Source organism: Eucalyptus grandis, chromosome 3, assembly GCF_016545825.1.
Source record: "Eucalyptus grandis isolate ANBG69807.140 chromosome 3, ASM1654582v1, whole genome shotgun sequence".
Taxonomy (NCBI): domain Eukaryota; kingdom Viridiplantae; phylum Streptophyta; class Magnoliopsida; order Myrtales; family Myrtaceae; genus Eucalyptus; species Eucalyptus grandis.
In genome coordinates, this window is record NC_052614.1 from 9079186 (window position 1) to 9149593 (window position 70408).

The 70408-nt window shown below is 41.3% G+C and overlaps 6 protein-coding genes and 1 long non-coding RNA gene across 10 annotated transcripts in view; 5 read left to right on the forward strand and 2 right to left on the reverse strand.

Moving 5' to 3' along the window:
* The first annotated feature begins 27190 nt into the window (after window positions 1-27190).
* On the forward strand, window positions 27191-31691 carry LOC120291618 (thiol protease aleurain-like). Its single transcript, XM_039309277.1, is given in 10 exon segments — window positions 27191-27345; window positions 27807-27919; window positions 27975-28037; window positions 28106-28189; window positions 28192-28235; window positions 29726-29802; window positions 29945-30209; window positions 30338-30475; window positions 31113-31248; window positions 31414-31691. Coding segments are annotated over 10 exon segments (1113 nt in total). The 3' UTR covers window positions 31452-31691.
* Window positions 31692-34063: 2372 nt separating this feature from the next.
* Window positions 34064-37405, reverse strand: LOC104436418 (pentatricopeptide repeat-containing protein At2g06000). The gene is made up of 2 exons (XM_010049177.3): window positions 35256-37405; window positions 34064-34521 (listed from the first exon to the last, which is right to left on the reverse strand). Exon 1 carries the CDS (start codon window positions 37001-37003, stop codon window positions 35375-35377), a length of 1629 nt encoding a protein of 542 aa, XP_010047479.2. The 5' UTR covers window positions 37004-37405; the 3' UTR covers window positions 34064-34521; window positions 35256-35374.
* Window positions 37406-38367: 962 nt separating this feature from the next.
* On the forward strand, window positions 38368-41804 carry LOC104436419. 2 transcript variants are annotated; one of them, XR_001985329.2, is made up of 3 exons: window positions 38368-38622; window positions 40017-40907; window positions 40993-41804. It is a non-coding gene; the product is annotated as an uncharacterized LOC104436419 (long non-coding RNA). The 2 variants fall into 2 exon arrangements; XR_001985330.2 differs by having other exon boundaries at window positions 40017-40895.
* Window positions 41805-43605: 1801 nt separating this feature from the next.
* Window positions 43606-44586, forward strand: LOC104439007. Its single transcript, XM_010052142.2, has one exon. It carries the CDS (start codon window positions 43606-43608, stop codon window positions 44584-44586), a length of 981 nt encoding a protein of 326 aa, XP_010050444.2.
* Window positions 44587-49316: 4730 nt separating this feature from the next.
* On the forward strand, window positions 49317-51710 carry LOC104436420. Of its 2 annotated transcripts, none has more exons than XM_010049178.3 (9): window positions 49317-49604; window positions 49691-49907; window positions 50011-50063; window positions 50132-50168; window positions 50253-50318; window positions 50449-50553; window positions 50647-50800; window positions 50895-50974; window positions 51069-51710. In XM_010049178.3, the coding sequence occupies exons 1-9, from the start codon at window positions 49498-49500 to the stop codon at window positions 51132-51134; spliced, it is 885 nt and encodes a 294-aa protein (XP_010047480.2). In that variant the 5' UTR covers window positions 49317-49497; the 3' UTR covers window positions 51135-51710. The 2 variants fall into 2 exon arrangements, with proteins under 2 accessions (XP_010047480.2, XP_010047481.2); XM_010049179.3 differs by having other exon boundaries at window positions 49319-49604; window positions 50898-50974.
* A 550-nt stretch (window positions 51711-52260) lies between these two features.
* Window positions 52261-57069, reverse strand: LOC104439008. The gene is made up of 6 exons (XM_010052143.3): window positions 55375-57069; window positions 53897-54330; window positions 53652-53813; window positions 53168-53243; window positions 52840-52995; window positions 52261-52700 (listed from the first exon to the last, which is right to left on the reverse strand). Exons 1-6 carry the CDS (start codon window positions 56668-56670, stop codon window positions 52578-52580), a joined length of 2247 nt encoding a protein of 748 aa, XP_010050445.2. The 5' UTR covers window positions 56671-57069; the 3' UTR covers window positions 52261-52577.
* Window positions 57070-65711: 8642 nt separating this feature from the next.
* The window catches only part of LOC104436421 (O-fucosyltransferase 35), a 5181-nt gene continuing 484 nt past the window's right edge, over window positions 65712-70408 (forward strand). The window contains exons 1-9 of one of the 2 annotated variants that reach the window (XM_039309034.1): window positions 65712-66452; window positions 67289-67435; window positions 67603-67675; window positions 67778-67848; window positions 67934-68022; window positions 68537-68669; window positions 68974-69206; window positions 69602-69954; window positions 70219-70278. In XM_039309034.1, coding sequence (XP_039164968.1) covers window positions 65988-66452; window positions 67289-67435; window positions 67603-67675; window positions 67778-67848; window positions 67934-68022; window positions 68537-68669; window positions 68974-69206; window positions 69602-69954; window positions 70219-70223 — 1569 coding nt within the window. In that variant the 5' untranslated portion in view covers window positions 65712-65987 and the 3' untranslated portion in view covers window positions 70224-70278. Of the gene's footprint in view, window positions 66453-67288; window positions 67436-67602; window positions 67676-67777; window positions 67849-67933; window positions 68023-68536; window positions 68670-68973; window positions 69207-69601; window positions 70079-70218 lie in introns of both variants that reach the window. The other variant, XM_010049180.3, reaches the window with a different exon arrangement.

Consider the following 70408-nt stretch of genomic DNA (forward strand, 5'->3'; position numbering starts at 1 on the left):
CGCACCTCCGATATTCATGAAGGTCTCTCGCTTCCTAGTAATTGGAATATCGAGGACGTGCCTTGGATATTTGTGAAGGTCTCTCACTTCCTAGTAATTGGAATATCGAGGACGCACTTTGGATATTCGTGAAGATTTTTCACCTCCTAGTAATTGGTGAAGGTCCTCCACCTCCTGGTAATTGAAATATCGAGGACGCGCATTGGATATACGTGAAGATCTCTCACCTCCTGGTAATTTGTGAAAGTTTCCCACCTCCTAGTAAATGGAATATTGAGGACGTATCTCAAATATTCGTGAATGTCTCTCACTTCCTAGTAATTGGAATATTGAGGACGCACCTCAGGTATTCGTGAATGTCTCTCACCTCCTGGTAATTGGTAAAGGTCTCCCACCTCCTGGTAAATGGAATATTGATGTTGTACCTCGAATATTTGTGAAGGTCTCTTACCTCCTGGTAATTGGAATATCAAGGACGCACCTCAGATATTCGTGAAGGTCTCTCACCTCCTAGTAATTGGAATATTGAGGACACGCTTTAGATATTCGTAAAGATTTCTCACCTCCTAGTAATTGATGAAGGTCTCTCAGCTCCTAGTAATTGGAATATCGAGGATGCGCCTCGAATATTCGTGAAGGTCCCTCACCTCCTGGTAATTGGTGAAGGTCTTCCACCTCCTGGTAAATGGAATATTGAGGACGTACCTCGAATATTCGTGAATGTCTCTTACCTCCTGGTAATTGGAATATCGAGGACGCACATCGGGTATTCGTGAAGGTCTTTCACCTCATGATAATTGGTGAAAGTCTCCCCTGGTACATGGAATATTGATGACGTACCTCAAATATTCGTGAAAGTCTCTCACCTCCTGGTAATTGAAATATCAAAGACGCACCTCGGGAATTCATGAAGGTCTCTCACATCCTGGTAATTGGTGAAGGTCTCCCACCTCCTGGTAACATAAATTTGAATGTAGTATGAAGTTTACCTAGATGGCCACAAGCACTTAAAAAGGCTAGAGCACCTAGGTAGCCACAGGTATATAAAGCAGTGGAATACTTGGATAATCACAAGTATTTAATTATACAATCGGGGACCACTTAGGCAGGTCCAAGTGTCATAATGATAAGAGAGCATACTTGGGTAACTGCAGGCACACAAAACAGTGGAATACTTGAACAATTATTAGTATTCAATGATATAATTTGAGGAAAATTCGGGCAGGTCGAGCGTCATGGAAAGAGAGTACCTGGATGATGGCAAGTACTTGAAGACGATGGGATACTTGATCAATCACCAATATCCATACTATGAGGACAAATCGAATAGGTCAAGTGTCAATAAGATGGAGTACTCAGACAATGGTAGGTACTCAAAGACAAAATGATACTTGGATGGTTGCAAGCACCTAAACTCAGAAAACAACTCGAATAGGTCGAGTGTCGATAAGAGAGAGTACCCGAGCAGTGGACAATTACAAGTATCAATACTCTGAGGACAACTCGAACAGGTCGAGTGTCAATAAGAGGGAGTACTTGGACAATGGTAGGTACTCAAAGACAAAGGGATACTTAGACAGTTGCAAGCACCCAAAGTAACTCGAATAGGTCAAATGTTGATAAAAGAGAGTACCCAAGCAATGGTAGGTACTCGAAGGCAAAGGGATACCTGAACAGTCACAAGTATCCAAACTCTGAAAACAACTCGAATAGATCGAGTGTTGATAAGAGGGAGTACCCGAGTAATGGTAGGTACTTGAAGGCAAAGGGATACCTAGACAGTCGCAAGTATCCAAACTCTGAAGACAACTCGAACAGGTCGAGTGTTGATAAGAGAGAATACCTTATCAATGGTAGGTACTTGAAGGCGAAGGGATACTTGGACAATCGCAAGTATCAATACTCTGAAGACAACTAGAACAGGTCGAGTGTCGAGAAAACAAAGTATCCAAATGGTGGCCAACACTCAAGGGTAATGAAATGTTTGGTCGAACATAAGTTCTTTAGGAATAAGGGTAGAGATATGCTTACCTGGCGATGCCTCCGATCTTTGAGAGTACGTCTACAACACACAACATGCAAGCATGATTGTATATGCTGTAAATTCATGAGTTCAAATGGGATTCATGCATGATAATTTTGTCAATTTTGCATCACCAATGTTCCATTGGAGAAAATTTTTGAAAGACAATCTTCATTCGAAATGTGGACGTCTTGAACATGCTAAATGAGGGACTTTCAGTCTGAAATGACATTTCACTCACTCTCATGGAAAAGATTGTTTTATCCTAACCATTAATGCGGGATTTATAAGAACCACACTATCTCACTGTCATCATGTCAGTGGGAGTCTGAGTATTCTTGCAAGTGGTACGACTTTGCCAATATGAGCGGTCTTTGCCGGGATTGCAATGTAGGCTTGATCAACGGCTTATCAAAGGGGACCATCAAGGTCAAGGCTTATGAAAGGAATGCAACATGATCATCTCCCAGTTTACAAGTCAAGAACCTTGCGAAAAGAGATAGAATAATCTTACTCATACTTCTTCGAGCAATGCTTATAAACATATGAAGCTCTACATTAATTGAGATGCCCTAGTCTGAAGAGACTTTTACAATGGGATGCTATCACCACCTACCCTCGGGGGGAGGGAATAGGTTTAGGATTATTGCCTAAAGGACAGGCTTATGGCCCATGATTAGACATGGGCTCTCCCAAGCCTATACCCCTTGTGATATTGGGATATTTTTTAGGAATTTTGCACAAAATGAGTCGCCACTAGCCTATTGGGGTCAACTAGAAACCAAGTGAAACATGGGAGTGTACCTCACTTCCTATGCAACTAGAGAGTTTAAGGTCCAGGACTTGATTACACTAATTAACCAATTAATGCCCTTTCGTCACCTAATCTTGTTTATTTTAGAAGAAAAAGATTTTTGTCATGCAGTCTGGATTGATTTTACACTTATCCACTAACATGCGAGGCGATCATGCGAGTGCGCAATGATTAAAATAACAATCATAATTACTAAGATCCTAAGTGTAGTAAAAATGAGCACGTGCAATTAAACATCCACAAACGTAATTAAATATGCAAATTAAACGTGCTATATAATCACTATACAAGCAAATAAATGGCTTAATTACACTAAAAAGACAATATATAACAATTCCTAACCAAACCCCATCATTTTTGGATTTTCGAAATTTTTTTATTTTAAAAAAAAAAATTTATGGCCGAACCGGGTCGGGTCAAACCCGATCAGGGTGGGTTGGTCAAACCCACCCGAGTTCGGCCCACCTAAAATACAAGGTCCCGCCAACCTTGGTGAGGACCTTCGTGTAGCTAGATTGGGCCTAACCGATGGGCCCACCTCTACTTCCCCCATGCAGAAAATAGACCCACGCAGCTTGCAACCTAAACCGGCCCACAAGCCCACAAGCCCAAATCCGGCCCTAATTCACGCCCAACCCAGCTCCTAAACCATCGCGACTCGATTCCTAAGAAAACCTTACCCGGATCCACCTCGGCTTCAACCCGACTTCTAACCTTCTTCTCTAGGGGCTCTAGGTTGACGGTGACGGCGACGCGGTGGGCGGCAGCTACGAGCAATAAGGGGCGACGACGCTTGGGCGAGCTAGCACAATGGTGCTCATGACGCACGCACTGCAGCGGCATCGGGTTGAGGCGGGGCAACATTCGAAGCTCCCTCGAGGGGCAGCAAGGTGGCAGCGAGCAACCGGAGTCACGGGTGCCGCAGCGAGGGCGCGGAGGCGTGGCCTGACAGAGGATCAAGGGCTGCTGGTGTTCGGCGATGGTAGCGGCAGGCACTACGAGTCGGTATTCGAAGGGCAATGGCAACGTTGCAACTTCAGCAAAAGGAAGGCACGACAGCAAGGCAACAACACTTGGGTGAGCTATTGCAGCGGTGTCTGCGGTGTCGGCGACGGAGGGTGGAAGCGGCGATGGCAAGCAAAGGCGTAGCGTTGACAATGCCTCCTCCAGTTTCTATCCCCCTCTCCATCTTTTCCCTTTTTCGGTCCCCTCTCCTCTCTCTCTCTAGATCTCTCCCCTCTGTTGTGCCTCCGCTCTTCTCCCTTTCCGCTTCAAATCTGAGTTCCAGGGAAGACGGCGGCGAACGACATTGATTGGGTGGCTCATCAGCGACAATGGCGGTGGCCCAGAGGCTCCTTCTCCTCCTACTCGCGTGCCCTCACTATCTTTTTCCCTCTCTCTGTCCACTCTCACGTCTCTCTCACTTGTCTTCTCCATTGCTGTCGTTCCCCTCTACTTCTGCTTTTTGCTGTCTTTCCTTTTCTTTTGCTGCAGGTTCATGCAAGATAGGCTGGAGGAGGACGAAGGCTGGCGTGGGCCGGGTCAAAAGGGAAACGGGCTTAGGCCGCGTAAGGAAAAGAGAGGCGAGCAACGGGGCGGGCCAATGCCAGATCCGGCCCAACTCGACCTCTAGGCGTTTTCTTTTTCTTTTTCTTTTTCTTTTTTTTTGTTGTTTTGTTTTTGTTTTTTTCTCTCTCTTTTTCTCTTCTCTTTTTTTTTTTTTAATGACTAATTCCTAATTTTGTATGCAATTGAGTCATAAATAAAATAGTAAAATTTAGGTTTTAACAGCTGCCCCTCTTTGAATGAGAGCTCGAAGAGGTTCCATTCAAAGACATAAGACACCTAAATTATTTCGGCGGTAGAGAGACCTTAACTTCATAGGCTCGCACCAGGTCGAGCTATGGAAGCGTGTCGTGTCAATAAGAGGAAGAAACACTCCGAGCTACAAAGCACGTCGTGTCATAAGAAGAAGGAAGACCCCGGGCTACAAAAGCACGCCGTGTCATAAGAAGAGAGAGAGGCTCCGGGCTACAAAAGCACGTCATGTCATAGGAAGAAAGAGAGACTCCAGGCTACAAAAGCACGCTGTGTTAAAAGAAGAAAGAGAGACCCCGGGCTACAGAAGCACGCCGTGTCATAAGAAGAAAGAAAAACCCCAAAAGCATCGTGTCATGAGAGGAAAGAAAATATTTCAGGCTACGAAACACGCCATGTCATAAGAAGAATAAGAGACCTCAAGTTACAGAAGCACGTCGTGTCATAAGAAGAAAGAAAAGACCCCGAGCTACAGAAGCACGCCATGTCACAAGAAGAATGAAAGACCTCGGGCTACAGAAGCACACCATGTCATAAGAAGAAGGAAAGACCCCGAGCCACAGAAGCATGCCATGTCATAAGAAGAAGAAGAGACCTCGGGCTATAGAAGCACACCTTGTCATAAGAAGAAAGAAAAGACCCCGGGCTATAGAAGCACGCTGCGTCATAAGAAGAGGAAGAGACCCGGGCTATAGAAGCAAGGTGTGTCATAAGAAGAAGAGACCTCAGGCTACAGAAGCACACCGTGTCATAAGAAGAAGAAGAAACCATGGGCTACAAAAACACATCGTGTCATAAGAAGAAAGAAAAATAAGGTCTTACCGTGTAACAACGGATTTCAACCAGGTTTTAAATACATGATTTAAGGAAAACTCATGAACCTTTGTAGATGACATGGTTTAAGGTTGACCATGAACCTTTTTAAAAATCGAAGTTTAAAGATAGACTCGTGAACATTTTAAAAGAGTGGTTTAAGGATGACCCACAAATCGTGTGGTTTAAGAATAGACTCACGAACCTTGTGGTTTAAGGATAACCCACGAACCCCGTGGTTTAAGGATAGACCCACCAACCGTGTGGTTTAAGAATAGACCCACTAACCGTGTGGTTTAAGGATAGGCCCACTAATCATGTGGTTTAGACTGGAAAAAATGTCTCACTGTGTAAAAATAGGTTTCAACTGGATATGATAATCTCATCGTGTATAAACGGGTTTCGACTGGAAAAAAGGTTTCACCGTGTACAAACGGGTTTCGACCAGATGTGATAGTCTCACCATATAAAAATGGGTTTTGATTAGAAGAAATGTCTCACCATGTACAAATAGGTTTCGACCGAATGATAGTCTCATCGTGTACGAACCGGTTTCGATTGGAAGAGAGGTCTCATCGTGTACAAAAGGTTTCGACAGAATAATAGTCTCACCGTGTACAAACGGGTTTCTACTGGGAGAAAGGTCTCACCATGTACAAATGGATTTCAACCGGATGATAGTCTCACCGTGTACAAACGAGTTTTGACCGAATGATAGTCTCACCGTGTATAAACGGGTTTCGACTAGGAGAAATGTCTCACCGTGTACAAACGAGTTTCAACCAGATGATAGTCTCACCGTGTACAAACGGGTTTCGACCAGATTATAGTCTCACCGTGTACAAACAAGTTTCGACTAAGAGAAATGTCTCATCGTGTACAAACGGGTTTCAACTAGGAGAAAGGTCTCACCGTGTACAAACGGGTTTTGACCAGATGATAGTCTCATCGCGTACAAATGAGTTTCGACTAGGAGAAAGGTCTCACCGTGTACAAATGGATTTTGACCAGATGATAGTCTCACCGTGTAAAAACGGGTTTCGACCGGATGCGAACAAGCGTGGTTTATGAATGAACCCACAAGCCATGTGGTTTAGGAAAAGCCACCAACCCCATGGTTTTGAGGATAGACCCACCAACCTTGTGGTTTAAGGATAACCCACGAACCATGTGGTTTAAGGAAAAGCCACCAAACCCGTGGTTTTAATAATAGACCCACCAACCTTGTGATTTAAGGATGACCCACCAACTGTGTGGCTTAGGAAAAGCCACCAACCCCGTGGTTTAAGGATAAACCCACCCACCTTGTGGTTTAAGGATGACCCACGAACCGTGTGGTTTAAGAAAAGCCACAAACCCCGTGATTTAAGGATAAATCCACCAACCTTGGAAATGGCATGGTTTCAGGCTGACCATGAACCTTTGGAAATGGCATGGTTTAAGGCTAACCATGAACCTTTGGCTTTAGGGAAGCACCCACTAACCCCTTGAAATTGCATGGCTTTACTGAAGAATCTTGTCTAACTCAACTTGAGCAAATGTCATTAGAGACGTCATCAAGAGACGTATTGGCAATATTTGCAGCATTAATTGAACAAGCTAATCAAGCTAAGTCCAACTACTTTAGAAGAACATTTGATGTCAATCAGCATCATGTGGCACAAAACTGTTATCTTGTTCAGGGATATATCATCAATCATCAAATTCTCTGAGAGTCAAGTTCTTATCCGAACGGCTACGACTCGTGAAAAAGGCTCATTAAGCATGCCAAACCAGAGCTTCTTAGTCAGAAAGAGTTTCTCACACACTCTTAATAAAATGGTTGCTTGATCCCATCTATTCGCGTGGGAAGTAACTGATTGCTGAGGATATCTCACATAACCCATGTCAAAGGCTTTCAAAACATTTGCGATGAGCACAATCTGATCGATCAAAAAGGTCTTTTGAAAGGACCATAATATAGGCTCGGTTAGGGCTTACACAAAGGAATTATTGCTTTGAGGCCAATAAAGGAACATTTCTCACTATCTTCATCGGGTTTACAAGTCAAGAACTTGGAAGATAAGACAAGATAGAATTACCTCCACTCCTTCAAGCAGTAGCTTCTTTGTGGCATTCTCATTTTCACTCAAACCATCCCAATCAAAAGAGACCAGAAGAGGGTTGTAATGTTGGCTTGGGAAAGACTTGAAAGGTTTAAAATTTTCAAGAGGGTTTTTAAGAGTCAGTGATCATCATGGCATCGTGACTAAGTCACTTGATCTTTCGAAATCATTTGGCTTTTAAAACACAACGCATCTTGAAAGTCCCTTAACTAATCATTTCTACATGGAAGCTTTACTCCTTCCTCTAATTTCCTTTGCACTTGCGATGATTTTTTTATGCACACAATTGGACTTTGATAATTTTTCTTTCACATAGGATGCAGCATTTTGGCTCTCTTTTTTTTTTACGGGCATTGGACTTGCTTTACCAAGCACACTGCTATTCATGCCCCCTAATTTTGTTGAACTTTTGCTCTTTGAACCTTTGAAGCTCTTATGACTTTCGAAATACTTTTCACATTTTCGTAAATGTCAATTGTATGTGGTCAATCCTTAGCCCTTGCCCCGGTGAAGGGAGATGATCACCACTCGGGATTCAGAAATGAACAATCAAGCCCAAATTGGTTAAACCAATAGGTATTAATGTTTTGGTAGAGGAGGAAATGCTCTTCTTCACCTTGGGATGAGTTAAGCTCTGATGAGAATTCTTTTGAAGCTATCATCAGAAGATTGATGCAAGTGGAAGTAATAAAATCTTTCTCAATCTTTCTCTCTACAACACGACCGTAACCTCCTATGCTGCCCCAATGTAGGGTTGTTGTTGACAGGGGCACTTTGAAGGCTCATCATTATTCGGCCCAAAGGGTTAGCAAGAGATTAATGCAATGCTTAGAATTGATGAAGAAAACGCCTTTATCACTTCGATCTTTGTGCTCAATGCAAATGAATCATTTGTCCTAAGAGAATGTCGCTTTTCACTCAACTCTCAAAAGTGTTTGAAGGATGTGTTTGGAAATAGCTTACCTTTCTTCATCCTAAGCACTTCTTGTTTGGCATGGTTAACGTTTTACCTTTCACTCTACCGAGGTCATCTGAGTAGATCAATCTCCATAGGGAAATTTGATTCAAAATGAATAACCCACCAAACAAGAAAACAATTTTGAGATAAAAAGATGTTCAAAAAGTTTGTAGAATTTTTTTTCAATTATTCATTTGTGTGCTCGTCTCTAGGAAAATGCAAAAGGTTCTTTTTTATAATGGAAATTCTCCGTTTTTTTTTTTTTAATTTGAGAAGAAGGGTACTTACCTGCAGCATGGTGACCTAGTAATCCTGTAAAGAATGTAAAAGAATATGTTAGTGCAAAAATCTTTAAGGATTGAAATGTTGGAAACAATACATTATTACCCTTCACTCGCTTTTATCCTTTGAGGGCTAACATCTCTTGGATTCACCATCGTGGATATTTTTGTAATTTTGCATTACCCTTCACTTGCATTTGCCTTTAAGCATTTGATGTCTTCCTACTAAAGGAAAGAAAGAATTTTGTCAAAGACGCTATCAAAATGAGCAATTGGAATCAACACCATTTACCCTTCACGTGTTTCCGTTCTTCAGGTATGAACTTTGCTTGAAGTCGCTAGAATTGATTGGAAAATGGCTATGTGACCCTATTTTATCCATAAAAGCACTTCTTTATTGTATACAACAATTGACAATGTTCAATTCCTACTTTTTTCAAATGCTCTTTCTGAAGAGACATTTAACTGACAAGGAGCTTGAAAATTTTATATATGGATCATGAAATGTGTTTTTCAAGATCTTGCTTTGAAAAGAGAGTGGGTGCTCCCTATTTCTACACTTGGGACATTGTTCTTTAGATGCTTTGCCCCATTTATTGCCTGTAAAGAAAAGATTGAACATTTTATTTCCATACTCGATTGGAAATCATTTAGAACTATACACATCCCTTTATTTTACCTATTTAACAAAAATGGATGAAAGAATGAGTCGTTATATCAAAAGTTCCCACTGGAACGATTACAACCTTACCATCTCAAAGTATCATTTATGGACCAACGCGATAAAGCGACTAAATGAAGAGATAAAATTTTACACAGATCCTTCTCAAAACTCTTTTTTTCAAAAAATTTCGAAGCTAAGGTATAACAACTCAGCTCTAAGGGTCCATTTGAAATACTTCAAGTGTTTTTTTTTTTTGGATAAGTACACTAATGGTGCCATAAGTTGTGTATGGCGCTCACTTTGGTGCCAAAAGTTTCCGTCGGATCACTTAAGTGCCAAAAAATTTCAAAAACGCTCACTTTGGTACCAACGCCAATCTGATCGACCGGAAATCTAATGTGGCATTTTTTTATTAATTTTTTAGGCTGACGTGGCTTGCCGGAGAGCACAATCAACATCTAAACCACAAAAACGACGTCGTTTGGCTTCTTTCCCCCAAATCGAAACCCTAAATCCCCAAATTGAAAGAGAGAGAGAGAGAGAGGGGGGGGAGAGAGGAGGCACGTTGTCTTCTTCCTTGAAGAGCGACACCAGCAGCAAACGACACCAACAGCAACACCAGCAGCGCACCAGTAGCAGCACCAACAATGGCACCAGCAATGGCGGCGGCGACCCACCGGTTGCGGCACCTTCAACCCCTCTTCTTCCTCCTCCTCCTCCGCCTCGCCTCCTATTCTTTCTGCCACTTTTTGTTTGAGCAACAATCTCATTCCCTCCTCGTTCACCTAGTCGAGCATCTACAATGGTGGCCAAGCGACGGTGGCCGGCGTTGGCGGGCGAACAACGGTGGCCGGCGAGCGAGGAGAAACCGTAACCTAATTTCAACCCATGTACGAGCTAAACGGCATCATTTTTGCGAGGTGTCCACGTATAAGAGCAAAACGATGTCATTTCTTGAAGAGGTTCTTATCCTAATTCTAAAGTCGACTTCTTGGCATGATCAAGCGAGCGAAGTCAAGAAGTGTCATCACGCATGACCTGCAAAAAGAAGACAATTTAGTGTGTGAATGCAAAATTGATCTTTCAATGAGGTCGCCTCTTATAGCAAAATCATGATGACGGTACCTGCCCCATAGCCCATATTAGGAGATTTTGGTATTTCACCAAGATTTGTCATAAGAGAAGGGGCATAATAAAAAGATTGATTAGCGGCTATCAATCGAATGTCCATTTTATTCCAAAAGTTTCATATGCAAAAGTGGCATTGAGTTTTGAAAGATTAATTTGTGATTTTTACTCATAGAAAAATGAGATGACTTTTGTTTTGAGAAATCTATACACAAAATGGAGAGAATTTGATTAAAAATGCAATTTCAATTTTATGCCCCAATGTACAATCGCAACTTGAAATTTTTTTTTTTTCAAAATGCAATTTTGAGCCCATAATTAGAAATTTAAATAAAACCATGTGTTCAACAAGGCCAAATCAAAGTATTTAGAACTTGCATTCAGTGTGCACTTACCAAGAGTGATTGCTAGGCATTCGATTAATTTCCGCGAATTTCAAGATGAAAATTCAATTAAAAAAACGAATAAAAAAAAAGAAGAATGATACTCACAAGGGAGACGAATTTACTCTCCTTTTTTTTTTTTTTTTTGCAATTACATAGACATGCACATGGGATGTGGTTTGACTTCTACTCTATACGGCTTAAAATGAAGCCACAAGATCACCAGACCGAACCCACAAGGTCATGGCCAAGTCAGGTTACCCATGACTCCGGCTTCGTCAAAGAACTAACCCGTGTTGCACGGTTGCAGACCAGGGTGGGGACCTTTGACATCAAGAAAGAAATTTCGAAATCAAGATGGGCGACTCGTACTATATGGTTGTAGTCGGAGTGGTATCCATCTCGACACCATCCTAAGAAATCTTATGCGGCCCAGGTCTGACGACGGGTTGTGTGTGCTAGGGTGTAGTGCAATGCAAAGGATACATGCACAACAATTTATAAGCAAACAACACTCCGTACATGTAATATAAACCATACATTCCTACACTTTTCTGCAAGACAAAGGTGAGCAAACACTTCCCTTTATACCTCAAAACTACAAAAACATTTAACACTCGCATTAGAGACGTACCTGATATCCCCCCCTACCAAACAAAAATATTTTTGAATAGTTTAAAACCAAGTCCCCAACGAAGTCGCCAAACTATTGCAGCCTACCCTCAGGGGGAGGGAATAGGTTTAGGGGTATTACCTAAAGGATAAGCCTATGGCCCATGATTAGACACGGGCTCTCCCAAGCTCATACCCCGCGTGATATTGGGATATTTTTTAGGAATTTTGCACAAAAGGAGTCGCCACTAGCCTATTAGGGTCGGCTAGAAACCAAGTGAGGCATGGGAGTGTACCTCACTTCCTACGCAACCAGAGAGTTTAGGGTCCGGGACTTGATTACACTAATTGACCAATTGGTGCCATTTCGGTACCTAATCTTGTTCATTTTAGAATAAAAATATTTTTGTCAAGCAGTTTGGATTATTTTACACTTATCCACTAACATGCGAGGTGATCATGTGGGTGCGTAATCATTGAAGTAACAATCATAACTACCAAGATCCTAATTGCAATAAAATTGAACGCATGCAATTAAACATCCACAAACGTAATTAAATATGCAAATTAAACGTGCTATATAATCAATAAACAAGAAAATAAAGGCATAATTACACTAAAAGGCAAAATACATAGCGATTCCTAACCAAACCCCATCATTTTTTTATTTTTGAAATTTTTTTATTTTTTTAATTTAAAAATAATAATAATTTTTTTTTTTTCGGGCAAGACCGGGTTCGATCCGGTCTAACCCGATCGAGGTGGGTCATCGGACTCGCTCGGGTTCGGCTCGCCCAAAATACAAGGCCCAACCAGCCTTGGTCGGGCCTTTGTCTGGATTGGGCCCGAGCCTGGCGGTTTGGGCCCAACCGATAGGCCCAACCTCTACTTCCCCCATGCACAGGCCCGCGACCTAAATCGGCCCACAAGCCCACAAGCCCACAAGCCCAAATCCGGCCCTAATTCGCGCCCAACCTAGCTCCTAAATCGCACCCGATTCCTAAGAGAACCCTACTCGAATCCGACCTGGCTTCGACCCAACTTCTAACCTTCTTCTTTAAGGGCTCTACGTTGATGGCAGCGGCAATGCGCGAGCGGTAGCGGCCATGGGCGGTGAGGGGTAATGGCGCTTGGGCAAGCCGGCTCGACGATGCTCATGACGTAGGCATTGCAACAACGTCGGGTTAAAGCAGGGCAATGTTCATAGGTCCCCCGAGGGGCAGCAGGGTGGTAGTGAGTAGCTGGAGTTGTGGGTGCTACAACAGGGGCGCAGAGGCAGTGACCAGCAGAAGGATCGAGTTGTTTGCGTGATCGGTAGCAGCGGTGGGCTCTGCGAGTCTGCGTTCAGAGGGCAGTGGCGGCATCGCAGCTTCAGGCAGAGGAAGGTACGACAGCAGGGGCGACGATGCTTAGGCGAGCTGTTGCGGTGTCAGCAACAGAGGGTGGAAGCAGTGATGGCAGGCGAAGGTGCAGCGTCAACGACGCCTCCTCTGGTTTCTCTCTCTCTTCGACTTTTCCCTTTTCAGTCCCCTCTCCTCTCTCTCTGAATCTCTCCCCTTTGTTGTGCCTCTGCTCTTCTCCCTTTCTACTTCAGATTTGGGTTCCAGGGAAGATGGCGGCGAACGACATCAATAGGGTGGCTCATCGGCGACGATGACGGTGGCCTAGAGGCTCCTTCTCCTCCTGTTCACGCCCCTTTTGTCTTTTTCTCTCTCTTTGTCCACTCTCACGTCTCTCTCACTTGTCTTCTCTGTTGCTGTCGTTCCCCTCTACTTCTGCTTTTTGCTATATTTCCTTTTCTTTTGCTACAGGTTCATGCGAGACCGGCTGGAGGAGGACGAAGGCTGGCGTGGGCCGAGCCAAAAGGTAAACAGGCTTGGGCCACTTAGAGGAAAGAGAGGCGGGTAGCGAGCCGGGCCAATGCCAGATCCGGCCCAACCCGACCTCTAGACCTTCTTTTTTTTCTTTTTCTTTTCTTTTTCTTTTTTTTTTTTTTTTTTTTTCTTTTTTTTTTTCTGTTTTGTTTTTTTTTTTTCTCTCTCTCTCTTTCTTTCTCTTCTCTTTTTTTTAGTGACTAATTTCTAATTTTGTATGTAATTGAGTCATAAATAAAATAATAAAATTTAGGTGTCAACAGACGCCATGTAGGGTTGGTTCATGTGTGAAAGGGTGAGAGTTGGTGTGACAGTCGACCAAGGCACTAATTTGATTTTTCGTCGTTTTGGTACCTGTGTTGGTAGTCGAGCCCTCAAGATTTTCACGACAATTGAGAGTCACCAATGTGTCGAGTGGGTTCATTGTGGCTCGAAGAAAATCGACCACGAGTCAATTGCCCTAAAAAGTTCTGAAAACTACCGGTGAGTCTAGGTCACACTAAAAGCACGCCGGAGTGAAATTAACCGTCGATTTGAGTCGATTTCGAAATCGAAAGTTCGGTGATGTCACAAGCTATTTTAGGAACGTCAACTCGCCTCTCGAGAGGATTTTTCGGAGGTCCCGAGATTTTTACGGAAATTGGTTCGGACGTCGTGGAAATTTGGCCGAAGTTCAGATTGGCTAAATTAATGGGAAATTTGACTTTCGGGTTGAGCTGTGTGTGTCGGAGATTTATAGAAAATTTCTTGAGATTTTTCTACATCAAAATGGACCTCAATTTGGAGAGATTGGAATTGAAATTTAGTTCGCACTTAGTTAAAATCGAATCTTGAGATGGGGGCGTGCATCATTGGTATCAATTTGGATTTTTGGTGGATTATTGAATGAGGAAAAATGCAGAGACGATCAATGAATGATCAATTGAATTTGTGAGAATCAAATGAGATGGAATCGAGAGAATGGTTGTGCGATTTCTTAAGCCATCTCCCCCCCAATTCGTGTCTGCACCTGCCCAACATTTGGGCCAAATTTAGGCTTTCTGTAGAAGAATGCGTGAGAGGTCGGGTGTGGAAATAGAAATTATGCATGGCTGAGAATTGTTTTTGGGAGATATTTTGTAAAATATCAAGCTTAAGGGGCCCTCACCCCTCATCCTCTTCCCCAAGCTGCCGTGGATTACTTCTCCTCTCTCTCTCTCACCAAAGAAGCCTACGAATTCCAGCAAAGTGTTTCTCCATTTTCGTTCATCCCTCTGCCACACGAACAGTCCATTTCAACAAAAAGAATTGACTGGCTTTGACGCCAAGATCCCACCGAAGCCCTCAACTCCACTCGTCCATCTTCCACTTCGCTGTACCAGTCGGCAATTGAGTTGAAGACGCCGAGGCAGCAACCGAAGCTGCTCCATCTTCCACGCCCTTTTTGTCAGCACAGCCACGACGTCCAGAGAAGCCAGGCGCTTCTCCACACGTCATCTCGGTCAAATTCTCCACCGAGCGAAGCACTTGAAGACCAAAGCCAGCACTGAAGGAAGCCACCAGCGTCTCTCTTCAACCACGCGTCCACGATCCAGTCAACGGCGCACTCTCCTCCACCGTTTGTTGACTGAAGAAGCACCGCCCCCAACGTCTTTAATCTCTGCCACGTCCTAGTCAACGAAGCAGTTTCTTCGACGCTGCTTTTCCCTCCATCGTCCACGCCAGCATGCCCCATCTTGGTCAAATTCCCACCCAGCGAAGGCTTCGTTGACCAGCAGTATCCACCGAAGCTCCAGTGGCCACGGATTACAGCATCTTCGTCCATCCATGGCGTGTCTTCAATTCACGCTCGAGCGGCCTTTGCTGCTTCTGTCCGGCCCACCAGCTCACGCAAATCAGTGAGCCCAGCAGTAGTTCCAGCGAACTGGAAGCCCATCTCATTTGAAGCCCACTTAAATTGCAGCTCAGCCACTTCAGTTCAACGTGCAGCCCATTTGTCTTCAAGCCCAGTCGAAATTCATTAGCTGCAGTCCAATTCCAAGCCCGCACCAATTAAAGCCCAACAGTGGGCCCAATTCTAGTAAATCAAATTGAAGCCCTTTTTTCAGCAAGCCCAATTCAACTTGGGTCTGGCCCAAAAGCAAGAACAAATCTCAGTTGGGCTGAGATTTGTTGGGCCAAGTCCAAGGCCCGGTCCAAGCCCGCCGGTGTTGTCGAAAATCCGATTTCGGCCGCCGTCGTGTCGCCGTTGCGGTGATTCGATCCCCGCTTTTGATCAAGTGAGTTTTACTCACTAATGCTTTATTAGTTTGCTAATTATGCCTTAGGGTTGGTTAGATTTAATTACATGCACTTAGGTGGTTAGATTAGGTTAGAACAATTAAATTAGTGACTTGAGGATGCATGTTAGGTGGTTAGACCTAGCTATTATCAAGTAGAAATGTTTGGTTATTTATTGAATGTATCTCGGGATTTTTCCCGACCCGTTTGGCTCCAATAAGGCAATATGGGCCTAAATTGGATTTTTAATGTTTATTTATTTATTTTCAGAAATTTATTTATTTAATTAATTATTTTTCCGGAAATTCAACCGGGATGGCCGGTGACCGGAAGTTCGTGCCGATTGTCGTGGTGCAGTCCGTTTATTTAATTGAGCTTCAATTTTTATGGAATTGAATTTATTGTGGAATTTTAGGAATTGTCCTAAATTGTTTGTTATTGAGTATTTGATTGGTAATGGCTAAGCATGGATATATAGCGCCATGCGTTGATGGGCTATTTAGTAGGGAGAATGGTGAGACCAATCAGGTACGATATTATTGGACAAACGTGGTTCGGTGATTGGAAGTATCACTTTGGCAAAAACGGGCGCCTTAAAACGCACGTAAATGACTTATAGACAAACGTGGTTCGGTGGTTATGGGAATATCACTGGTGAAAACGGCGCCTTAAAGAACGCACGATGTTGTCTATAGCCGATGTCACCTTGGCGAAAACGGCGCCCTTGAAAGGACACGTGGTTCGGTGATCAAGGTTATCACTGGTGAAAACGGCACCTTAAAGAACGCACGGTGTCGGTGATCGGTATGTCATTGGCGAAAACGACGCCCGAGAAACACATGTGATTTGGTGAATGAGTACACCACTGGGAAGTCGTGGTATGAGTGGGAATGACCAAGAAAGTTCTGGCGACATGTAATCGACTTAGTCGATTGACCAGTGCTTGATCGGATGTCGTGAATTGTTTGAATATCTGTGTTTAACCTTGAATTGCAGGTTGGAACTGAGGCCAAGGTAAGTCCTTTGACTCGTGTTGTGCTTAGGCAACCGTATGGCATATTAGTTTACTAATCGAGTCGTAGGGGGTAGGACTCGCTAAGACGTGGTCTCATTGGTTATTGAATAACCATTTCAGGACCCTGAGGAGAATCTAAGGAAGAGGAACCTGAAGAGGAGAAAGACTTTTGAAGAAGAAGATGATCCAGAGAGGGATCTTAAATATAACCCGGATGTGGATTGAGATCCCATCCCTTTTGTGAACCCTGTCTTGGTATAGATAGGAGTGAGACTTTTATGCTGTAAATAGTATTGTAAATATACTATGAGTGGTGATGTTAATGAAAGTGTGGTTGTGAATTTCAATATGAAAAATATGGCCTGCTTTCCTATCCCATTGTTTTATTGTCTGGGGATTTATAACTGCTTCCGCATGTGCTTAATAAAAAGAAAGGGTCGGCGATACATAGTCCTGGGATATCGCATTCTAAAATCGACCAAGTAGAAGGATGTACGCGCAGCCGAGGATCGGGGCGTGACAGTTGGTAATTGCCTTAGCATTGTCACCAGTTTTTCTTCTCTCTATCAAATGGAGGCTCCATTAATTGAACCACAACGGCAGCTTTACTTGGGAAGTCAAATGGCTGAAATTCACTTCTTCTTTTTTTAGGGCATCGGCCTTGTTTTTATCAGGCACACTGCTTTTTCATGCCCTTAGTTTTTTTAATTCCAATTTTCTCATCTATAGACATTGACCTTACTTTTATCAAGTACGTTGCTTTTTCATGCCCCTAGTTTTTCATTCTTGTTGTTTGAAAAACTGGCCTAGGCAAGTTCAAACAAAACACTGCTACTAGACTCTTGGGTCTTCATCTTCAGTCAGCACTCCGAATCATGCTGGTTAAATGGTAGTAATTTCTACTCAACCTTAATGGGAGAGTGATATTACAAACTCAATTAGGCTGTACAATGGATACAAGTGCCTAGGATAGAGAGAAAATCGCTCTTCATCATTCTATGACACTTAAATTATTGTGAGTGTTCAATATGCAATAAAGACACCCAAAGATTGATGCAAATGCGAGCGAAAAAATTTCTATCCCCTTTCTCACCTTGTGATGCCGCCTCGCCTCTACTCTGCTCTAGTGTGGGGTGGTTCTTGATAAGGGTATGAAAGAAACTTCATAAGTGTATGGGGCTCAGTAATGGATAACCTATGGTGTTTAGGGTAGAGAAGTGAAATGCCCCTCATTACCTTGGTTATCATACTATTCACGAGAGAACCCTTTACCTTGTAGACATGGAATTTTCTACACTCATCTCACAAGTGTATAAATAGGGGATGGTGTGTAGGATATGGCTTGCATTTCATCATCCTGATGCACCTTATTTAGCATGCTTGATCAATCTCATATCCTTCAGTTAGCTGTCTATATTGATAATCCTTAGTAGAATCAGTGATTTAGATGAACAAAATCATTATGCAAAATCTGTTTGGAAAAGGCATGGAGTACTTTAAATGTGAGGGATTTTGTACTCCTAAAACAAATAATTGATTTTACTCAAAAACTTTATTAACAGCATTAGAGATATTTATTTAACATAATTGTATTTATAAATATGTTAAATTATGAACATCAAAGGAGTTATTCACAAATGGGTGTTGACAAATTGTCCCTATTTAATAGGGAGATGACACAAGAATGATCAGCCGAGGTTGGGAATCTAATCATTGATTTACCAAGCACCTTTGTTTTTGCCCATGCAAAAAAGAGTATGCAAAAATAGATCAATCAATAGGGCCAAAATCAAATGTGAGTTGAGGCCTAAAGGATTTCTGTCATTTACCATGGCAATACTCGGAACGCTATTTCACTTAGGAGAGCTTATCTGAGTCTGACGTGCCTCTCATTAACTTGTTATCCGTATCTTTGACTATCGGGTGATCCTACAACAGATAAAAGGGAACATGTTAGTCAAGGCTCTTTGAGGAGTTGAACAACTGGGGGCGATACAACATTACCCTTCCTTGGTTTGGTTAATGATTTAATAGACTTGAAGTTTGAGAAGGACACGAAGTCCTACATCTCTCGTTTCGTTAGGTCAATTATTCTCTCATTTTTGCAATTGCAGGAAAGCAAAAAAAAAATATTAATTTTTACACATGGCAACTAGCTGCCATGTTCAAGGATCGAACCCTGCAGTCACATCTGGACCCCTTCAATCCCCATAGCACCGGGCCGAGGTGCTGGTGGTGCTTGTAGGGCACTTCTTTTTTTATTTAACTAAACCCACTCAGGGGCGACATGTCTTTTTACACTAAATTAGGTGAATTCGATATAGGTCACTCTCATGTGTCTACTTGGCCAGTATTGATTTGCTCAAATTATTCCATTGAGTTTGGTTCTTGGATCCCAATGCTTTCTGTGAAATAGATAAACTATGTCAAAGCAATGTCAGAGAGGGGGAATATTGGAAATGATACCAAATTACCCTTCTTCTGAGTTTGTATTTGATAACTCCTAGGGATATTCGAATGTCGATGATAGCCATTTTGGCTTGACGCAGTTCGACATCTCTTTTGATTGGCCCTTCTCATTCGTGGCCATGTATGCACGATTGATGGTCGTTGCTTCATCTTCAACGCCTTCAAACTGTGGAATTTTTCTCCTATCTTTAATCATATGAACATTAGTAGCCTTGGGCAAAGTCATGTACCTCAAACTTTCATGGAATCTGAGATGGACAATCAAAACCTCCAATTTTTTTATGGCAATCACTTCTCGAGAGAGTACACGTCTGGAACAAGAAGTGAGATTTCCAAATTCTAAAGTCGTCATTTGGAATAGGGGGCTAAAGATCACTTCGACTATCTGGATTTTCTCCCTATTGACAGTAGCCAATTCAAAGGAAGAGAAAGAATTCATTCCCTATATTTCTAGGCTTGTCAAAGCTAAATATCCCATCAATGAGACTGCAATGTCTAGCCTCTTGGGGTATGTCTTGCAAATGAGACATTGCTCAAACTTGAGGCAAAGTTGTGCAGATGCAAGGCGGAGTGCAATAGAGCTCCAGGGATGGTTCGCAAAAGGCTGAGAACAACATGGTGGAGGATTCTCAGGCTGCCCTGTCCCTAAGCTATTACGATTGGAAATTATATGCTTGTGCCTATTACATCCTATCTTTCATTTCATGTAAATAGAAGAGAAATGACGTCATTATGTTCAGGAAATAAGATATACCCTTTTTGAGATGGGATGATGTTTTCTTTTATCCCTGTTTTCTTTAATAAGTGTTTTAGAATCTGACAAGTTCACATGACATGCCAATTTCGAATGCCCCCTGTCATGCCAAGTAAATGGGATGATGCTCTGAGATACGAAGTGAATAAGTCAAAAACATAAACAAGATCTTGCTTTGAAAAAAAATTTGGCAATGAAATATTTTTTGTTTTCAAAAGTATATATATGGGGGGGGAGGAAGCATGAGGAAGCCTAGTCCTTAGTATTCTCCTTAGAAGATATTTTCTTCTCATGGTTGGATAGCACCATCGGGCCAATTTGGAGTACCACCTCATGCTCTCAAAATATTAGAACTGTACATTATGAGTGAAGTTAAATTGCTGGAATGGAAAATGCAACAATAACATACTAGACAGGATAGAAAATAGATCATAAAAACAACCAAAACTTATGAAAACTCATATGAAAAGGAGCACTTTGATAGTGTTGATCCTGAAATCAAGTGCCTTTGAGTTCTTTGCCTTTAGCAGACTCGAAATATTCGCATGAGAAGACCACTTCATTGAAGTTACGGAAGTGCAATCCATGCAACCAAAAACGATACTTGCGGGGTAAAGCCTTTATGAATAGCTTCATCATTTCTTCTTCAGGCCGGTTGAGGGTTGGTTTGCATCATGAAGACCTCCCACCTTTCTGCATATGCTTGGAAATCCTCCATTGGTCTTCTTTTGATACGAACCAAATATTCGCACGAACCAAATATTCGCAAGGCAGTTCAATTCCAATCTGGCTTTGTTATTGATGCAAGAATGCGGAAAACAACTCATTCCAATCCCTCATGAGGTAAATCCTTGCCATGAAGAACCATTGCAATGCTGGCCCTGTAAGACTTTCTTGGAAGGCCTGAGTCATGAATGGCATCCGGTTGCAATGCCAACTCATTTTAGCGTGGAAATATTACAAGTGGGTCATAGGACAAGTCATGTCGTTATACTTGCGGAGATTAAGTACCCCCATTTCTCTGGGAATCGTAATCCTATGGAGGCAAGATGGACCCGCCATGTCTTGGTTAGGCAGCTGGTTTTCCCATTACATATCCATTGCGGTGGTGAATTCTGCTACTTTAGGAAAAACGGACTCTACCGAGATCATCTCATTGCCTTATTCCGGGTCGAAATTTCCAACAAAGGATGAGGTGTTTATGTCATCCTCATGGTCAGGTGACAAGTTTAGCAGCTCATTGGGAGATAAGCTATGAATGACAAATGTTCCTCCTTCTAACAGGCTATGGACCCTATGCGTGGGTGAGAGGCAGTCATTCAATGAATGGATGATTTCATATGTATAATACTGGTAGCTCTCGGGATTATACCTTAGGGGATGCTCGAAATCTAGGTGTGACAGCTCATTGGCTATATGATTTTGCCTACATTCAGCAGTAGGTGTCGGCTCAAATTGCTTAGGCTTTCTTTTCTTAACTCCTGGTCCTAATCTTTTGAGTAAAGCCCTTAATTTTGCTAGCTTAAGTTTGTCAAGGGGACTGGGAGATGGCAGAGCTTCGCTTTCTAGGTTGATGGGGGTCAGCATTCTTTGGACCCTAGCTCTTGCGATAAGCCTGGGAAGCTACCTTGCCGTGCTTTGGTTCTGGATAGGTTTTATGGTGTTGACTTCATCTACAGGCTCCTTGCCTTTCCTAGTGGGAAATTTCTCATTAATAGGATACTACTCGATTGTCTATTTATCATACAAGGCTACATCGATATCTTCTTCTATGGGCTGCAGGTCAAACTGGGCGATCAAGCTCCTCCTTGACACGAAAATTGTTCTTAAAAACATATTATCCTTCCTCTCCGTGAATATCGGCTCTTTGTGAGGCAGGACGATGTTGATGTCAATGTCAACGCCATATTCTTGGCGGAAAGCATCAATTAGTTTCCCCCAAGTCTTAAGGAGACTAATCCTCCTTACAATGTACCACCGCAAGGTGAGGCCAATCAGATTTGATTGTACCAATCAAATCATCATTTAGACCAGGTAGGCTTGCAAATAGGCTTCTAGGCAAGATGTATTGGCATACCCCTTGCATTTAGGCATTTTGAGTTCTTCCGAGATCTTAACACAGGCATAATTAGACAGATCAATGGGATCTTACCCCTGTAGCTGGCTTAGCTTCTTCATAATCTTTACAAACTGTCTGTTCTGTTGGTTATCCTCTGGCAAATTCGTAGGTGTCACAAGTGCGTTTAAAGCAATTACGGGACTGGGCTTGGCCTGAGTGGACTCCATTTGCCTCGAGAGTTGTCGAAGGACAACGGACATTTATCCTACACTGTCTTCAATATTAGCGAGGTAATTTTGTACATTGCTTCGATTGGCTGCTATTGCTTAAGGCCATTCGTGGGAGACCGGTGATCGACGATTTTCATGACTACCAGACGTCGCAAAAACAATGAATGAGCACGGGAGTAAATAAATATTGACCCATGGCAACGGTCCAGCTATTTTTATTCATCAAAAGAGGACTTCATAGACAACATACTTGGACATCTAAACTTGAAATTAAAATGACAAAACGAAATACTAGGTATTAAACAAAGTCCCTAAACAATGGGACTAAAACTTTCATAATATCAACACTTGAGGGCATATGACTGCTATTTTATATGCAACTGGGAGCCTTGTTCTTGCAAAAATGTTTGCTTTCTTGAACTGGCTCTGAAACATGTACCTAGCTTATTCCCAAATCCCTTTGCATATGCTCTACTTGCTTGTGTTGACTGATTTTGCTGGTCAGGTTAGGGACCAATGGTCGTAATTTTGTCAGGATACAATGGTTATGGATGTAGGACTCAAAGGCGTGATAGGCATTTTCCTGCCCCTCAAGCCCTTCAGGCAACATGATCCTTTTACGATGGCACTTGCTCCATGTTTCCTCAATAATGAACATCTCGAATACATAGTCACGGCTTTGGTGGGTGAAAAAGAGTGAAGAAATATTTGTCTTGAAAGGCAACAGGATCTCCTAAAGGACTCTAAATTGTCATGCCACCCTATATAGGTAATAGGGAGTGGCACCGATGAGGCCAAACAACGGAATTGGATTGCAACGTTTGTCAGCAAAGCGAGCTCTCTTTTCATGGAACTAACCAGCACACCATAGAAATGCGTCAGGAGCAAGGTTCCTTAGGAAATTTATCCAATTAAAACAGCTTTGGTTAGGAATGTATGGTCCTAGAACCACAAATCTCTGTAATGGATTTTCGAAATCATTTATTTCAGACAATTGCATAAGACATCGAAATTCATTTAGGTGAGAAAAGAACCAGACCTGTAAAATTTCCGAGGAGGCCCGCATGATTTTTTCCATGTTTTCTTTAAAATGATTAAGGGACAAGAATGTTTCGGCTAAAATCATGTTGACATAATTTTGCCCCCTTAAGACCTTATCAACCACCCATGCCATCGAGGGACTTATGGCATCTTTTTGATGAGGGAAAATGATGAACCCAAAAAATGTTATGAGGAAAATCTCACTTTTTTGAGTCATGGGCTGATTTTCAAAACAAGCAGTCAAAAACACTAGTGGGCATGTATTATGGTTGGTTTCAAAAAATTGCCTCATAACATGAACTTTAGTTCTTAAAAGTCACGCTAACCCATGCAGCAAGTCAATACCTGTTGGTGGCCTAACAAGCATATTCTCGAGAGGCATTCCAATAATGATGTTGTATTCCTCCAAAGTTTGGGTTAGCTCGAACCCACCAAACATAAGAACGAACGTCCAAGAGCACCAAAAATGTGCTATCGCCTGTAGGACTTCAAGATGAACAGGGATTTGAAACAACGATAGAAGATAACCAACTTTGGCTTCACGCACTCTTGGGCAAATTGGTCCAACTGGCCCCCACCATCTGAAGAGCTCTGCTTTGGGGGCAGAAATAAACTGGATATCGTCTCCTCCCATCGCATATAAACTAGGACTCGAAAAATCAACCTAAATTGCCATGAGCCAATAAAAAAAGATTGAGTAAAAAAAGATAAATAAATCACTTTGCTTTTAAAGAAAATGGCAAGCACATAGACATGCGTATGATATGTGTGGCTCAATATCTAACTAAGAAGGTTTAGAGAAATTAAGAAGGTGTCTGCCCATTGTAGTCTCGCGTTGGCATCATGTCCTCTTAACCTCGGCTCTACCTAAAAAAATTCGGGAAAAAGAAAGGCAACCTCTACATCGCAGTCTCGCGTTCAAGGCCGTACCTTTCTTAACACAATCCGAAATATCCTATGGCGGCCCAAGTGGCCGGGTTGTGTGTGCCACGTGCAGTGTTAAAACATTAAAACATGCATAGCAGTTTATAATCACAAGACATTTTATTTTAAAATTAAAATTAATTTCTAAGATACTAACCTGCACAAAAGAAAAAATAAACAAGTTAATAAAGCGCTCAAACAAGATAAAAAAAGGCCTAAGTCCACAAAAAAATTGTCCTCAACGAAGTCGCCAAGCTATCACAACCTCCTTATCTGCGCCCTAGCACACGGGCAACGGCAGAGGCTAATGGCTCACTAAGTCTATTGGGCTTAGCTCGGGCTCTCCCAAGCCCACCAATTCACGACTTATGATCTAAGTTTTTAACCTCTAAGTTAATTTTAATTAGGAGTCGCCACTAATTGATTTGAGGGTGGGTCAATTAGAAACTCAAGCAAAATATTTGGAGAAATATTTCACTCCCGCACAACTAGAAAAACTAGGTTCGGGGACTTAATTACACTAGTTAATCACTAATGCCCTTTCGATATCTAATATTGTTTGAACCTTGAGGCTTTTTGGATTTTCAAGGGGTTATCTATGCATTTGTGGAGGAAAAACATATTTTTGGTATTTTTCTATTTTTTAACATAAAAAATATTTTTTGATTTTTTGATCTTTTTTTAAAATATAAAAAAAAATTTTTTTTTTTTTTCTATTTTTTTGGGAAAACATAGCATATTTTGATTTTTTTTTTAAAATATTATTTGCCTCAACCAGCCCTAAACCGACAAGTCAGCCTTCGCCCGACCAGCCACCATTGCCGACCACATCGCCGTCACCGTCATAGGTACCAAGCTCGAGGGTCTAAGCATGGACTCTCTTGGACATTTCTCTGAGCACCTAGGAAACGCTGGCAGGGAGGAGAGAAGAACGCCCTCATCGAGACCCAAGATCGCAACGAGTCTCATGGCGTAGACAACGAAAAACCATGGCAGCCTCGACGAATGGTCGGAGGCGGAGATCACGCAAGGTGGACGGTCACAAGCTTCGGCGTGGTATGTGCAAAAAAGGGGTGGGGATAGGACCCTGCTCACTAGATCCAAATGCCAGCGACAACGTTGCGAGCAAATGGCGTCCTTGGTGGCATAGGCATTGGGCCAAGCAACCAGTGCTGCACACGGCAAAGAGGGGCTCACACTCCCAACTTTCTCTTTCTAGGACCTCAACTTCTCCGCCCTCTCTCGACTCCGATCTCCAAATCTCTCTCAGATCCGGAACCCCCACGCTCATGTCTGACCCTCCCTCTCCGGCTGACCTCCCTTCCTTCGATTTCCGGCTTGCTGGCTCTCGGTCCTCCCCTAATGTCTCTTAGGGGAAGTCCTTGAAGCTAGCTGCCTTCGATCTCTCTCCACTTGCGTCCTTAGCCTTCCGTCGGTAGCCCTATTTATAGGCGGAAGGTTGTCGGTTGACGGAACTTCAGCCGGTGGTTCTTGGCACGCCGATCGGCCTTGGTGCGGCGGACCGACGTCACCTCAGCCACCCACTTGTGTGCTCTACTTTGCATTGAAGGCGTGTCCCCATCTGCTGCGCCATACATCGCCGTCTCCTCCTCCACCCGGCCTCATGCGCGTCGGAACTCCTCTACGCGTGCGTTGCAAAGGGGAGGAAGACAAGGGAGCAGGGGGCCAGGCCGGGAAGTAAAAGGCCGGGCCACAGGGGCCCGCACGGGAAGAACAAAAATAAAGGGGTTGGGCTTTCACAACCAGCCCCATAAAACCATTTTCTTTTTTTATTTTTTAATTTTTTTATTATACTATTTTTTTATTATTTTTAATTAATCCAAACATAAAAAATAAAAATAGAATATAAAACCTAATGGAAACTAAGACCTTCGTGATGCAAGAAAATATTTTTGTTGGGGTCAAATTGATCCCTAATTTTCTATGCAAATTAATTTTAAGTATTTAGTCAAAATTTAGATATTAACAGTAGGGTTTAGATTTATTATTATCTTTAACCGGATTCCTTCTATTTATTTCGCGTCTTCTAAAAGAATGTGTCGGAGCCGTTAAAGTCAAAAAATGGGAAAATATAAAGATTCCCTGTCTCCATGACTTTACTTGTAGGACCATCCAACAAGAGAACTCAATTCCGTCTGCTACTCTAGATTTTTGACCGATTCTTAGATGCCCTGGGCCAAGTAAACGAAAGAGAAAATGATCCTTTTGCGAAGACTTGGACTTCACGACATGAGTTGACCTCCTCTTGCGAAGACTTGGACTTCACGACAACATGAGTTGACCTCCTCTTGTCGTAATCCACTTGATATTATGGGATCAAAGAATCGGGTGAGGTCGACTGCTCCAACTTGATTTCCAATGTAATATTCACGGCACAATACTGAGCTCGAGGTCGATTCGATATGGCATTTCCTTTTCTTGTGTGTAGCTCCACTTAATCATGTGATAGTGAATTCCAAGCTTATGTGAGACTAGGCATTGGATTACTTTCCTATCAAACTCGTAGAAATCATCTCGTGAAGACGTGTATCTTGTCGTAAGCCTTGCATAAAGTATCTTGCATGTATGCATATGGCCTTCAAGATATTTCCCAATGGACGATCTTGGACTTCATTTTTATATGTCGTGACACGTTGGACAATACAATCCGTCAGAAGGAGATTGACTCCGCGTCATCGCCCTCCGAACGCTTTGGAAAATACAAGCACAAAAGAGAACAAATCGCCTGTTCTTTTACTTTCGTTTGGACTGTGAGACACAGACACAGTCGGGTTTACACGCGTGATGAGCCCTAATCGGGCCATTGCCTGCTCGGTGTCTTTCTTGACTTACTGTCGCTTCTCCGTAAGTATAAAGATCCCCGTCCATCTCCGCTCAGTTCATTCAGTTCCATCTCCGAACGCCCACACAGTTCGTGGAAACCACTGGGGGGAGAGAGAGAGAGAATGGCTGGTGCTAGATTTCTGTGTTCCTTCCTCCTCCTCGTGACCGCTTGCTCCACCGCAGCAGCTGGCTTCGAGGGCGCCGACCTCGAGTCCTCCATCCACCAAACCGCTGGCTACACCGGTCCCGCCCGCTCCTTCGTAGACTTTGCCCTCAGGTTAGATATCAACACCCCACTTAAAAAGAATAATGCAAAAAATAGAGTAGTGGATGTTAGCGATGAAGAGTACATGAACCTATGAATTTTATTAGATGATTGTCTAAGTTGAAATATCGGATATGTACAATCAATGACATCAATTTTAGTTTGGACAAGAGATCTGAAAATGCGAGAGTCGATAATGAGAGAATTAACTGACGTCAGCGTGACTGTGCAAGCTATCCAATAAAAGACTATTGTCACAATAGGAAAGTGCTATCAAGAAAAAGCCTATTTTGATATTAAACAATAAAAAATACATGATCCTAATTACATGCATGACCTTATTGAAAATCAAGAAGTATTCTTGTTGTCTCTAACACTCATCTGGGTGTGTTCTTGATTTGTAAATTCGCCTTTGTTATCTATAAAAGATTGTTGACCTTTTCGTTTATCCGCGTTGTTGGTGTTTGGTTTAGGCACGGGAAGACGTACGAGACAGCGGAGGAGATCAAGTTGAGGTTCCATAATTACAGGGAGAATCTCAAGCTCATTCAATCCACCAACCAGAAGGGCTTGCCTTACACTCGCTGTTAATCGTACGTGGCAGTTCTTGACGTTTTCTCCTTTTCTATTTCTTGTTTTAGACCTGAAGATCAATTCGGTCATAGTCGTTTCGACTTGTTTCGTAACCCGAAGCCGAAGAGATGGTATATTTTAGCTGTTGCTGTTGCTTGCTGTCGTCGTTGAGTTTGATTTGTGCTTGATGGGTTGACAGAGTATGCTGACTGGAGCTGGGAGGAGTTCAAGACGCACAGACTGGGAGGTGCTCAAAACTGCTCTGCCACCACCAAGGGCAGCCACAGCTCACCGACGCTGTTCTTCCCGACGATGTTCTTCCCGAAACGGTATTTTTCACGGCGATGCCTCAATCGGAAGCTTTCCGCTCGTATCATCCTTCGGTCAATGAGATAAAACTACTTGATTTAGACTAGCAGCTGTACTGCTTTTAGCTGTGTGGTGTCTTCTGTATCGACTGGCAATTTTCTCTGCTAAATTACAGCAAAATAGTTACTCAGCTACCACTAGTTGCCTTGCATCCGCATCATATTTTTGGGTACATGTGTTTTAAAAAACTCAATAATATAAAAAATCAATAATATACGGTTAATTTTTCTTTACTTAGTGATATATAATCAAGAATGTTTTCTGTTGTTTGGATATTATTGGAAAATGATTTTAATCTCACACTTTATTTCATGCCAAAGAAATTCAAACTTGTAAATTTTTAAATTTGAATTTTTAATTATTTTTTCTCTCTTTTATTATTTTTTTAAATTTGGAATTTTTAATTTTCTTTTTTTCTCATTTATTTTTCTTTTCTTTCCTTCTTTTTTTTTTCCCTTCCTCCGCCCCTACCGGCTAACGACAGCCATAGCTTTGCCTCGCCGAGATTGGGCAAGCCGTGAGTTGGTCGGTCATGACGGAGCATGGCTTGCCCGACCCAAGCAAGCTTGGGCTCACCTAATTCAGCTAAGCTTCAAGCACACTGACCTCGACGAAGCTTAGGTTGGCGAGCTTAGGCTCGCTTGGATTGGCCAAGGCATGAGCTCGCCGACCTCGATGAAGCTCAAGCTTGTCTAGATCAGCCAAACCTCGAGCTCACCAACCTTAGCTAAGCTCGGGCTCACTTGGTTCGACCGAGTCACGAGCTTGCCAATCTTGGCCAAGCATGGGCTCACTTGGATCAACCAAGCCTTGAGCCTCGAGCTCACCCGCCCATGTCTTGGCTGGTTGCTAACGGTGGAGGAAGAAAGGGAAGAAGGAGGAAGAAAAATAAAACAAATAATGAAAAATAAAATTTTTTTTTAGAAATTATTATAAATTAGATTTTTTTAAAAAAATTTTATAAAAATAAAATTTTCATTAACCAAGGGATCTAAGATTTGGAAAACATTTTGGAAAATATTTTCCGGTTCTTTCAAATGAAAAATCGTTTTCTTGAATTTAAATTTTAGTAGGAAAACATTTTTCATTGATTAGAAAAATATTTTTCTATTAGTTCATTTTCCTAAGCAAACCAAAAGCCACAAAATGGGGTTGCAAGAAACAAACACACTCTTTGTTTTTTTTTAAACATTCATATATAATTGAGTTATAGCGACAAAAATCCATTAGCTCAATGCATGACAACTAAACTTTCTTGTCCTCGCTTTTACTGATTGAAAGTGCTTGCTGAAACAACTTATTCTCTCTCTTCCATCTCAAGGTTTTGGCACTTTTCATGAGATCTACGACTAGATTGCTTATTACTGTAGAATCTACTAGCTGATCATGAAGTGCGAGACCTGTGTCAATATTAGATCTTTTTTTTTCTCCCAATCCTTCATATTTGCAGAAAGACTGGAGAAAAGACGGCATTGTAAGCCCAGTTAAAGATCAAGGCCAGGACTGTGGATCTTGCTGGAGTTTCAGGTTTTTTTTTTTTTCTTCTCCTCTCTTCTCTTAGATTTATATTTTTTACTCTCCCTAGTACGTGACAAACTTATTGACTTGGCAACTCATTGAGATGTCATGATGCTGGAGTGCTAGTGACCTCTAATTTGCACTTTTGCAGCGCCACTGGAGCTCTCGAGGCTGCTTATCACCAAAAACACGGCAAAGGAATTTCTCTGTCTGAGCAGCAGCTCGTGGACTGCGCTACAGATTTCAACAACCACAAATGCAAAGGTGGGTTGCCGTCGCAAGCCTTCGAGTACATCAAGTACAACGGTGGCCTTGAGACCGAGGAAGCTTATCCTTATACTGCACAGAATGGTACCTGCAAATTCTCGGCTCGCAGGGTCGCTGTCCGAGTTGTCGACTCTGTCAACATCTCTATGGTAAGTTTCATGGGCAATCTGTAGAGTTAGCCAAAAGAAAAGGAGAAGAAAAAAAAAGCTCCGGAAATTTCATAAAGATAGCTTCAAATTGCCTATATGTTTATGTTTGCAATGCATGGTGGATTCAGGGTGCTGAGGATGAACTTAAGCATGCAGTCGGCATGGTCCGGCCAGTCAGTGTGGCATTCCAGGTCGAGAATGGCTTCCAGTTTTATAACAACACATCCGGTGTCTACACCAGCGATACGTGTGGTAGCACTTCCATGGTGAGCATTTGCAAATAAAATGAAAGGAACACTACCATAAACTTGGTACAGCGCTCACTTGAGTGCCACAAAATTGAAAAATTGAGTACTTGAATGCCATCAGCGATTTACCTCTTTTAAACCAATGGAAAATCCACTAGTCATCTTGCATGACTTTGCCAACATTGATATGGACACTAAACATTTGCCAGCAAGATAATTAGAGATTTCTCCAGTATAATTTCCATCGTTGGAGAAATTTTAATAATTTTGTTCATCATTTATATCTCTCAAGATATTGCGCAAATACTACAGCCAAATGGCATGTATATTGCACGTCTATCTCCCTTTGATTGTACATATTTTGATTGAGATATTATTTTAGAATAGTTATCTAATAAAGCCTATAAATAATTTGTTTCACTCTTCATTAATATATTAAAAATACATGCAAATTCCACATTTCTATTTTTTTGTAAGTGTGGAGGCGATCGCATTATTATTCTTAATTACATCAATAAATCTCAACCATGACATTTAATTTTGAGCTTCTATCTTGTCAAGATCCATATAATTTGATTCCTTACTGCTAATGAAGTTTTGCATGTAAGGCAATACTCATGCTCGTACCTAATGAAAACTGAATGTATTATATCAGGATGTGAACCATGCTATTCTCGCTATTGGTTATGGAGTTGAAAACGGTGTTCCATACTGGCTTATCAAGAATTCCTGGGGAGAGATATGGGGCTACAAAGGATACGGCAAGGTGGAGATGGGGAAGAACATGTGTGGTAAATTCCCTCTTTTGGTTTTGGTAGAACTACTTGAACAAAACGGTGCTAGGATAACTATGCTTTTGAAATTCTCGCAGTTGTTTTACTCCATGTCCATTCCTTCTATGCTTGACTTTCTACTAAGTTACTCCGTCCTCGTCTATCTATGATCTTAAATTGCAGGTATCGCTACTTGTGCATCATACCCTATTGTGGCCTAGATTGTTTTTAGTGAACCTATGGACTCGAGCGCCAAGTGATTCGAGACATATTTGCTTCACCTCAAGGTGGAGTACTGTAATGTTGCATAGAAGGGTTTATGCTTTAGTAGGGTTTATGCTTTAGCGTACAAAAATAATCTTCGGGACAATTGTAATTCCATATGGTTACTGTTATGTCAACGAAGACCTTATAAATGCCAATCTATGTTTGCATGGCATGAAACCCTATCATTGCAAGAATAACGCATTGCTGCAAAGGAAATTATGATTCTTCCGCCATTAAAACGGCATGGGATTGAAGGGGCAAAATTTCACTCGAACCAAACGCTCTCGCTTATTTTCTCGGCAGAGATTGAATGCACGGTCTTACAGACATGCTAACACTGACCATGCGATGTTTAGATAGCCTAGGAGAGGTGATAATAGCTTTGATTGCACCAGAAGAGACAGTAGCCAACATCTTTTATTCGCAGGGCAAATTACAGATGCAAAGATAATCAAAAGTTCATAGTTCGATTAGCCGCCATTCATATCCTCATTCCTTAACATGCTAATTCGAATTACATCGTATTGTGCACATGTTGCACAACAGTAATTCTTTTTCCTTTTCTTTTTTGGTCGTCCGTTACAGTAATTGACTTGTCTTATTGGTGCCTGGAAACACTGTGAGGCTCTCAAATTGCAATCGTCACGGTCCTCTTTTTCTTGCATTTGTCATTTCCCATGAGCTCGATCGACTGGAGTTACGGCGCTGGAGAGAGAAGCTCATAATATATGCCTCATTCTTTCTCCAGAGAAACAAGAATAGTACCAAAGATTTTCCAATTTAATATGTTGATAGAGTGATTAATAACAGGGCATGCAAATAAGGGGGATAATTATTTAAGAAGTCTCAAACTTATTGTACTTGACTCAATTCAATTCTAAACATTTCAATTTGATCAATTTAATCTCAAACATTTTGATGATTTGCCAATATAGTCATTTTAATCAATTTAAACCGGCAATCTCCGAAGTAGAGGCTAGCCTTCCTACATGATACAACTATTAAGATAGTCAGCACTAACGTAGAAAAATTTTATAAAAAAATTATAAATTTTTCTACATTTTTTCTATTTTTTCCCTTTTTGTCTTTTTTATTTCCTTTTTTTTCTATTTTTTCTATTTTTTTCCCTTTTTCTTTTTTATTTCCTTTTTTTCGATTTCCCTTGACAAAGCCTATGGTCGGCCACAAGCGAGGGCTGGAATGCCCTCGTCAACCCTCCCAGGCCTTTGTCGGACACAATGAAGGTAAAAAAGTACCAAAAAGTCCTAAACTTATTTAATTGGTATCAATATAATTATAAACATTTCAATTAAACTAATTTTAATCATAAATATCTTCACATTAATACCAATTGAGTCTATCTTGCCAATTTATATTAGAAATTGCTCACGTGGACACCCATCCTACATTGCACGGATGACATTGAATGGACTTTTTATAATTTTTTAATAATTTTTTTTAATTTCTTTATTTCTTTTTTCTTTCTTTTTTTCTCAAAAAAAAAAATTTAAAAAATGTCTACATTACTATTATTCATGTCACGTTGAATGTCACGTCAACAGTTTTTTACCTAAATTAATCGAATTAACTCAATTGATATCAATGTGAAAATATTTAAAATTATGATTCAATTAAAAAAATTAAATGAATTAATATTTAATGCAATATGTTTAGAACTTTTCTTCATACTTTTATAATTAATTCAATTGATATCAATGTGAAAATGTTTAAGACTTTGCTCCAATTAAAAAATTTAAAAATGAACTAATATTAATATAATAGGTTTAGAACTTTTTTTATACTTTTCTTAGACCCAAAGAGATCGGCATTTAACAACCTGGAGTAAGCCTCGTTCCTTCCTTCAGAAACCGGCGACCGTTAATCGATAAGCCCGCGAAGTGGGGACCCTCGAAGATCTTTTCTTGTGCAGGACAGGACAAAAAAGCCCTCTTCTTGGCTCGCGGCGAAAGGTTTTTTCTAGTGTCTCTGCGTGAAAAGGAAGATTAGCAACCAGCAATGGATCGTGTGGCCCTCGGACGAGGGCCGGGCAAGGGCATCACAGCCTTCGCCTGTGGCCAGCCACCTCCGCCAGTCATTCCCGAGCCCCAACTACTAACGGAGATTAACTAACATTCATATCCTTACAAAAATTGACTTATGGCAAAATAGTGGGTTAAACGCACCCAAAGTCCGTTACATGAATATGCTTCGTGATATCTTCCCATTCAACAATAGGTAAGGGACCAGGTAAGGGTGTAATGGTCCTGTTGGTGCGTGCAAACCTCGAAAGCTCTCAAATCGCGATCTTCATAGTTCTCTCTTCATCTGTTATGTCATATTCCACTCGATCGATCGATCAAAATAAATTACAGCTCGGGAGTAGAGAAACTGGTGAAGTATGCTTCATTCTTTTACCCAGGAAAAAGAATTGTACCAAACCTTTGCTAATTTAATGACTTCCTAGAGTGATATAAAATGTAGTCAACAAAAGAATATAAATTGTTGGATCCTTTCCCTTCTAGCTTACGATGAAACATAACCCAAAAATCGATCCCTTCGCTAGACCTTGCTAAAATTTCTCCTCCTTTGCATATTAATGGGAGGCCGACAAATTATTTTGCATGATCAAAAACAGCGGATATTCACATTTAAAATGAGCAGAGGATTGAAGGATCTGGAAAGCTAATGACCCATTAAGGCCTTGCAATAGCAGCTGCGTTTCATTTTTCCTGAGGGCATTGTTCATTACTGATCATCTCACTCTTTAGTGATGCATAAGCCAGAGACTTTCGACTTGGATGCTAGAAGTCTCCATTTTGGACTTCTGATCCATGGGGACATCAAGATAGCTATCAAAATCTCTCTACTATACACGAAACAACTGTCTCCAGCTCTCTGCATAATTGAGCTGTGATGCCAGGTATTACCTCCCGAGTCCTGATGTTGCTGTACTGGATGTGCATAAGCCCTTCACAACATCAAACCACTTTCCATGCCCCAGGACAGATTGAGCTACCTCCCAGCCTGAGAACCAACAAAGATGAAAACAAAGTCAGTAAGCACGTCCACTCTAAAAAAACTGATGGACATTATTCTGCAAATCCTACTGTGCATTTCATTCTTCATAAAAACAAGTGTGCAATCATCGACACAATAAGTATAGACATTATTTTCTAGACAAAGAAAAAACATCAGCACCTTAATACCGATAAACATCCCCAAAAATAAAAAAAAAAAACGACTCTCCAAGCTTAGTCGGTAGTTTGCTAATTGAATCATCCACACTATCAAAATCACAAGGATCATTAATCCAGCAGGAGGTGATGGCACCAGTTGCTTATTGCCAATTTATGTGAAGACTTTGGCAAGATCGATGATGTGATGGAGCAACTGACCGTCGAATGCTAAGTAAAAGAGAAAAAATAGTAAGATTGCAATGAGGTGGGATCAACCAAGCAAGGAGTGAGATCGTGTGCACCATGGTTTTAAGAGCATGGAAAGTGAAACTAAACACGTGTCCAAATCTTTAATCAGGACAGCACATGATTGGAGGCAAGCAGGACAGATAGGAGCATCCATTGTCATGCGTCCATTAATGCAAATAAGAAACCGCAATATTCTCTAAATGTAGCACCAGCAAAGAAGAATAATCATAATGACGACAACGACAATGATGAACATTCGGTAGCTTTCGCAAATAGCACAACAAGAATTATTATATTACTAATTTCAAATAACAAGTCGGCCAGATTACTTACAGCTTCATAACTGATTCGTGCAAGAAGCTATACAACTGCGAGGATGTATGACGGTGGAAGGACATCACTCAATCACTCGAGCCGCAAAATATTGAAGCCCAGCACATGGCAACCTTCCATCAAACAGCCACAAGAATGTCTGCATTCATTGTAGCAGGAACAGCCCTATTTAAAGAGGATAGACCCAAATTCAGGCCCTCCAAGGCAGTTTGCCTTATGTGAAAGGCTTCATTAGCCATCCCAGCCTTTAAAAGGCAAGAGACAAAAGAATTGACTGTGATGCTGTCAGGAGCACAACCAACCGACAGCATCTTATTGTAAATTCTCATTGCTTCCATCATTCTCCCCTTCATACAATGCCCAATGATGAGAATTGTAAATGTCAATTTATCAGGTCTGCATCCCTTCTCCTCCATCTCCGCCAATATTATGTTTGCCTCATCTACGTTACCCGCTTTGCAGAACCCATCCATTACTGGATTGTAAATAAATGGTTTAGGGACAATATCCGTCCACCTCAACTGTCTTAAACATTCACGAGCATCGTGCAACCTATTATCCTTACATAATGTGTTGATAAGTACTGAAAAGGTATAAGCATTGGGTGATATGTTCCTAGCAGACATCAGCCGCCAAAGCTTCAAGCCCTCATTCACCTGCCCCACTCGACAATGCCCATCAATTAAGGAAGTAAAGGTAACAACATCAGGGTAGCAACCAACAGAGAGCATCTTGTCATACATGGAAAGGGCAGAGCTCATGTTTCCAGCCTTACCAAAGCCATTGATTAGGACATTAAAAGTAACCGTACTAGGTCTAATGCCAGAACTGTTCATCTCTTCAAACAGAAGGGATGCTTCCTCCATTCTACCCAACTTGCAACAACCAGATATAACTGACGTGTATGTCACAACATCCGGTGAGACGTCACACCTTGATTGGACTTCCTTCAATAAATGGTGCCCCCTATCTATCTCCTTGACCCTACATAATCCATTTATAAGTGTGTTAAAAGTAACAATATCTGGAGAACAACCAAAACTCCCCATATCATTGAAAAGTTGAAACGCCTTATCGATTTCTCTTACTCTGCATAAACCTCTGATTAAAATATTCAAAGTCCAAGTATCAGGACTGGCGTGCAATAGCAAATGCTCCTTAAACAAGGAAATTGCCTGGTGCACCTGATCCCTATTGACCAACAAGTTTAATATTGTATTACAGATGTGGGAACTCATCTGTATCTCACTGCCATGAACTTTCCCAATTATATGCTTCACACTATCGATTTTACCTGCTTCCACGAATGACAATAACAAAAACCCGTAACTTGCACTATCGATTGAATGCCCATCACTCCTCATGCAATCAAAAACAGCCATTGCCGAATCATGAAGACCAGCTCGACTCAACATTCTCATGAGCATATCATAAGTCACCGGCCAATGAACAACGCCCACGTTGACCCTACTGAACTCAAAGAACCCGAACACCAACTTCGGATCCCCCAGCCGCCGAGTGACCTCGAACGCGATCGAGGGCGTCAAGTGCCGCCGCAAGTAACCCAAGCAAGCATCCACGCCGCGCGAATACACGAACACGGAGCACGCGACTTTGACGAACCAAGCCTCGGGTCCATCGATTACCTCTCCGCGAGATCCTCCCTGAGCTTGAGCGTGGAAGCAGCTTGCGGCGACACCGGCGGCTCGAACCCTAGGACGGCGAGCGACGAGGGATAGGAGGGTCATCACCAGCCCATTGCCATCACCCCAGCTCCAGCTCCAGCTCCAGCTCCAGCTCCAGCTCCGCCCCCAACAGCTCCAGCGCTGCTACTGCCCCTTTCGATTAAAAATCGGAACTTCACTGTAGTTCGATCGGATTCCGAGATGGGTTTTTGCTGGGAATCTCTGCCCTTCATGGGGAAGTGGCGGAAGACAGTTCCGGTGGCATCAGCAAGCCGAATCGGGAGCCCGGACAGCACTTCGCATTGAGGAAACAAGGATCGGAGATCTGTCGGGACGAGCCGGGGACGGCGCGGGGATTGGGGGGTCGTCTATCGTCGGAGGATTCGGGGGCGATTGGGGGCATCTGTCGGAGAATCCCGAGGAGGGGACTGTGGCCCCGTTCGTCTCGCTGGTTAGGGTTTTGTGAGGTTTCTGTACAGGGTACGTCACCGAGCTGTGAGATTTACAGAGGAAACAGAGGACGACGGGCCCGACGGTATGGACCCAGTTTTCAGTCGGGCCTCGGCCCAGGAAGATCGATTGGTTTTGGTACATGCACCCGTCAAACGGATGGATTGGATAGATTGGATTGGATCAAAAATAATCAACCAAAATTGACTCATTTATCCATTTCATAAAATACAAATCTCAGTGACTCGTATCCAACATAGCGAACTACAACTAGCTGGACTCATATTTTTAAAGCACTTTCATATATAACTCAATTTAAGAAAATTCATACCAAAACCGAAATAAAGTGGGAAGTGAAAGGATCAGATAAGGCGAGAGAGTCATAGAGATAAGATAGGTCCGAGCTAGTTGTAAACCCATTAATACACGTATTATCTTAAGTTTTATTATTTTAAATTCATTTATGACTTATTTACTAAATATAACTAATTTATATAACAATCTAACATATAAAATATTAGTTAAGAAATGTGTTTATGACTTATTTTGATTAATCTTTTGATACATGACATTGACAAATAGTAATCTTTTATTTCCTCTTTAATATTAAAAACATCATTTAAGTTTCAAGATGTGAATTTATGTGTAAGCACCTATTCAATGCAAATGTGAAAGGTCCATATGTTCCTTATCAATCTAAGATGAAGACATGCTACATATGCTTCATTCGGATCGACTTTTACTTGAAATTTTCTAATTTTTCAATTATCACGGCAAACAGACTTTGAGTTCCTTGTCTATAATCTTAAATTAATGAAGCTTTCAAAAAATTTAAACTATATATAAATCTTTTTAATTGGTTTTGAACATTATTTGAGTAATTATTTAGATTTTGACAAAGAAAAAAAAGTAGTTTACTTTGTGATAAGCCGCGACCGACAAGCAACTCACACAACGTAAAAACGTGAAAAATCAGTACCGTCCGAGGATTAACCGGAAAATCGAGAACCATGAAATTACAGTATTACCCCCACGCCCGACGCTTCCCGGGCACGGCGGCGCTCTCGCCTTCGGTAAGTAGTTTGCTTTCTCGTTGCTCGTTCGAATCTCCACGAGCACGCCCGGACCGTACGGATTTCCAGATTCTCCGGCCGCCGTAGTCAGCCCGACGGCGACATGCTGGACGACGTCCGTCGCCGACGCGTCTCATGTCGCCGGAAGAAGGACGCGCGGTGAGTATCGCTAGTTTCTCGTGATGGGTCGCTATGCATGATCGCGAGCTCGTGAAGATATCACCCGTTCTTACGTACTGGCGACCTCGTTGCCACCTCTTTGTGGGTTTCTGTAAAGGAGCTCGCTTGCTTCTTGCTTCTGCTTTGCCCGTTGAACGTTGCCTTCGGGGAAAACGAAAGCTTCCAATCCTCGCTAATTAGCGACGGGCTGGGAGCGAATTCGTGCTACGTGTCCCGAGTGAAGTGATTTCTCTTTCCATGTTGATTTTCGTGTGGAACAAGTAGTGACCCAAAAAAAAAGTGACCCTGATGATACGATATGGTATGGTGGTGTGTTCTGTTTCCGACTATATATGGTTTTAAGATTGAAATGCCGTGGAAGTCGTTCGAGGGTCGATCTGTATATGATCCACCCGCTTGAATCGTTCGTTGCCTCGCGGTTTCCATGTTCCGCTCAGGCACCTCTCGTTTCTGACTCTTCTGTCACCTACGTTGTTGTAAATTTCCATTAAAGTGGAGAAACCATGCGCTACTTTCCTTCATGGTGTACATTTCTGCAGGAAGAGTATAGAAAGTTTGCGAAAGAATAGATAGACATGTCGTTTGAAATGGAATGCGAGAAGGAAATGTATGCGATTCTTGATGAACTTTGTTCTATTAATGCCTTTCAAGGGGTTTGATACATTTCTTTTTAGGAACAGCAGTCTTCTACTTCATTAATAGTTTCCCCCTATCTTTAGATCCGTCGATGCTATTTAGTATGCATATATGAATGAATTAGTGACACATTGGAACATTAGCATTTTCCTATTCTGTTTGCTATGAAAATTTTGGGTTACTATTTTCAATAGAAGATACTTCCTCTCTGACTGTTTCCTCTTTTCTTCTCTTAGTTTACAGAGTGGTAGTTGTTAATTTCGTCTTTCCTTTATTTAGCCAAAAGTTGTTAATTTCTTTGAATCATGTACTGGTATCGGTTTGCAAATGGCAGATGATAGGGGGAATTTCTTTTCAAATTGATCAACTTGTTATTATACCTCATAGGGTTCCTCATACCTCTTGATGTAATTAAGTTTCTTTTTTTTTTCTTTTTAATCTGGAAGAGATACTTTTGCCATTTCCTACAATAGCAAGATTCCGAATGCCGACAAAAGATGAATCCTGCCATGTCCTTATCATATCTAGTATGTTTCTTATGTAGTTAACTGTTGCTTTATTACCAAGAACAGCTCAGATGCTGCATCAGCCAAAGAAAGCGTTTTATTGTTAACGGCCAAGCTCATATAACTCAATGCCAACAAAAGTGAACTTTTGTTATCTCTTGTTCCCATTTTGAATGCTGTTAAGAATCCATTTCCTTTCCTATTTGTGATATTTTTTTATTGTTCTTTCAGTATTTGCAGGATGGCGGCATGTGCAAGTGGTAGTCCAACTCTAATTATTAATGATAAGCTAGAGATGAAGGCATGATACTCAACCAATGATTGAGAAAAGGAGATGCCCATGCTCCTGGTTTATCTAGCAAATGGGCATAGCCATGCCAAAACTCTATGGATAAGAGCCATTTAGCATGCTTCAGACGCTCCACCTTCATACTACTTTTAATCTCATGCCATGTTTTGACTCGACCAGTGAAATTGCTCACTGACAAGGGGACCTTTGCGGTAGCTCCGTGCCCTAGCAATGTGTGATGAACAGGATACATTCCCTAACATATCAGCATTGGCTCAACAATGGAGATGAACTTCATCTTGATATCTCCACAGATTCTCCTTCTGCAGTAGGGCTGTATGAGTTATTTGGCTCGCATGTCCTCTGTGGAAGCTCAGGTTCTGCATTACATTTCCTCCTGCATTTTGAATGTTGACATTCTATAATCTATTGGTGCTTAAACATGGAAATTATTAAAGTCACGTATTAAGCTATTACTGTATGTACACTCATGTAAAGCCAAAGTCATCTTAAAACAATGCTATGTACATGTGAATTGAAAAGCTACAAACCATAGAAATTCAAAATGGAATGAAATGAATTTATAGATGTCGATGCTGGAGAGGACATCAAATTGACTGTTCTATGGTTACATGCATGATACAAGGACATGTAAGACTTCTTTTAAGTTGGTTAATGCTAGCATGTGTTAGAACGAATGATGATATAGTGTGAAAGCCTGACAAGCAGAACTCGAAGTATTGCAGATGTTGAGATTCGAAGAAAATCGTGTGAGAGTTGGAGGAGAGATCACGGTCAATGAGATGACATTTCAAGTACTTGTATGCTCTAATGTAGTTCCCCATCTACTATTTCCTTATCTTGATATATTTCCTATATTTTGGCAGTAACTCATAAAATCATTTTTATGACCTACAGAAATGATCAAGCCAAGCCAAGGAGACGCCCTGTCTAGTTCCTTTATTAGAGGCCTAGAACAGCCAGAAATTTCTAATTGTGGCTATGTGAGGGATCCAAAGGAAATCCTGATAGTGATAAAAGGCATATGTTTCTATTCAAAGGATGGCAAAGGCTATTGGGTTTTCTCTGAAAATTTTCTTAGATATTACAGGGACCAGAGAGAGATCTTGATGGTGAAAACCACAGTGCTTCAATTTTTGGGACTGATAATGGTGGTAGAGGCTGTACTGACATCATTGGATATTTTGCAGGGCCAGCAAGGAACATAAATATGAAGTTTACTGGCAACGTTTTGGAGAGTGTGAATATCAGTCCAGTTTGATATCTTGGTTCCCTTCTTTGTTTTCCTTTCAATCACAGGAATGATGTATGGGACTATTGAAACCTCTCTTTCGCTGACAGAGCAGACTTCTAACATTCTGGTGGAAATTATTCTTTTTTTAATTTTGCACCAGCGATCAAGGACCAGAAATGTAACAGAGGTCAAAGCTGGCTTGGCATGCTTACCGTGAATCAAAAGGTTGGAATCATGTATAGCTTTAGTTTACCGCTGTGATGACATGACGGACCAAACTATGTATGAAAAAGTCATATCAACTTTACAGAGGGTCTCACAGAAAATTGACCAGACTGTTATGGTTTCTGCATCATGCTTAGTTTGTAGGAGATGTCATGCGGGTATTTTTAGCACCAATGATTTTGTTATTATAATGTCTGAGGTTATGATTCTTTTGAATGAACCTATGTAAAGTTCATTGATTTCCTCAAACCGTTTTGGACTTCATTGCTTTGATGCAATATATGATATAGGCATGCAAAACTTGCATACCGAGTAGTATTTCTTTGCAGTCCTGCCCAAGGATAGATGATTATTCTTGGTCCAGTTACATAAGGCGGTCAGGAGCAAGGGCAGCTAGCAGCTTCATACTGAAAAGTTAATAATGCCATGCTCCTCCTTTTCATAGCTGTGGAGCTTGATGACCGATATTATAGTTTGGTGATGGGAGCTGAACCCCGAGAGCGGCGCGCCTATTTCAGAGCAACGAGTGCTCTTGAACTAATCGGCTGCTGGGATGGTATCTGTCATATGTGGATTCTCAATTTGAGGTTGGGGCCGCCTTTTTGGAAGGTTCTGTTAGAATTTGATTCACGTTGAGAGGATAAGCAGGATGACATGAGCCTCCACGCCTGAAGTGGTGATTCCTCCTATAAAATTGTTGCATTTTTTTAGGTAGATTATGAATACTAGGATATAACATCACTGATTCGTTCACATTTGCCGAATACTTTGTAATTGTTTGTGTGACCGACATTTCGTGTTCTTTACTTTTCATCTGTGTTCATCTTACGTGAATAAGCCCAAGTCCATGTGAAAATAGACTGGCCATTGGTTTCACTCGTCAAGTTTGCAGAAATGGCCTACTCGCTACTCAGTCTGTACTGACTATATTCTAGGACCTCTCAACTTCACTGGCGGGACAATCTTTAAGAACCTCTCAAGGATATTAAATGAACTGGAGGGTGAATTTGCCCAAGAAACTGAGGGATTTCGGCATGGATGAAACGTGAAGTAGACTGGCAGAGCTCAAACCACAACCAGTTTATACAAGAGATCTTACGTATATTCATTGACCACAATAAAGGGGTGCGGTTTATGAAGAAATCTGAATAGGTCTGAGCAGGATAGGGTGAGATTTCGGTTCATGGCCTCGGATACCGTCACTCTAAACGAATTGCGCATTAATTACCCCCCTTGCTTGTTCTACATCGTGTGAGATTTACTCGCTACCATCCTTGACACGGTCTGAAAAGGAAAAGTTTTGAAGTAACTCCAACTAAGGAGTCCCTGTGCGAGAAAACGAGGGTGGCCTCACCGATCCTAAGCGTTACCGTATTCGGTTCCTTTATCGCTCCTCTCTCTTTTGGCTTTTTCCTCGCTCGAAAAGGTGCCCGTACATGGCTCAAATTCAAATGACATTAATCACATCACTCCATATGCGAAGCATGCCGGTTCCCCCATAAAGTCTCAAGGCTTTGGTTTCTCTTTAAACTCGCCATAGCCTCCTTAAAAGACGGTTCATCATGATCTCCTTCTGAGAAAAACTCATGGTCTTTGTTGTTTTGGGCTTTCGTTGTTGTTTCTGTTCACTGTAAGATAAGCGGTCAGCACTAGCTAAGCATGGAGATATCTTCTCTTCGAGCGTGGTATGTGAAGAGTCTTTCCTCTCTGCTCTTTAAATGTCTTGTTTTTCTCGGACTGATCTGCGCACCAACCGATGCGAAAACCAGAAGATCAAGAACATGACCTTCGTCCCGCTTCGTTTAAACCGATGTGGGCATCGTTTTCGAGAGATAACCCGGATAGGCACGCTTGACTAGTTTTGCTTTCTTCCCTTCGCTTCGAGTTCACTGGATTTCAGTATACTCAGCGTCGTAATTTCGTCTAACCTTTTTGAAAGAAAGAAGAAAACAGTCTCCCCATTACGACGATGGATGATTTTCGTGCAGGATTTCAGCGCCTTAACCGAGTCCTTCCCCATCTATATGTACGTACGCACCCACTAGGAAGAAATGGACTGGCCCGAAGGGGAAAACGCCGCGCCTCGTCACATCCCGCCGCAGCACTACGCGCTCTTCCACTCCATCGACCGCGCCCTCTACACGATCCTCGCCATTCACCTCTGCCGCGACCCGGCCGAGTCCCTCCACGTGGTCGCCCTCCTCCTCTGGCTCGAGCGCTCCGGCTTCCCCCACGCTGTCAAGACCGTCCTCTCGCTTCCCAAGATGCTCGTTAGCGACCTCGCTGACGAGGCCATGGCCTGCCTCAACTTCATCTTCAACCACAGCAGCTTTTCGAACGACGGCGCCGACGTCCCTCTCATGCGGGGCGTGATAGGCCGGCGCATCTCCCCGCAGTTCCTCCACGAGAACCGGGACGATGCCCGCCGAGTGATCTCCACGATTATCGACACCGTGTGCGTTAGGGCCCTGACCGACATAATGCAGAACGCCATTGCAATGAGGAGCGCTCGTCACGACCCGTCCCCATCGACGCCCCCGGTCTGCCTCCCCGATAGCCCTTCGTTTCCAGGGATGCGGCGGCGCAGGAATGAGAACGCAAACGACCGCGTCATGATCAACCGACACGTCCCCACCGGCCACCAGAACCGAAAATACTGGTTCGAAGAGAGAGATGAGGCCACGGCCGTGCCGCCCGACGACCGGACATTGTTCGTGACGTTCTCGAAGGGGTACCCAGTGCACGAGTGGGAGGTGCGGGAGTTCTTGACGATGGCGTACGGGGACTGTGTGGAGGAGCTGCACATGCAGGAAGTTCAGGCAGGCGAACAGCCGCTGTTCGCGCGGGTCGTGTTCCGTTCGGCCTCGACCATCGAGCACGTGCTCGACGCCTCAGGGAAGACCAAGTTCATCATCAATGGCAAGCATGTCTGGGCCCGAAAGTTCGTGCCCAAACGCACGAACGGTCACCGAGCGGTTCATCAACCTCCTGCTCAGCCTTACAACTGGTCACCTCATTTTCTATTCTCGTGAGACTGAGATGGTTCGTGTATGAGTTGCAAGTTCGTGGAACGATAATAAGAATCTTGCACCGTTCATATAAATGAATAATCACTTAATGCATTACTTTAGTTTGGAAACCTAAATAACCCTTAGGTTTGATAGAATCTGTTGTGTGATCTAAGTTTTGAATGTAATTTAGCATGGCAATACTGGTGAAAGTTCACAAAGGAGTAGACATTATGTTCTGAGAATCAATTAAAAGACTTCTTCTTTTTTCGCTTAAGTATTAGCTTATATTAATTATCTTACTTAAACTTAATAAGTGACATGATAAGTTTCAATGGAGTGCTGAAATAAATGGAATCTTGATTAAGCACCCAAGTAGGAAATCTTCAAGTCATTTAAGGAAAAGGTTTCATTAAGGATTAGTATATCTAGCATCGCTTCCTCATTATTTTAATTCCGTTTTATTAAGCGACGGCGACAAAAATCATAGTCTTATACTTCCAAACTATTTAGCCATGCATTTAAGTTTTTACTGTTGAAAGGATGCCGTTTTGTTTTCGGACTAGACAATAAAAAGAAGATAGGACGTTAAATTATTGAGTAATCGGATTTGGATTAATGTCATTATTGTGTAATCGGATTATAGAAGCTACTTTTACTAGTTTCTTTAAGACTTGTTCCTAATTCATCATTTATTCTTATTTTTCTAAAAGTGGGTCCCAGTTGCTTTGCATATATTCATGCATTTTTGCCAGGTGGCAACGATTTTTTCCATGCCGGTGATTATAACCATGTTGTCGCCTTTTGCTTTAGGGCTCTTTTGTTTTCATCGACTTTAATTACATGTGGCCATCTTCTTATTTAATTAAGCTAGAAACTTATCGCAATATTAAATGAATTTTAGTCAACTCTCTACTCCCTGCTCACGAGCATTTCACCTCTGAAAAGTTGACCGATATCCTACTTATTCGTGTCCCTGTGGTGAAGGAAACAAACACAAATCAGTCACCGAGGCCTGGCAAAAGGCATGTTCTATTGCCTCCGTCGTTGGTAATTTATGTAAAGGTAAGGCAAGAGATTTACATGCTGGAATAGTTTTAGTTTGCAGCTGTGATGACAGATGAACCAAACTATCTATAAAAAAATCCATATTCCGTGATGATTTCTGCATCATTCTTAGATTATAGTTTATGTCCATGCAGGCATTTTCCGGACCTATGATTTTGTTATCATAATGTTTCAGGTCTTGGATTGCCCCAAACCGTTTTAGACTTCATTTGCTTGCATGCAATATATGATATAGGCGTGCATGACAGCATATATAAATTCTATTTGTTTTGTAGAAAATAACTTATATTCAATTTTTGCCATATGATTCGGTTACGAAAATAAATTAACAGAAATTTTTTTTATAGTCAACAAGGAAAACCTATGCTAAATTCAAGATAATTACTCCTCTTTTGAAAATCGAAAATCATTTTCCAAAATACAACTAAATATCGGCATTTGAACCAAAGACCTCGACACTTAGGCATGAGAACCCTAATGTGTGTGCCTAGATTCAAGTTCTCGATTTTGGGGCTCAAGTCCATCAAGGCAGGGACCGGTTCTCATCAACCAAGATTAGGCCCACAAAGGCTAGGATGAGGTCCCTTGAGACCAAGCCCAAGAACCAATACCTAGGTCCCCAATGGTCATGCCTAAAGATTCAACTCTTGTGCCTAAGTCACCAACGCCCAAAGCTTAGTTCCATGAAGGCCGGGCTCAAGTCCAAAACCCCAATGCTTGTACCTAAGTCCCCAACAACCATGTAGCCATGCCTAAATCACTAGTGCCTAAGCTCATTCTATTAAGGCTACACTTGGGTCCTCGACAACCGTGCCTAAATACCAGACTCATATGCCCAAGTAATTGTTAGCCGAGCCTGAGTACATCAAGGCTAGGCTCGATTCTTCAATGGCCAAGCCCAAGTCCCTTGACACCAATGCCAAGACCCCAATGTCCATGCCCTGGTCCCTGGTAGCCAAACACAAGTATCCGGCTCTCATGCCCAAGTCACCGAAGCTCAAGCTCATATCGCTTAAGGCTAGGCTCGAGACCTCAGTGCCTATTCCCCAAATTCCAGTGCTTGTGCTCAGGTTCCTAGCAATCATGCCTAGGTACCCAGCTTTTGCGTGCAAGTCGTCTATTCGTCAGCAAAGAGATGGCCGAGGCCATGCCACCCAACAAGAAATTTTTGATGACCTTCTCGAGGGGTACCCAATGCATTAGTCAGAGGTGAGGGATTTTTTCACGAGGGAATGTGTGACCTATTATATCTTGTTTTTAAATTTCCAGGTGATATAAATGAGGGGAGAGAACCCATGTTTATACTTAAACCCCTCTATCACAACCGTAAATCTCTATTTGATCTAACGGTGACTACCTATCTCTTTATCTACCGACTACCCACACTAAATAAGAATACCCATATTGCCCCCAAAAATATTCTAAGCTCTAAGCCCAAGAATATAGATCTTCCATCCCAAGCCACCCTTTTTCTCTTAATAAGAACAAGCGAGTAATAGCCAACATCGAAAGTCACGGCAAACAAGCTTCAACATCCTTCACTTCGAGCTATCAATCTATCAACCAATTTATTCCTCAAAGATAGCATTTTTTTAATTAAAAAATGTGAAGAGAAAATGTGGTACTGGGCTACTGGGAATATAGGCCTGAGCGTTACAATGACAAGCCCATTTATTAAACTAAGGTATGGACCGAGAAGTTTATATCTCAAGCCCCCTCCTTAAGGCTTACTATTAAATGTCCTACCCACCCATTTGCCCCCTCGCTATTTACATTTATATCCTTCCTTTTTCTTTATTATTATTGTCACAATATTTATATCCAACTAGAAGAATACAATATTATAGTCCTAAGCAAGACCTTAAAAGGTTTTAACATTCTGGAAAGACAGGATAGAGGGAGAGGTTCCCCTCAATAAAAATGGAATCCCCACAGGGGCCCAGCCACAAGGGAAACCCCTATATTTCTAGGGTAACCTCGCTTGGATCCCCACGACGCTTTCCCCCTTGAAACACGGGGCGTGGTACAGGGAAATGAAGGGTCTCTTCCCAAGCGGGAGTCCATTTTCAAAACTACAAATTCAGTCGCGAAAATGTCATTTCTCTTTCTAAAACTATCCTTGTGTTTCCCTCACTCACACAAACAATCCCAAAACACTCAAAATACCGATGCTACACTCATGCGCCTCCGCCAACCACCTTTGCTACCACCGTCTCACACCGTCATTGCCATCTCTAGACTCACGGTTGCTCTCATAGCTCGCCGTCGTCCCCGCCAAGTCTGGACCTCTCAATCAATCTCTCTCTTCTCGAAGCGAGGTTCAGAATCCTGATGAGTGGGAGGTACGAGTCTAGAACTTTTGGATCCTTTACGTAAGGGAGGGTCATTAGGTTATTTATGTGTGTTTGAGGTACGTGACTATTGGCATCTAAATTTCGACAATCCGATCATTTATTTATTGTATAAAAATTAAGAGTTAATTTTTAACTGCTAAACAAAAATATTAGAATTAAATTGGATAACATATAGACATATAGTTTTAAGAGCATTTATTTTTTATTAGTGCATTTACATTGGGTTGGCGATAAATGAAGTTGAATTGATGGTTTTGAATTTTAATTTAACTAGTTGGATCAAGCCCACGGTAAGAGGAAATTGGCCTAAGCCCATTATTCATTAATGGCTGAAAATTGACTTATGAAGAATCACGAGTTGGAAAATTAGTATATTTGGAGAAAAGATCCATATTATTCTTTTAATATTTGTTCAAGAACATAGAAGGAAAATAAAGAAACAAAAAGAATAATGTTATGATGGTGAATCTTTCATATATTCATGCAATATATGGAAAATGAAAGATTAGAAGAGTAAAAGGAGAGTGTGCTAAGGCCGAATCAATCGACATTGGCATACATATATAGAGAGAAGGATATTTTTCTTGACAGAATGGAAGATTTCGTATGAGAAATATTGGAAATATTGCACGTAGGGGCATATGATTGAGCAAATATATTTCCACGTGGCTACAGGCACAAGCAAAAGAGATCTTCATGCTTAATATATTCCAGGATGCAGGCGGCGCACGCAACGCCTGCTGTTGTCCTACCTCGGTTTCCTTGGCTCGGCGCCGCTGCTGTTCAGCCGCCGACGACGCTGCTTGCTTGCTACGCCTTTGATCACGAGATGAAAACCAACACATGTTTCTGGTGTTTTCTCTATTCCAAATGCAACGCCACCTTCCGGTTTTCATCAAAACTATGGTCTCTCTCTCTCTCTCTCACACATGGCTACAATGGATAAAATTAATTATGGTCATCAAAAACATGTGGAGAGGACTTGCCCTTTGCACTTTGCAGTTGGGTTTGGGGGGCAAATAAGGAACGATACGATTACCAGAAAAAACTGTGGGTCCTTCGGAAGCATCTCCAGAGCTGATACTGATATGGCAAGGAATTCCTGTGGCTCACGCATCTGCTGCTCTGGAATTGACCACCCGACCAAAGCTCATGACAGATCCAGACCATCACCCTTTTCTTTATTTTTCCAAACCATCATTTTGTCCTGATCGGTGCCTTACCTAGTTCAATCAATCATATTGTCTTTCTCATGCCCGTTGTATTTATTTTTTTTTAATTTTCTTGCGCCCACCAAATGACAGGTAGGCAAAAGTTTTATTGCAGCCACAATTTATATCCACCACCACATCTCTCGAGAACTTAAAATTTCCCCCTTTGCTTCCAATGTCCAGCACAAACCAGTGTGTGTCTCCAAATCTTTTGACACTTGCTTCTCCAATCTGGAGATAGAAGACTTGTCTTTCGTTGCCAACAGCAATAGCACCACCATCCAGCCAGTTTAGAAGTTCTCATGTCAACCATGTCCGTTCACAGAGCAAGATTCTTCAGAGCCCCTGAATCTGGTTTGAGACATCAAACACCCAGACATGTCCAGAGTCTAGCTGTTTCAAGGGCTATGTGAGTAAATTCTTCTCAGTTCATGTACTTAGCTAATCCTATGAATTCTAACAATTTCATGTCCTCTTTTTTCCAAAAATGATCAGGAAAATGGATTCTCAGTCTTCCCATATGGGAAAAGTGGAAGAACTCTCAGTGCAGAACATGGCAGCATTACCAGCCCCTCAAATTGATACGACAAAGTCTCCGTCGAACCTCCAGTTCGATAGGATGCAGCAATTGGATCGGGAGTTGTCTCAAGAGAACGTACAAGAGTTCGGACAATTTGTGGGGCGAGAGGCCTTGCTCGATGAAGAATACTGGGTACTTTTTTCTAATCCCCTAATTGCAGATGCAGTTACTCTCTATTCTCAAGGTTATGTTGTCTATGAGTTGCTTACCGGTCCTGCCAACATCTCTGCACTAGACAGCAGCATGGCTACGGGCAGAGAGTCATTGGGAAGACCGAGCGAACGACCGGTGTGTACTGCATACCAACGCTATGGAAATTGACATTGACTTTCATCTAATTGTGCTTGTTCTCGCAGATATGCCGATAATTACAAAAGGAAATTCGCCGAGCAGGTAAATCTAAATGCCGTGTTCTTGAAGCTCCTTCTTTGATTCTAAAACAGAGAGGTCAACATCAGAATTGTTTGCATTATATAGGAATTCAATGCCATAAAGAGGCGATGTAGAGCACAAAATGGGCAGAAATGCATGTGCATTGTCGCGGTATGGCACGCCTCACAGATCCAATTCTATTCTTCTTTTGACAAGACATAGACTTAGCTAATTTCTTCGCTAGAGCCAGACTGTGCATCTGCAAATGCAACTTCCTGATATGATACGTGACATTTAACAGGTCAAGAAGGAACCCAGTAATGTCAAGCAGACGATCCTGAAAAGCATAGTTGGAACGCTCGACTTGAGCATCCAGTACTTGCTACATGGAGAGACTTTTCCTGGGGTACACATTACTCCTTAAGTAATCAAACATTTCAGCTTCTATGATCTCTAGATTCCAATCAAACAGAATATGAAAACCCACAAGCTCTCGCAGGAAAGGGTGAGGGCTCCTCTGTTCTGTCGCATCAATGAAGCGGGACCGGCCAGATACGGCTACATTGGAAACCTGTGCGTGGCCAAATCAGCTCGTCGCCGGGGCATTGCAAGCAGCATGATCAGTTATGCGCTCGAATCAGCAAAAAGAACTGGTAGAATAAGCTGTAACATTCTTTAACTTCTCGAACATTACCGGGATCAGTAGGTCGGTCTTCCACCATCCATAAGATACTTCTTTTGTGGCAGCAGGAGTGGGGCAAGTTTACGTGCACGTGCATAGAGATAACGGGCCTGCGCAAGAACTGTATAAAAAGATGGAATTCAAGGTACTACTGCGATTGCTTCTTAGAAGGTTTTGCTGGCATGTGATTTGAATTCGTACACGAAAGAACCAATCTGACTTTGTGCATTTACCACCAGATGGTTGAGCAGGCATCTGCACAATTGGTTAAAGAGCGGACTTACTTGCTCTGTCTGGAAATTTGAACAGTGCTCCGGCAGAAATACTTGGTTCTTTTCTGTCCCGAACCCGGAAAGAGAGGTTGTGGCCAAGTGCCATGAAGCGAAAATTATTGCCTTGCTTAGATTTGTCTCACTCATATGCTAGTTATTAGTCATAAATCTACCCCAGAAAAAGAGAATAGAAAGACAGGAGCCGGCGCCTAATCAAATTCATTTGCGGCAACAAGCCAGTTCGTCCTCAAGAATCAGGAGCATCGCCCATGGTATGGGCACAACCTAATTTCGGTTGAAAATGCTGAATTAAAGGGAAAAGGACACTTGGCTAGAAGCAAAGTCGAGCTCATCTGAGGTCATTTGAGTCCATTCAGTCTTAATAAGATTTGAACTCATTGAATTTGAGCAGAGAACTTGCTCTGAAGCACACCGCACTGTGCTTAGGTGTCCTGTTCTATCAAAGACTTAGGGAATTCCAACAAATATTTGTTTGATTCAATTCAACATGACAAATTTCAAACAGGTGCAACAGTACTTGTCACCGGAGTGAGTTATTTTTGTATGGGAAAGGCCACTTCATTGAATTCAAGAAGACATCGTGATGAAGCACATTCCTCGCAACGTTTGCTCCTTGTGCATGTCACCATTTCCCAGATAAGTTTAGGATCATCTGAATGCTCATCGGCTACTCTCTGGTTCCAGGGGATGGCAGCACTTGTGAACAGGAGTAAAAATAACATCACCTGACACCGGGCTATAGTGCAAAGATTATGCCGCATCGTTTAGCAGATTCATGAGGACTGAGGTAGACCATGTCCAACATCTGTAAGCGACGTGCCCTAAGTTCCGAAGTAAATTCGTTAACTACCACAGCCCCTTATACAAGTTCGAATAAAATCCTCCATATCATGAGCCTGTTGCATTCACGGTTTCACACACAGACATGATGTCAAGACTTCTGACAGGATAGCATGGTATTATTTGAGGTCAACACCTAAGCATAATCTTCCTGTCTATACATTTCATATGCCTCCAGGAAATCGCACTTCTTGCAATGCCGGATTCCAAAATCTAGGAAGCAAATCCTGAATTAAGCATGCTCGCACTCATAAAATCACCATTGCAAAACAGGGTTTCTTCTCATTGTACGTAGAAATTTAAGACGTGGTAAAAGGGAGAATGCCCAATTGGGGTACTATTATATCATGAGAATCTTCACCTTCATACAGTAAGCACTCGAGTGCTTGCACAGTATTTAACCAAGGCTTCTACTTCAAAGGTCAAGAAGCATAGATTCCAAAAGTTCTACTGCTTCCAAAAAGTAATGCCATTGATTAGCATTTCGGTTAGAGGAAGACTGCTGAGGGGTCATGTCAGCAAATACAAATGAAACAAAAAGAGCTTGTATCCTCGTTCAAAAACCTAGTTCTAGGTTTTGGCGAATCTACGAAAAAAATTACTGAAAGAAGCCACTCAGGAATATCGCAATAGACCTGCAGTCTCAGGAACATTGATGTGCTCTAAAATTGGGGACAGTCTCGATCCAATGATATGTACATTAGGATTTGCATGGCCATCTAGAAATGTATTAGTGATCTGCAAGGAAACCGTGATACCATAAGTTAAAACCTAGAAATCTGACTCTAGGATTTGCTTTTTTCACACCTAAAAAATATGTACAGGGCAGAGATCTGGAATTTCCAATTTTTCACTCAAGGTCAACAGAAATTCTCACCTGACTGCATCCAAAAACTTTAAGTTCCTTCAACGATGAGCAGCTATCCACTATCAAGCCCATGGCCTCGTCTGTCAAATTTCGGCACCAGGACAGATCCAAAATCTGCAAACCCTTAGCTCGCCTGGCAAGTGATATAGCTGTGTTGTGTCCAACCTGACAAAAGTGTAGACATCCAATATAAAACTGAGACACTGAAGCATTAAATAAGTTAAGCAAAACCTTGAACCAAGGTCAAAAACAAATGGTATTGCATATTAACATGGCCTCGACTCATGAGTGTGCAATATTTATTGAGATGCTTGTAAAGCAAAAGAGAACAAGCTACCTTCTTAACATTATTGAGCGAAAGTTCTTCCAACTGTTCTCCAGAAGTTTCCAGAAAAGCAGCAATAGCTTCATCGCTTCCATACATCAGAATTATAAATAAAATAAAAAAGCAATATGTCGATTAGTACCTCCATAATCCAGAGATCCAAAAAAAAAAATCTCGAATAGAACATAAGCTAACAGGCCTCTTATGCCTGAAGAGCTTGACAGCAGCATTAATGATCATTGTTAAATCTACTATAAAAATAGACTATTTTGTCTGTTAAGATCTCAGTGTCTACTTGAAATATAAGGAAAACCCAAGAACTCCTGTATATAGCAAATCCATCAAATTAGAAGAACATCAATCTCCAATATCATCGTGTAACTTGTCATTAAATGCATTACCCACCACAAAAATGCCTAAAACTCATATAAAAAAAATTGAGCACACAGGCTTGCATACAGAGAACTTTCCCTCTGCACAAGGTTAGTCCTGATACCTGAAAGTGTTACGCCGGAGTATAAGTTTACGAATTCCTCGACAACCATTTGCAAGATGTCCAATTGCAGCATCCGATAATTTGATCAGGTTCACAATGTCGAGAGAAAGTAACCCGGGACATGCTTCAGCAATGACCTTGAAAGAGGCGTCAGTCAAATTCCTACACAATTGGTGAGTATTAACATATCTGGGATAAAATGCCACAGAAAAGGAGAAACAGCCACCAAAAGTACAAACACTTACGGGCAATCACCCAAAACAAGTTCTTTCATATGATGTCCTCGTACAAAGATGAACTTTCTGATAAAATCATCACAGACAGATGGAATGCCAGCTACAGACAAAACTTCCAAATGTTCAAACTTCTTCAAAGCCGGTAGAGTGAGCATGGCATCAATGCTTTGGCAGTCATCTATATACAATTCCTTCAAAACTGATCCCAGTCTGTTGGCTAATGTTTCAACACTGGCAGAAGTCAGAAGGGAGCACTGATTGAGATTTATGGACCTAATTGAAGGTGCAGCAGAAACAAGAGTCCTTAATCCAACATCAGTAAGACGGCATGCACCGGTGATGGATACAGTAGATAAGACAGTCAAGCTATTTGCTGACTTTGCTAATGAAGAAGATACAATGTAGTCTCCCAGACAGCGCCCACACTGGTTAAGTTGTAAAACCTGAGCCAAAAATGAGAGTCAAATGGAGTAAGCACATTCAAGCAATGCTCTATCAGAGGAATACAGAAGCTCTGACTCCAAAAGTCAGTATCATTTATCATCCCACCAAACCCCCCCCACACACACAAAAAAAAAGGCAATAGGGAAACATATCAATTATTGCTGGCAAGGATTTAGATGTCTTCTCAACAGAAAAAGAAGTGACAGAGAAAAGGAACAATAAAATGATACTGAATTCCTTCCTAGGGAAAACCAATATGCAATCTACTAAATTTTCCAGATGACTTGGAGGAAAGTATGTTAAAATAATTCACTTACTAAAAGAACTTCTAAAATGTACACAGACCAACGAATGAAATATGCCAGTAACAGGAGTCCGGTGTGGTGTGGTATGGTATAGCGAGGAACCACATCTCATATAGGAATATATCCAAATTTTTAAAAAACTAAACACCTTAATACTCATTTTTGTCTGCAATAGCATCATCATTACAAACAAAACTCCCCAAAAAGCAAGTCCACATACTTCTATGGGCAAAAGATCACAAGACAACAAACAAAAGAAAAGAAAATCCTTACTTTTAGCGACTAATTCATTCAAAATACCCCCAAAATCCTCAAATTACATATTCTAGCCAACCATTCAGCAAAGATGGATCCAGGTAAAACACAAGCAGAATATGATTGGCATTTAGTTGCGCCACTATCGAATTTCAAAGACTAACAATCTTGAAAAATTAAGCTTCCTATGCAATCAAATTACTTCAAAAATCTTATTAGGCGAGACACACGGAAAACTCCTCTGCTCTAGCACAGATGAGTACCACCAAATCATTATTCTTGAGCTAAAGTTAAGACAGGGAAAACAGTAGACAGCACCAGCGCACAATGAGGATGAAGCTATTCAGATTACTAATATCAAATACAATAAAGCAGTAATTATGGGAAAACCAGTAAATTGATAAATGAGTTTGGAAAACACATAACAATTCATAGGGTCACATCGACCAACAAACTAACAAGCATAATGATAAGAAAGCATACCGTCAGGCCACTAGTATCACATTCCCTGAAAGATTTATCAAATTGTTCCTCGGTCAGCCACGAACAATCCCTTATGCATAACTCTGTCGGACATCCTTGGATAAGTAGGTCAAAAAAGTGAGCACTAATTCTCCTGGAATCACATAACAACTGACACAGCCTGTGCCTCAGTGCATCCGGGACACCTTCAAGTGAAGTAATTGCATCGACATTGTCAGCAAGGACTTTCATGGACAGTTCTTGCAGCGAAGGCGGCACTGGCTCAATGAGGTCACGACCTTGATCTCTTCTTGGAACCCATTCTATGACAGGAGACTTGGATTTCTCCAAAGGGAAGCGGGTCTGTTGTGCACTCAGCTTAGATGAGCGATCCCTAATAATCTTCATGGCAGTAGAGAATGGGCCCGGCCAATCTTCAGGGTCCTCATTTGCTTCTGCAGATGCCACTTCTGCATTTCCTGCAACCTCTGGTGCTGAATTGCTCTCCTGTTCTACCTCTTCAGGGTTGAAATGAGCAAACCGCGACGCGTTTATCCTCGCTATCTCCTTAAACTTTTCCCTCATATCAAGTCCAGAGGATTCATTTAGCTTCACCCTGGTCCTCCTTGATGGTGCCTCAATCTGAATCCTCACTTCAGCTGTTTTGCGTGTGCTACCATCCAAGACAACATTTTCTTGATTCAAGCCTACATCACTGCCGTTGGACAGTAAGAAGTTATCATCCTCTACCAACTTAGCTTTCCCTTTTTCTGCAGCACTATATTTTCCTCTCCTCCTCACTTCACCACTTCCATCACAATCACTTTTCAACACTAGACTCGTACCAACACTGTCGATCATTATACCCTTTCCTTTATCCTCAGCACTATTTCTCTCTTTATCCTTAACAGAACCATTTACAATCCCCCTCAGGTCTACACCAAAAAGCTTCACCTCAGCACCATTTCTACCTCCCCCGGCTCGTTCTCTTTCATCATCTGCCTCCCCGTCGCTTATATTCACCACCGCATCGCCACCGGCCCCGACTAGCGCATCCCTCACTTCCAATCCCCTCTCGTCAGAACTCTTCCCCGACCGCAGACTCAAAAACCCTCCACCTCCATCGCCCTCGGGAAACTCCATTAAATCCAATTCCACATTCAAATCTTTTACCTCGTCGCCGTCCACATTACCTTCTCGGCGCGGTTTGGCGCGCGGCGCGTCCCCGCGCCCGTCCCCGCCGTCCAAATCCAAAACCCTAATCTCCTCGCCCCCAATCGGGCGCCCTTTCCTCTTGCGAGCCCCCGACGGAGCCATCCCGCCGGCGGGCTCCCCGGCCGACGCCAGGCGGAGGCTCCGGCGGCGAGGGCCGGCGGGGCCGGCGTCGTCCGGGCTCGGGCCGGGACCCGGGGCGGAGGACTGGGGGATTGCTGGGCGGCGGCGGCGGGGCGCTCGCGGGCGCGGGCGGGGGTGATCGGTTCGATTCCGGCCTCATCGCCCTCGCGCTTCTTGGGCGGGGCGGGGACGCGACCGCCGGAGCTACGGCGCGGGACCGGAGGACGACCATTGGCGCGGCGGAGGGAGAGAGCGCGCGGGCGGGCGGGCGGGTCTCTCGGGTCGGGTCCGGAGTCCGGGTCCGGGCCGGCGCGGTGCGGGAGAGGTTTGAGGAGAAGAGCGGGCGAGAGAGCGAAAGTGAAACGCGACGGAGGACGACGGAGTGCGAAAGAGGAGGAGATGGCGAAACGACGCGAATTTTTTTAGGTTGCTTTATAATTTTTTTTTTTTTATTTTTTTCTCCTGTCTTTTTTTTTTTTTCGTGCGCCGATATTTTTTTTTTTTAGGGGGGTTGGATCGAAAGCTTCGTTTGTAAGCGACCGCGGGTTTTCCCGCCAATTCACCTAATCGGGGCCCGTAAAAATATCAAAAACTCCAGAAATTAGTATTTTCCTAATTTCAGTCCCCCCAAAAGAAGGGAAAAAAAGGTGCTTACCGTGTTAGCAAAAAAAATTTCCACCAAAAAAATGTTAGCAAAAATCGAATTTATATTGATGTTTTTTTTATGGGGGAAAAAGGATAATTGAAAAATTCACGCGATATAAAAGCATGTCTCTCCTTCTCCTTTTTTTTCTTTTTAAAAAAAAATTCTGCGACTTTTGTTTTTGGCCATAAGTGTTTACTTTTTTATGGTCATAGATAAGTGTTTACTTTTTTTTGGTCATAGATAAGTGTTTACTTTATAAGCTGCTTTTCAAAGCTACGTGTGGATGGTAACTTTATGGAAAAGACTAAATTAAATTTGTGGGGTTATCAAATATGACATGTTTCTTCGATGCTAAGGTCAATAATTTTTGACCAAAAAAAAAAAAAAAAAAAAGGTCAATTTTTGTTTTGTTTTTTTGTCTTAGAAAAACAAATGGCTGTACCAACTCTGGTACGGTGCCACATTGTGGTCATCGAATGCTGCCCAATGAGCGATTGAAGAATTCGCTTGCTTTGGAATTTATGAAAACCGATTTGAAAAGTTTTCGGCGTGGCATCCCCAATGTGAAAGGAATAAAACTGTTCAAGGTCCCTTTAGTTTTGACTTTGATGCCGCTGCGGCGATAGCTCTTGGAACTTTGAAGATATAGGGATTAAAATCTCGAATTTCGGCACCGCATACAATAGCCCCGGATTTTGAAAAGTTGTATGCTACCCCATTTGAAGTTTGGTTTTTGTTGCCACTAGTTTTTTCCATTTGCAAAATCGTTGAGTGTTACATGACGGAGGACGATGGAAATAATCTATGTGGTGTGATCGATGAAGTTAGAAAAAATAGAGAGGAAGATCATTTGTTGGTCGAGTAAATAAAATTTAATAGGGACAATCTCTAGTTAGGAAGAATGAGTGGGTCAATTTTTAGGCGACGCTTAACGGTCATGTAAGTAGAAAAATTAGCGACGACAATTAAATCAAAGTTCGAGGCGATGATATGTTGTCATGGATCAGATCTAGCGGCATTGGGGTTAAGAGAGAGTAATACATAAAGGACGATATGATGGGTTTGTGAGACTAGTGTCCAGGCATCTATGTTAGGAGTTATAAAAGATAAAATGGTATCTTTATAAAGCTTTGAAGGCAAAATTAGCCTCTTATACACAAATTGACCGAGAGTTAATGCTACTCTTCTAATAATGTAATGGCAAGTCAAAATCAATTGTTGTGCCTAAAGTGTTCCGTGTATCTCATTCGAGGAACCGGATGCCCGAGATAAGTTAAGGATGGTTTGATCCAATATAATGATGCTATTTGCTATACTGTTTTTAGCATTCATATTTTAGGCAAGTACTTACTCAATCGTATCAATTCTTATAGGAGATGATCGGTTTTAGAATGGGTCAATTTCCATTCCGAAACTATTATGAAACTGAACAAGGCAAGGTTGGTTTCCAGCTTATGGAATCGGGAATCAATGGTGTTTTCCTTTTTTCTATTTTGTTGCGTCATTTGTTCCCTGCAAAGAAACAATTGTTTCTCAAGGAAATTCTAAAGATGATTGTGTAGGAGAATAAAATAACTATTTCTATAAGGAAAATGTGTCATTAAGGTTTGCCGAATGAAATAAAATACTCTAGGCCGATCCTGTTGATCCAATCTTGCGCCTATAATTATTCCTGATTCCAAAATTTTGAATACGAGAACCGAATTGATTCCCACAGGAACCAACTAGAACAATTAATTCACTTTGGTTCTCGGTTCAATCCAAATCAATGGTCATCCCTAGTTACTGTAGGTTATCGAAAAAGATAAATTGCTCAATTCTCTATCAACCGGGAGAAATAAGCTATTAGATATGTCTCAATTTTGAGCCTGAAAAGGAAATTCAAGTAGGTTTCATATCTTAAATAGGTTTCCTAATTGAATGGTTTTCCTAATTTGAGAAGGTTTCCTAAAAAGAGGTTTCCTAATTGAATGGTTTTCTTAATTTGAGAAGGTTTCCTAAAAAGAGGTTTCCTGCTTTGGATTTGATTATTGTCTATGTATAAGAAGTTGAGACAAAAATAGTATAAACTTTTCAGAGCCACCTTCTGTAATCTTTGAATTCTATAGTGGATTTTATTTATCCTTTTTCCTGCGGTTTTTCCCGCAAGAGTTTCCACGTAAAATCTTATGTTCTTTTATTATTCTCAATTTTAATTTCGTTATAGTTTCCGCATCTGCCATAAGCCTTGGTTGAACATTAAAATGTTATTTTCTCCAATCACACAAAAATAGGGATGAATGTATTAGAAGTTCCAAAATATGTCACGAAAGTACAATTGAGTCATGATACTTTCAAATAGTATAATTAAGTTTTAAAACTCATCGAATTTGTGCAATTAAGTTTTTCCATTAATTTTGTCTAATTTGATTAATAGAAAATGCTCACGTGGATTTTATTATTATTTTATTTATCATACGTGGCACTAACGTGGTCAATCAGGGAAGATAAAACCTCCAAGCATGGAGTAGCAATTATAAAAAAAGGTAATTAGCAACTATACATAGTAATTACCTCACATTAAGATTGTGTTCATTTTGGAGAAAATTTCATAATAAAGAAAAACACTCTTCACCGAATTATTTTTTCCAAAATAAGGTTCCCTCTTTTTTTTGAAATTTGGAAATTCATTTTGCTAACTTTAAGTATGCATATTTTTTTAAACCACAAAATGATTTTTCATTAACCAAACATTTTTAGCAAATCAAAAGTATGAAAATATGGAATACTAATTTAAAATTCTTTCACTCCAACAAAAACACCTTGAATTGGAAAAATCAATCCCGTATCACTGGCTTGCTATAAAAGGATATGGATATAATAAATTGCACGGACTACACGTCTAATTGAGGATGGAATTGCCCAAAATTGTGCCTAACTCGGCATAAATTATAAGAGGCTGGGCCTGGAGAGTTTAGATGGTCTGAGAATCCAACATGTGCGTCGCTTTTCTTTTTACTTTTAGAAGACCACACGCATTGCATGCCCGAAAGAAAAAGAAAAAGATTTGGTCAATTTAGGGAAATTTTCGGTGTATGTTTTAGAATTGGGAGAATTTAGGGCAATGAACTGAGATTTTTGTTTTCGACCATTTTTTGTAGAGTAATAAGGATTCAATTTACCATAAAATATCTAAAAAGTTGTGAAAAATAAAAACTTTGGATGTTTTGCCAACTTGGGAAAAGCAACTTGGATTACGGAAAATATGACTTTCAGGATTGAGTTTTGAAAGTTATGAAATTTAAATGAGCGTTCGAAAGGAGGCGACACTGAACCAAACGCAAGCCAAAAGATTTGGTGCTTTTCGTGTATTTTTCCCAACCAAATTTGTAATTCACTTTTATTTTTCCTTGGTTTATCCATTATGCTCCGTTTCCAGAGAACTTCCATCTTAAAGGCTTTTTTCCAGGGTGGTTCACTTCACAATATGTTCATGTACGTTGGATCTATGTTTGCCATTCGTGTCATTGCTTAGACGTATGTGGATATCTAGGAATAAAATTATAACGAATACCCAAATTAATAAATGGCCTACATTCGATTACAAGTTTTCAATTGCCTAAATATGCTGGGTCCACTGAAAGATTGACCATGTGGCCTACCATGCTCTGCAACTACGGATTCGAGCAAGATCGTCTCATTTAATAACAAAGTCTGACAGTCTTGAGATCACAGATGCGGTCCTTGTTCAATTTGTTCTCACTTCTTTAAGACTTGTCGGTGGACACAGACCATGTCTTTGTGCTATATAGCTAAATTGTCCATAAAGGCATTTATTCTTGCTCTTTTTGTGGGATCACCCTAAATGAAAAGGACAATGACATAAATAATCATTGAATCTTAGCTCAATATATAATATAATCCATAAAATTTTAATTTATTCAATATAATCCATAAACTTTAGCTTAATATTAAACTCATCCCTAAATTTTTAATTCATTTAATATGATCTCTAAATTTTTAGTACATATTCAAACTAATCTTTAGATTATATAAAAATATCAAATGCCATATTTTCTTTAATTCAAGTTCAAGGACAATAGAAAACATTTGAACATATATAGAAAACTTTATAGATGATATTAAATAAATTAAAATTTCGGAAATGAAACTATAATTAAGGGTTCACATTATATATTAAATTAAAATTTACTGACCCTTTGTGTCCTTTTCCATCAATCATAAGGTCACGTAATTGATAAGTCTCTGTATCTTTTTTGGGCACTGGGGAAGGGGGTGCCATGGTGGAACCTCTCATTTCAATCAAGTATGATAGGACTACAGTGGGAACCCAAATCCTCATTTATTGCACCCACAAAGGCATCTAGCTGCCCTCTTGTCTTGTCACGACCTAATGTCCACACGGTCTGTCCCCTTTTTCTTTTCTTTTTCTTTCTTTGATACTTAGGAAATTCCGTACAGTTGACGGCCAACGAATAAACCCTGAAACGACATTAGCGGAGGAACCACTCCCGACGTCGCGCTTAAGATATTTTCTTTTTCAAATTTTAAAAAAATGAATAAATAAAACATTATTTGCAAAAATTAAATTAACAAGACTTGCTCGATAAGGAATTTTTCATCTCTCGAAAATGAACAGTAAACGTACGAAATTCCTTTTTATTTCGTGCTTACATTTCAACACGCGCTCAGAGACATTTTCTTCGAAATTTCTAAAAAGCCAACTCACCGTATGTCCGCGCCTTCTAGAATAGTCAAAAGAGCGTTGAGGGATAGGAAAAATAAAATGGACGGATTAAAATGCCCTCCATGACAGCCGTCGAATCAAGCAACGGCGAAGGGTAATCTCGGGTTTTTGGCACAGTCAATGTTGGCGGCAACGATTCAAAAAGGGGGACCATCACCCAAACGGCGCGTTTTTCCGGTTATTTCCGCTTTTGCCATTTCTTTTTCCCCTCAAATCTTCACGGCATAACAATTTCTTTTTATAAGTTTCACAAAATAATAATTGAATTTGCTTAATTCCTGCTCGAGATTTTATTATGCATTTCTTTAATGGATCATTCATAACTCGTCAGCATTTACATTTAGCTTATTTTTCTGAAAAAAATTAATTTTACTTATGGAGAATATCCTAAATTGACTTTAGCAAGTGCTAAAACACACCTTTTAGTTGTGATAAAAAAATCATTTAATTATGGAACCACAATAGGAATAATGTTTGCCATTTGACTTGTTCTAGGGTCATTCGAGCTAAAATAAAGAAAAATAAAATGTTAATATGACATTTCAATCGCATTATTTACTTGATTGATTTTTCTTTTTGGCAACCCTTTTCGACATGCAGCAATGTTGTTCATTTTCTAACCACCTCATGCCATTAAACATGAATTACCGCTAAATTGAAAATTGAAAGAATTACTAAACATGTTGGATGAATGGAGGTAGAGACCAAAATGACGATAATTCTTCTTTTGCTAGTGAAAGTTTCTTCCTTTTCTTTGCAACTCTTATCCTCTCTTTCTTTTTCCCCTGTTCTTTAAAGAAAAAAGGCGACAAAAGGTAGGGTCCGGGGTAGAGTCATCAGTTATCAAAAAAAAAAAAAAAAAAAAAAGCTGTCCCCTAGTGCGATGCAATGAACAACTGTGAATGTGAAAGATACAATGTTCGAGCGGTGTCCGTGTTGACTAGACTTGCATTGGTGTTTGCACGAGACAACATGAACAAGGTTCCAACGACAGCTTTCTCCACAAGCCTTTGAATATTATTAAATCTTTGTAACTTCTTGTGGCCTCCGTTCGTCCATATCCTCTAGCAAGCTCGTCGAGATTTTTTTCTTTTGATGGGTAATTGTCCCACTTGACTTCGTAACTAGCGGCCAAATGAACTGAATTATCGTGATTTTTATAATCTGCGTATTAAAAAAAATAGAAACTGCAATCAATCTAATTAGTTCAAGACAACAATCAACAATCTTAATAGGCATTCGACTGGAGAATGCCAATCACGTGATGCGAAAGTCGAATCAACAACGATATTCTCTTCTCGCCCATCAATTATGGCATGATTTGGCATTCTTCTTTTTAAGTACCATTGGCGTTTGCTGATTTTCGTCCACGTTCAATGTATAGAAACGCCTCCATTTAAAGAATCATTCTCGCCTCAAAAAGTTATCGAGGAAAGCACTCTTATTTATTTAAAGTAACGTTTTGTTTTCTTTAAATAAAAAATATCACCCGTTGTTAGCAGGACACTCGTCTCTTTACATAAAATACATGTGCATACTAGATTTCAATAAAGCTATTGTCTTCCTCGCCTTCGTTGAATTTAGGCGAGAACGCTCCTTCTTTTGGAGCAAATCGAATTGCACATTTGTAGACATGTGCCGTATTTTTTTTTTTTTATCAGTCCTATTCTATCCATACTCTACACTTACTCTCAGACTTTTGTCCTATCTCTTACAGGACGTGGGAGTCGAAACTCACTTCTGAAACTTACACGTTCCCACCCCATCCCTTGAGAATGTGGGGATTTGAACCCCTCACCTCATCCTTCCATATTGGAATGGTGGCCACTGTGGCGAATCCCAGTGGTTACATGTGCCGCATTATGCTGAGGAAAAGTTACGCCAATTTTAAACTCGTCCCATGTATTTTATTTGGTCAATTAATGATTCAAATCATAAAAAATCGGTTATATACCCAAAATAATCCATATTTACGGAAACAAATACAACATTCTTATTATTCTTCACAAGATAACACGAACTTGTGATCGAATCTAATTATTAAATACGATATCCTTTTTACATTATATTCAATTATGGTAATGCCGAGCTTGTTTCGCGTACTTTTAAAGGAAATGAAGATATAAAACCTTCCGATATCACAAATCTTATGATTTTCCGTCTGTATATCGCCAACAAGCGGTTTTGGTACGTTCTACACAAAATGTAGCCGCCACATTGGCAAAAATTAATTATCTACTTAATTGCTAAGTCGTATAATGATTTTTCTTTGCTTTCTCCCGTTAGATTCGCAATCTACACTATAGGTTAAAATTTAATTTCTCGCCTTGTATGATACATCCAAGCTTTATATATTCTAAAATCCATAAGTTTATAAATCCGCAAAGTAGAAGAAATTTTATTAAGATGCCATGTAGGATTCTCATCTAGCATTATTTTTTTTTTTTGGTCGAACTCATCTAGCATTTACAACTCATGTGTAGCTGCAACATTCAATCGAGTTACGTTCAATTTAACAAGCATTACGAGAAAGTTGTGCACATAAATGGAATAGTTGATTCTATTTCGAGATTATTATGGCAATTCCTTGATTTAATTTCCAAAAATATTCCCCACCACCAAAGCAATCACGTAAATCTAAATTATTTCTCCAATTTTTTTTTTTAATTTTCTGATCTAATTTTCTAAAATTTTACTTTCCCTTTACATAAAATACACGTGCACTTCGATAAAGCTCTCATCTTCCTTGTGTTAAACTTAGGGTAGAAAACTCGTTCTTTTGGAGCAAACCGAATCACACATGTATAAAGACATACAACATTGTATTTAGTAAAAGTTACTCTGACTTTAAACTTATCCCATGTCTTTTATTTGGTCAATTAATGATTTAACGTGTCGAAAAATCAGCTGTATACCCAAAATAATCCATATTTACAGAAACAAATACAATATTCTTATTATTTTTCATAAAACAGCACCAACTTGTAATACAATTTAACTATTAAGTACTAAACTTTTTTTGATGTAATTTTTAAGGAAACGAATATATAAAACCTTCCATATCACAAACCGTATGATTTTTCGTCCGTATATCACTAACAAGGAGTTTTGGTACATTATTCACAAGAAGTAGCCGCCACCTCGGCAAAAATTAATTATCGATTTAGTTGCCAAGCTATACTTTTTTTTTTTTTTTTTTTGGGTCAGTAGTTGCTAAGCTATACACCGACTTAACTTTTCTTTCTCCTATCAAATCCACAATTTACTCTATAGATTAAAAGTTAATTCCTTAACTTTTTACCATACATCCACGCTTCATCTTTTCTAAAATCCGTAAGTTCACAAATCTACAAAAGCAACACATCCAGCCACGAGGCACGTGGGATTCTCATTTGGCATATACAATTCGTGCATAGCTGTAATCTTCAATCCGAACAATCTAATTAAATTTGACGGGCATTAGGAGAAAAGTCGCGGACACAAATGGAATATTTAATTTTATGCTCGAGACTAGTACGGAATATCTCCACCGCCAAAGCAATTATGTATCGATCTTAAATATTTTGGCCGGTCGCCGGCGTAATTTTGCTAGAAAATTCCCTCGCCTCGTTTTCCTACCGTCTCCATTTTCTTGGACCTGGGGAGAGCCTATGGGAAGACAATAATTCCATGTTGACGCGCTGACTCGGGCTCCAACTCACCCATCTTCTCTCCCACCTCGCGGCTCTCGAAAATCCATTGCAGCCCCCCGCCTCGCGTTCCGCGATTCTCTCTCTTCTGTCTCTGTCTATTTCTCTCTCTAGCCATTCCCGTCCAATCACCTGCGCGACACTCGAGCGCGCGCGCGCGCACGCGCTGTCGGGGAGCCGCGGAAGTCCGGTTCCGGGGACGGACGGAGGGCCGGGAATGGGCCACCACCACCACCAGCACGGCGGCGGCGGCGGCGCCGCCGGTGCCGACGGCGGCGTCTCGCAGCGCGTCAATAGCCCGCGCTTCTCCGGCCCCATGACGCGCCGCGGCCACTCATTCAAGCGCGCCGGCAGCGGCGGCGGCGGCGTTCAAGGCAAGGACTCGGGCGGCGGCGCGAGCTGTCACCACGAGGTCATCGATCTCCCGGTCGGCTCGCCCAGATCTGAGAATGGGACCGCCCATCAGGCGGCCGCTTTCGATTTGGTCATCGACAGGAGGCAGGCCCACGTTCGCTACGACCTCGGGGAAAGGCTGAGGAAGCACTTGGGATCGAAGGAAAGGAAGAAGCTTGGGCACTTGATGTTCCTGCTCTTTTGCGGGGTCTGCTTGTTTCTGGGCGTTTTCAAGATTTGCGCAACTGGGTGGTTTGGATCCGCCATCGAGAGAGCTGAATTGGATCGGGTTAGTTGGTGTACATCTGCTTGCTTACTCGAGAGTGGAATAAAAGAAGAAATTTTTCTCGGTTTTAGCTAATTTTAGGATGGTTTAGGTGAAGAAGAAGTAGTGTTCTATGTTAAAAATAAGTTGACTAAATCTATGGAAAAGGAAATGAGTTGGCTTTGCTACCGGTTTTGGATTGTTTAGTGGGTTAGCTAAATTTGTGGTTATTCTCCTTCTTTGTCCTTTTGGGTTAAACAAACTGAACGGAAACTTGACCCATACGGATCTACCTTTGTAGGGAAATTAATTTGAGGATTGTTTATTATCAGGACGAAGGGAGAGATTAGGGGTGGCGCATGTTTAGATACTATGATCAATTCTTCATTTCATGACCTGATTGTGACTTTTAGTGGTTTTTTTTTTGGCCAAGAAACTATATCTGAAGTACCTAGAATGGACGTTTTCCTCTGCGTATCTCTTCTCTGTTGATGTTATACAAGGGCTTAGGAATCCTCTGCTTAAAGGTGGCACAAGGTACTAGTTCCTTTCGATAGTGTCGTCAAGCCTATCTTCGTGTTTGATGTACTTTGCCTGAAAAATCAGGGGTATGCATATCTTGGGAAAGTGCATTGACCTCAACTTGTTGTGGCCAATGATCAGGCCTGTTTGCAATGTAGGTAGTGACGCTCTCAATTTGGTGGGAAATTAATGAAAACTGGTTGTTTCATTGTTAATTTGCTACTTGTTTTTTCTGGTTCATGATGGTCTTCGACAACAAGAATGAGTTTTCCCATTCTCATGCATGCGCTTGTGCTCATATATTGTGTTTCTGCTCACTTGTTCAATTCTATTATTAGGTTCTACATGATCAGTCAGCTGCTCGTCAAAATGTGATCAATCAAAGGACCTCTTCTGATTATGATCATAGGGAAGAAGGAAGTGAAGTTGATATAACTTTAATGATGGTAGAATCTGGTGTTGTTGGTGACAAAAGCATGGCAGATGTAAGTATTGATGCTGGTGTGATGCTCAGTTTTCACTCATTCAAGATTTGGTTGTGAAATGAGACGTGGCAGAAAGCCTCGGTGCTATAAAATTCCCATTTAGGACCATTGGTATTATGGTCTTTCATGAGACTTAACTTTTCAATGTGAAACTTTGGTTTGTTCAGTATTCAGAGATCTGGTCCAAGCCCAACAGTGAAGACTTCAAACAATGCATTGATCAACCAAAAAGTCATAAAAGTAAGGAGGCTGTCATGCTTGGACGGAGTTGCACATCTGGTGATATGCATTCCTGTTCTCTCCATGCTTTTTGAAGCTTACAACTCTCACTTTCTTTTGCAGAGCTTGATGCCAAGACAAATGGTTACATTCTCATTAATGCTAATGGTGGCTTGAATCAAATGAGATTTGGGGTCTGGTCTCTCTCTGTATGATTATTTTGAATAATCTTCTGAAATTATTTTGAATTATAATGACATCAATAGTTCTAGAGTGCAGATCTGCGATATGGTTGCCATTGCCAAGGTCATGGAGGCGACACTGGTCCTTCCTTCACTTGATCACACATCATACTGGGCTGATGATAGGTTGGTTTGTTTCCTTTTCTCAATTTGGAAGCTACCAGTGGAAACGTTCATCTGATGCCTAATTATCTTGGCAAGAGGGAAAAAATCTGATGCTTATTGTTTCGTCAAAAGGAACACTATGTTTGTAGTAAAAGCAGAATCCTAGTTCATTTTTCAAGTTCTGTTAGGGTACTTAGAAAAATTCCTCCCTTTAGATTGGTTCTTCAGTCTTCAAATAAGAGGGCATGATTACTGAATAGTTTTCTTTTCCATCTTTGTGACCTTCCATGTAAATTAGGAGTCTTATTAGCACTATTAGCGCTACAGTTTGCATAATAATTCTATAGTTCAAGTCTCTTGTAGCTGGGCGTGTATTTCTAATTATAAATGGCTTGATGATCTTGTGTCTGCTTGCCTCTTTTTAACAAGCTATTATTCTGAAATATACGAGATGAGACCTCTCTAAGTAGCACAAGTACTTCCATGGCATGCATTTCTGTTGCTGTGGTCTCAATTCTCTTCTCTTCATTTGCAGCGGTTTCAAAGATTTATTTGATTGGCGTCACTTCATGGACACACTAAAGGATGATGTCCACATAGTTGAGAGTCTACCTCAGGCTTATGCAGACATTGAACCTTTCAACAAAACACCAATTTCTTGGTCGAAGGTGAAAGAATAATTCATGCCCGTTCTATCAGTTGCCATTAAGATATGCACTTATCTGAAACTGGGGCAGTGTAGTAAATGCAGAGAGTGAAGGGATGCATGCAGAGTTCGCCACTAGAAACTCTCTTTAACAAATAGAGGATCCTAAACTTCAATATCTCTCTCTTTTTGTTTCATCCTCTTTTTTCTGATTTCTTTATTTTCTTTGTTACAGAATGCATGTTTCAAGAAAACACAGCATTCTATCCTATCTTCGGCTTTCCATGGGTCTCTACCAGTTCAAGGACTAATGTTTTACTTTTCAGGTCAGTTACTATAAGAAAGAAGTCCGCCCACTGCTGAAGGAGCACAAAGTGATGTATTTTACTCATACTGATTCTCGGCTTGCCAACAACGACATAGCCAATTCTATACAGAAGTTGAGATGCCGTGTCAATTACCGAGCATTGAGATATTCAGCACCGGTTGAAGAACTTGGGAAAACCCTGGTTTCAAGAATGCAACAAAATGGAGGTCCTTATCTAGCTCTCCACTTAAGGCAAGTTCAGATCAATCCACTCTTTATAAATATGACGTTCAGTTTAGATGTAATGTAAGTTCATAGTTACAATTTCCCTTTTAGAATTCTGTCAATGAGATAAGTGAATGGTAGTTCCAATCAAAAAATAGTTTTTTGAGTGTTAAGTGACTTATTGACTTCTTCAGTACACTTAAAATGGGGACTAAGAACTGGTTGGTTGTTCTTAGTATGGGTTCACAGTCAATTCAGGAGCACGATGTGGGACTTTGAGATCCATATATCACACAAGTCAGGGCTTTGTCTAAGTACATTCCTCTTGACATGTTTTAGACCTGGTTCAGTGTTCCTGAAGACTGTGGTATTGAATTAGTCTTTGTTGGCATCACAACTCATGTTTTATTGATTCCTCACAGGTATGAGAAAGATATGCTGGCATTTACTGGCTGCAGTCACAATTTGACAGCTGAGGAGGACGAGGAACTACGGTTGATGAGATATGAAGTAAGTCATTGGAAGGAGAAAGAGATTAATGGAACAGAGAGGAGGTTACTTGGCGGCTGTCCATTGACTCCTAGGGAGACTTCACTTCTGCTAAAGGCTCTTGGATTCCCATCTACTACCCGCATTTATTTGGTGGCTGGTGATGCTTATGGAAAAGGAAGTATGCAATATCTGAAGGACGAATACCCCAACATATATTCACATTCTACTCTGGCAACAGAAGAAGAGCTTGCTCCTTTCAAGAATCATCAAAACATGCTTGCCGGTATAGATTACATGGTTGCTCTTCAGAGCAATGTGTTTCTTTATACTTATGACGGGAATATGGCGAAAGCAGTTCAAGGCCATAGGCGGTTCGAGAATTTCAAGAAGACAATTAATCCAGACAAGTAACTATTATCCTGTTCCTACTCTTTTCAGTTTGTCTGATTTGTTTTATTTTTCTCCCATTTTGATATTTGGTTTTGTTTTTGTCCTGATATGGATCATCGACAGGCATCTCATCTTCATCTCCTCTTTGTGCATGCAGGATGAATTTTGTTAAACTGGTTGATGAACTAGATGGGGGGAAGATTTCTTGGAAGAAATTCAGTTCCAAAGCGAAGAAACTTCACAGGGATCGAGCAGGAGCTCCATATTTGAGGGAGCCTGGGGAATTCCCAAAACTAGAGGAAAGTTTTTATGCAAATCCGCTCCCTGGGTGCATTTGCGAATCAACA

Excerpts from the sequence above, each read along its gene's own strand:
- LOC104436418 (XM_010049177.3), bottom strand. The coding sequence starts at position 37,003 with ATGACCCTCCTATCCCTCGTCGCTCGCCGTCCTAGGGTTCGAGCCGCC.
- LOC104439007 (XM_010052142.2), top strand. The coding sequence starts at position 43,606 with ATGGACTGGCCCGAAGGGGAAAACGCCGCGCCTCGTCACATCCCGCCG.
- LOC104439008 (XM_010052143.3), bottom strand. The coding sequence starts at position 56,670 with ATGGCTCCGTCGGGGGCTCGCAAGAGGAAAGGGCGCCCGATTGGGGGC. Across the intron at positions 53,814-53,896 it reads CTTGTTTTGGGTGATTGCCC|GAATTTGACTGACGCCTCTT; the intron begins GTAAGTGTTTGT and ends CCAATTGTGTAG. Across the intron at positions 52,996-53,167 it reads CGCTCAATAATGTTAAGAAG|GTTGGACACAACACAGCTAT; the intron begins GTAGCTTGTTCT and ends CACTTTTGTCAG.
- LOC104436420 (XM_010049178.3), top strand. The coding sequence starts at position 49,498 with ATGTCAACCATGTCCGTTCACAGAGCAAGATTCTTCAGAGCCCCTGAA. Across the intron at positions 50,554-50,646 it reads ATGGAGAGACTTTTCCTGGG|GAAAGGGTGAGGGCTCCTCT; the intron begins GTACACATTACT and ends AAGCTCTCGCAG. Across the intron at positions 50,801-50,894 it reads CGAATCAGCAAAAAGAACTG|CAGGAGTGGGGCAAGTTTAC; the intron begins GTAGAATAAGCT and ends CTTTTGTGGCAG.